Consider the following 53820-nt stretch of genomic DNA (forward strand, 5'->3'; position numbering starts at 1 on the left):
TCTGAATAGAGATTTTGATGATCAGCCATAATACTAGCTCTGAGTTTGACAAAAAATATATGTAAACTCCTGTTCTTATAATATCAACTGTGTTTTAGGAATTATATTTATGATGTCAAGGAGAACTACAACACTAGTCACAATATTCAGCGACTTCTCTGATTGGTAGAGCTTGCTGTTACCCTGGAAGTATTTACTACAACTGCGAAAATCATGTCAGCTATGATCAGATGGTTCCATGCTACATTATGTTTACCACAGAGCAACCATGATTTCTCTTTCTAACATGCTGCGGTTTTATATGATGAGGAAAAGTGTTCAATGGGCTCAAAATGACCATAAGGTTAAATTCAAGAAGAAGCGCACTGGAAGTCGTTGGACAGCAATTATTTGCAATGATTTACGGGATGCGTAGTTTCTTGACGTTTACATTTATAATAACACTATTTTTTACATCACTTCTGCAACCCATTCTTTTTCCTTTTCCACTTTGAATGCTGTACATGGCGGCAGAAATGGAAAATTAAGCTATTACATATCAATGACCCATCCATCACACAATAAAGAGTAAAAAGTGAGGCAGGCATTTGCTCTCACTCGAGAATGCTAGCAAATTTGGCGACAGAGCTTTGAGTTACAGCTCCATCCTCTCTGTCCCAGATGGTAACAACCTGCACAATAAATGTACTATCGCAGCAGAGATGCAGACTGGCCGTGCTTTTTTAGGTCACCGATGTTCTTTTCATCTCTAGGTGTATCAGAATTGATGTAATCTTGCCAGTCAATACCAGATAGGTCCACTGTTGTTAATAAATCAAGGCGTATGAAATTTGATCCAAATAGTTACTTAAGTATGTTATAGTAAAAATGCCAATAAAAATAAATGGGGTTGTCCCAAAAACAACCCCATATGAGAATGTTACTTTGCTCATGAATCCAAAGGGATAAATTATACACACTCATCTTAATGCAACTAGAGTAAAGAACACTTCTTGTCTACATACGCTCTCTGTCTGACACTCTATTGGACACATGCCGCACTCAAGCAAATGCTAGAAGTACAGATAATATGTCCAGTAGAGCAGATTGACCATGACGAAAGACAGTGGGAAGGTGACTCTCGAGTAGTTGTCTATGTGGTGAGGGTTCTCCACATGACAGCAGTTTATGGAGCGGAGCACTTTACGAACGGTGGCCAGAGCAGTGAGGCACCAGTTGACGGGCTTCGGTGGCGACGCCTCAGGCTTTGGCTCGCTGCCCGAAGGGCTGGAGGGTCTGACAGTGAGTTCTGTGGAGTTAGGAGCTGTGGAGGGAGTCGCGGCAGGCTCCTTACGTCTCTTGGCTCTGCTGGCATGCGTGGAGATGGTGGTGATGATGCCGTTCATATCATCGTCAAAGTCATGCATTTGGTGGCGGTACTGTTGGAGAGTTAGGAAAAGTAGAATTAGTTTTAAGTGGAAACAAAGACATGATGCTTTTAAAAGCTTGCAGCACTTTTCAACTTACCCCAAAAGGCTCATGATGACATGATGATGATGATGGTAGTGATGACAATGACAATGACCACCATCATGAAGACAATGACTGTGACCACAACGACAGCAATGACCACAAACATGACCAACAAAGACAGTACTGTCAGGAGGCTCTCACCATGAGCATGTGTGGGTCCATGTATGAGAGGGTGCAGAAGTGGGCAACGGCGTACTCAATGAGCGCGCCAAAGATAAAGCTGAAGCAGATTCCCAAGTAGACATCGATGGCCTTGATAAAGCAGTTGGCATTGGGCAGTGATGTCCGGGCTCCCATCATCAGAGTGGTCATGGTCAGCACTGTGGTCACTCCTGGAATACACACAGATACTTTGTTAACTACAGGTTATCTGTTCAACCACTGAATCTGTGGACAACTGCTTAGAATCCTTCTTTATAAGAACTAGTGCACTGTCCGTTCTAAACCTGACGTTGTGTCCAGAGATTTGTATTTAACAGTCTGTGGTTCAGAGAGAAGTTATAAATGTTGCGTTCATCCTACCTTGTTTATCTACAATGATGATTTTATAGTCAGTGTTTTTCATAAAATGGAACTGAATTTAATTCATTAATGTTCACGTGTGGTTTTCATCAAAGTTTGAATTATTTACTTAACCGCTGTAATATTTTCAAACATGGCAGCTTTACTATATCAGAGGTCTGTTTTGCAACTGACACAATCTTCACACCCAAGTTCACAGCTTTTCAAATAAAAGCTCTGTAATTCAATTGCAGCAACAAAACGAATGTTGTGCTTTTACTTTGAAGACAACTTGCAAAAGAGGAAGTGATTCTCTGAATGTTGTTGCCATGAAGGAGATCAGCCCCCACAACACCTGTAAAGGTGTGTGTTAGTCCAATATGGTTAAATAAAAATATTAAAATTATCAATAATCTGGTGGGCCAGTTTTAGCTGCCGACCACTGCTGCAATTGTCCGAAGACATAGAAGAAGAAAGGTTCAACTTGGTCCGCACACTGACTATTAAGGCACACTACCCTGTCTCCACTAACTGCACAGTGCTGTTATTATTTGTATTAATATTTAACGTATCGAGTGTCCAAAACGCAGCAAATTTGGCTTCTTCGGGCCATCAACAATACACGTACCAAATGTGAAGCCAATAAAATGAATGATTCTTGACATATGTGTTCTACAGTCAGACAGACAGCCTGAGACCTCTGGTAATAGTAAAAAGATGGTTGTGAGTCAGGAAGACAGATGTACTTGCAATACATTCTGCTATATGCATTTATGCCTAAAGGGAAGGACACAGTTGACTGCACAATGTAAGATGGTGTCATACTGGCTTTTCCTTGCAACTAGAGATACTGTGGTGCACATCCTGTTCATAACCAGTCTGGACTGGTTTCCTGTTGGTGACCTTAGTGTGCAGTCACTGTGTGTTTTGAAAATGTATTGTTGATTCCTGTAGTTTGGATGTTCTGATGAGGTAACTCCAGTTTCACAGATGCTCTCTTCAAACCTCAGCCCTATAATCAGTTCAAACTCAGAGGAGAGAACGCCTCTTCTATCTGTGTAATAGTAAACAAATGCTGAAAAAGTGCACATGTTTATCTCATAAAAACAGTGCAGCACATCTGCAGTGACACACAATACATCCTGTAGATAAGTGTCGGTGCAATGCAAAGGTAAATGACATTTAGTCAGAAAGGTACATTTTAACATTTGACTGAAAAAATGAATTTTGCCCCTTACCGATACAAACCCGTGCTGGAACGGAGGACAGAGAGATCCAAAAGGAAACCCATGAGAGGACCACCAGCAGGCTGGAGGGGACGTAGGTCTCCAGGATGAAGTACAGAATGCTCCTCTTCAGCTCAAAGTGGAAAACCAACTTGGGGTACTGGCCTTTGAGAAGAAGAATAATAGAAAACGTGGCATGAATGAGAAGTTCTACCCACAGGGGGCTCAATATTTTGACAATACCACATCGGAGTTTAAACTTAAGTACAGGCGTGGGATTAACATCATGCAGAGATTTAGAATGCCTTGGTTACCGGTTTCATAGATGGCCTCTGAGACAGATGTGTAGTAATCCTCGACTGTGTACTGAGCCAGCTGCAGTGTGTCCAAACCACTGACGGACGCATTTCCTCTGGTCCAGTAGAACATGACATCATTAATGTTATAACCCCCTGTAATAAAAATAAAAAGATTAATCTTTTCAATATTCGCGTTAGCTGGAGAGAATTATCACACAATTCTTTAGTTCATTTCATCTCGATGCAGCTTTTTAATCTGTCTGTCATTAACTGTCTTGGCTTTCAACTCACTGTTTCGGTTTTACAGCCGACAACTTGATTGTTTCAGTTCACAGTCACTATCCTCATTAACCCTTTTTGTCGCTGCAGCAGTCGTTTAAAAAAAAAAAGAAAAGACAAACCCACTGCATGAACCTGCACAGCACCTAACAGAAGACACTCAAAGTATAGGTGATGAAGATAGTGGAGCAAAAAGACCATTTTACACGGCAGTCAGCACACACAGGGTGGGAGGCTCAAATGCTAATAGAAGTGCCCTCTGGGGACAAATAAAGTTGATTTGAAATTGAAATGAAGAGAATAATGTTGTAATACTGTGATCCAGGTTTATAAGTCAGAAAATGTCACTGCCGTCTGACTGATTCAGCATCTGAAAAGATAATGAGACAGTAAAAATGATTCATGTTTAAATGACATATATGCAGTTAAACAGCCGCATATGTCCAATAGGATTGCATCAGGCCGGCCATAGCTTACATTTAGACGGCCAGAAAAACAACTCCACATGAACACTAACATTAGGCAACTATTTGTGAACACTAAAACCATTAAACTATTAGATGATAATATATGAATATTATACAGTGGATCAAATTCATAGCTTATCTTTTTTTCAATCCCAAAACACTTTGTGGTTGATTGCATTGGGCAACAACAGTGTGATCATCAATTCCTTTAATTGACCAACACACAGTGAAATGTACCCTTGTACTAGTGTAAATTGCATATTACCAGCACATTATAAATTACCTAGAAACTACCATATTTTATTAAATTGATAACGTTTACAAAAAATAAGTATAACTACATGAGGTTTTTTTTCTAATTAAACCCCAAAGTAGCAATGGTGCGAGCAGCTGGGAATGTTAATTGCCAAAGCACACTTGCTATGTGCGAGTGTGATTCTCTCATGGTTGGGTTGTTTGGGATTGCAGCCCGTAGTGGGTGGTAAATTCCCTCTAATGCTAAACATCAGCACAAGAGAGATATTTGGCAAGAACCAAAGGGAATGGGATAAAATAAACTGCTTTGAGGAGCTAGATGAAGACATCATATTTCATCAGAGAAGCAAATGGGTATATGTGCACACAGTGTGTTGATCATGATACAGGATGTCTGCATTAAAACGAGACATGAATTTGGTTAAGTATGCAACTTCAGAGGACAATGTTTGTGTATAGTTGCAGTCACAGTGGATTTCCCCGTTTCCCCATTAGTCACGTAACACAGTTTGACAGAGAGATCCAACAGGAGCTGCTAATGGAAATGCATTTGTTTGTAAAAGAAAAAAGAAAAAGACAAAGAGCTTAACTCTTCCCTCGCACCAGAACAGACCTTATCATGCATTTTGCACCAGGCCCCACAGAGCGTACATATATAAACCAACTGAAACTACAAATAAGACTGCATGCTAAACTAACACTCTAACACTAATTAGAACAATGTAGCGATAATAGTATTAATAAATAAGAGATGGTGTGGTTTTAATTATAAAATATGTTAAGGATGAAAAGACGTGATTAGCAAGGCTTAACCTCTTTGGTGTATTCTCCTAATGTATCTGCAGAGGGAGCAAGAGATTAAGAAAAGTGAGATGAAGTTCTGTTGGTTCAGGTCGTATCACACCTCTTTAATCTGTTGTAATCTACACACATTAATTAGCCATCACACTCCGTATTTGAACCCACATGGAGTCATGTATTATTGACCAGGATGAGGCATGGAGGATGCTGGGAGCGAGTGCCTCTAATGAAGGGCAGTGGTGAGTTTGATGCTGAGAGGTCCTGTAAATTCACTCTTTTCTATCGTTCACCGCGATGCTCTTACTAGAATAACTCATTATTTTTCCTGACCTTAAGCCCTGACATTATATTTACAAATTAGAGATACAAACGAGTAGTGACATGAAGTGCAATAGCATGGAAAGAGCTCCATGGGGGTATAATCAACCGTCCAGTGCCCTGTGGACCCTTGTAAACAAGTACGCTCACAAAGAGAAAAAGTTAAAACAGGGCCATTCAAAGTTTAATTAAAGCTGAAAATAATTATATTTATCATTATCTCTTATTTTTTATTTTATTTGTAAATATTTTGACCACAATCCTGATCATTATGGGAGAATATTAACACTATGTGCAGTATTACTGTTTATTCAGCTGCAATAGTATTACTCATGTGCAATATTACTGTTTTTCTTCATATTATGTTCAATACTACTTACTGCCACTTTAGTTTAGTATTATTTTCCCTGGCTTACCTAACATATTCATTTCTATTGTTATTTCTATTAGGCACTGGTTCTGCATTTATAGCATTTACACTTTATATTTTAATTTTCCCTTAAACGTTAAATCTTTATTTTATTTTAACTTATATATTGTTAGGTTTAATACTCTATTGTTTTATTCTACTGTAATCTATTGTGTATTGTGTTGCTGTAATCCTGGAGCAAACTGGCCCGAGAATTTCCTTCGGGATTATGTAAGTCTATCCTATTATGTCGTATCGTATTGTATGGTATTGAATTGTATCTTATTTATGCCCCGCACTGCCACACAACAACACTGTCTTTAAACCTCGCTCCTGTGTAGAGGATCCACTTTTGGCACGGCATTAAAAGAAGCAAATCCTAGAATAAACATCTTCATGAAGAGACGGAGCAAGAGGGAGTCAGAGATTGAATGAGAGGAGGAACAGAGAAAACAGGAGAGGTAGAGCAGCAGGATGACAGATAAAGATGAAAAACGAGAAAGACAGACAGAGAGAGTGAGAGAGACGCAGATATTCTGCCTGGAATTACTGAAGCAACAGAGAAAGGGATCCATCATCTTCTCAGTTACCTAACTTTAACCTCCAGATGTCTTTTTGTCTGCTGCAGTTAAATGTTTTATTTGGCACCAGGGTCCTGGAAGGCTGCTGGCAGGGATCAGACAGCTCAGCCTGACTGGCTGCCATTTACTAGCATGGAGCAAAACGCGAGCGGGAAAGCAAAGACGGCAGATGAGCGAGATAGGGGCGAGGGGACCTTCTCTTCCCTCCATCACTTTTACAGCCCAAAAAATCCATCTTGTCATGTAATTCAATCTTAATGATTTTCTTTAATTATAAACATACTGTCGCCGCGTTTCGCTTTGAAACCACTGAAGATAAGTCCAAGTTAGTTAAACTGACACGTATTTCAAGAAATCTCATTTATAACAGGAGAAGGATTTTTAGAGCTACTGGTAGATGTTCGCATTCTTAGGATGTATTAAGAGGAGTTCAAAGGATTTGTTTGGTGGGAAAGGCTGACGCTACAACATAGTGCCTAAGGGCCTGACCCTCTGGATTAGTTAACCCGAGGACTTGAAAAACTGTGTTTGGACATCACCTCTCAAAACATACTTTTACCCAATTATTATAATTTTTTTGATATTACTTTTGTTTCTTTTATTCCTTTCTCGCTCCTCTACTTTTAAATGCTGTAAAATGATGTATTATTTTATTTGTCATTAAATTTAGTATTACAGAATTGTCTGTCTTTGATTTTAAATGACATTGTATTAATTTGCTTTTGTCTTTGATGTTTTGTATTCTTGTGTATATTTGTCGTTTGTGTGGCACTTTGTAACGTCTGTTTTGAAAGGTGCTATATAAATAAAGTTTTAATTGTTTATTAATATTGTAATTTATTTTGGGGAAAGGGGCTGCTGTAATGAGCACCTTCGGGTAAGACAAGGACAAACAGAATAATTTAACATTTCGGGAAATAGCCTTGATGTTTTGGAGTTTGCATTTTTCATCATTCGTACCTAATGATCACAACAACAAGGTTGTTTAATGTATTCAAGAAGAAAAATGTTATGACAAGTTGCAATTTCAAAGAAGATCTTGTCATTTTATGATGGCATGGTTTCATTTTGTTATTGTATAGATTAAACAAGCAGGATACAATGTGGTAAAGCTGTTAGATTTTAAGGTGGTAGCAGGTGGATGATTCAGATTTGGAGTAAGCTATGCTAGCTGTTCACCTCTGCAACATTATGCTAAGCTAAGCGGTAACCTTCCCCATCAGTGAGAGGTTTAGAATTCTTCCTAAACTGTTAAACTGTCCATTTGAAGGGGTTGATCATTTTGAAAGGTTACTGCACAGTAAGTACAGCTACATCTTTGTTTCCATGACAACAATCAAGTCATTTAGTATTCACATACATCCAAAGAGAAATTACGATGTAAAATACTTCATCATGACCTGAACTGCACTTGCAATTTCTGTCTGCTGTGTGACATAAGCATGCAGTCTCGCACACCATCACGTGCAAGCACACACACGCACACGCACACACACACACACACACACACACATCAATGGACAAAAGCACACACACACACACACACTCACACACACAGTTTAGAAGATGAGAGAAAGTGATGTGTTTGATCCTTTAGTTTGATCAGATTCATTTGAAAATACGCCCACCCACTGACTCTCTGCCACAGCTTCAAGCTGCTGACTTCTGATATTCTTTATTAAGTGTGAGGTGTCCTTACAGCTCTCCAGTTGTAACGTGCAGGTCTGCTTGTCCATCGGATACTTGGTCAGATCCATGTTGCACGCAACAGTGGTCGTAATCCTAAAACAAGAGAACATAAGCATGAACGAGGAAACCAACAGTGAATGTTATTATAGCAGAAGATTCTATCACAGTGGTTTTAACTAACGCACCATTCATCCAAACAAACAATGAGAGATTTGTGAATTATTTTCAGCTGTCTGGTTGTCGTGGTGCTGTTCTAAGGCATCAGATGGCTTGGTTTAAATTATGCAAGAATTAAGCTTCTAAGTCACATTGAGATCACTTGTAATGGAGAAAGTCTTCACTTTATATTGCTGCCACATTATGCCTCCTCCTGCATAATGTTTTGGTCTTAAGTGGATCAAAATGTTAAATATGATTCAATGTAATTCCCTTAGAAAGAAGATTAAGTGTGATGCATAATCGTCTTTGGACACTGTGCGAGTTTAGTTTGCAACTTGTTTCTATTTAAAGAGAGCACCAGAAGTCTCCTCAATAAGCAAGGAGAGACCAGCAGAGGTATTTGCTATTTACTTTATATGTTTTGGAAATGTTTGATGATGAGTTGATAAAAGACACAAGGCCTGGCCCTGATTGTAAAGTCAAAAAGTTCACGACATGAAGCAAGTAGCACGGATGCGATCAAATGTTCAAATGTCCCTGTAAAATATATGATTTCTGGTCTGTTTAGAGGCCATTAATAATAAAAAAAACATAGATAACAAGCAAGATAGATTAAAATAATACAAAATATATAAAAAATAAAAGAGAAAAAGTGTAGATAAAGGTTGTTGTATATATGTGGTTTTTATGTGTCTATCACAAAAAGTTTAATATACTTACTTTTACTGTCTACGAGCTTTGTTTACTTTTTACAAACAATTTGTAGTGTGAGAAGATTTTCAAGAAAGTTCCTTATTAGTTGTTTACACAGCAGCCATGATGTGGATATTCATATGTCATTTAGAGATACTGATTCTGCACATATCTTTATTTCTATGCACCAACTTGACTTGAAAATTGAGGACCTGTAGAAATGTTCACCATGGCAATCTATCCTGACTGCTACAGCAATTTAACACAAGCCTTTGTCTGTGAAATTTGGATGACTGGTTTCATTTTCATTTTTAAATTACATTTCAGCTGTAGCCTCTTCAACCATAAAAGCAACATACAGTAATTCATTTGAAATCTCCTCTCTTAACTGCCCAACCACTGGCTCCAATCACCTCAGTGCTTTCCCATGTTCCCCCGTGGCACAGCACTGAAACATTTACCACAGCTGTCCCTTCCCTCCAACACCTCACATTTCTCACTTTACTCTGTTGTTTTTCACAGCCCCAAGTCCCCGAGGTGGCCTTCCCTGTCCTGACTGTCTTCTTTTTACTGTTTTACTCTCACTATTCATGCTCTCTAACTGTAAAGTGCAACCATCCTCCTTATTTCCTCTGTCGAGCCCAGAAACAGTACAGTTCAGTGTATGGGGGCTTCATATTTACATTATATTTACCACACACACACACACACACACACACAAACACACACTTGTACTTCTTTCTTAGTGAGGACACTTATTGGCATAATGCAACACCAAGCCCCTCACCCTCATCTTAACCATCACAACTATGCCTGATCCTAACAATTACTGCAAATCTTAACCTTTAATCATCCCTTTGAAAAAGTGAGGACCAGCCAAAATCTCCTCACTCTGTAAGGTCTATGCTCAAAAAGGGTCCTCAGAAAGATATAAGTACAAATGTACACAAACACTCCTTCAAAACCCGTAAATCAATAACCGGAGTCACAGTCTATCCAATAATGTTGGGCACTTAATAAAAACATAAATCATAATTCACCGACAAGCTCGCTCACATGCGAGACCCCCTCTGAGCAGTACAGGGCCTTCCTGACAAGTATTACTGTACAGACACATGATTAACTGTGAGGCCAAGCTGAACTGAGCCTGGATACCCTACTCAATGTTCTATAACAAGACACCTATGTACTGCACATTTCCCCCATGATAGTTACAGGTTTCCCATTAGAACAGTCAGGATCTCTCCCATGTGACACTTTTCCCCTTTCATTGTGTAACCAGGCCATGTATAACTATGACTGTACAGCATGAAAATAAGTTCAGCACCAATGAGTTACAGGGTCGAGTGTGGGAAGTGAAATCATCATGGACAGCTCTTATACAATCCATATTTGAGATGAGGTTAAAGAGTGTGGCATAAAAACATGTAAAACCCATCATGACAAGGCTTTAGAGAGATTATCAAATTGCTGGATCATCTATAGCCGTTCTCTCACTAACCTTTCTTGGCCTATCCATTCAAAATACATGCATGTTTCATCTGACAAGAGCTTGTCACATGTCAAGCCCTTGCACACAGAGCAATATCTGTAGGAGGGATCCTGCAGTTGCAGGGACTTTTGTTAGACCACACCTCCTTGTATTGACAGATGACATTCCGCTGTACTCATACAATCCAATAGTCAAGTAATAGAATTGACACAACTCCCTGATTTGCAATCACATTATCTCAAACTCAACCCACGCTGCCTCCCTCAGCCAATTTCTTCTCAATTCCCTGGCCTTATTTTCATTGTCTGGCGGAGAAGAAAAAAGAGAAACACAACACCAACCAATAAACAGTCTCCTTGACCTTCCTACCTTAGAGCGTACAGAACGGTTCCATTGGGGAAGATGCGGATCAGTCTGTTCTCGACGGTGATGTCATGGAGGAAGGACTTTTTGGAGTCCACGATAAAGGTGTCGGGGACCCAGAGGAGCTCCACGAGCCGCCCGTCCAGACTCAGGCTCTTGTTGCCTTCGAATATCAAGCGCTCGTCTGTCCAGCGCTGGCGGAGGAAGATGGTGGCGGTGTAGTCCTGCAGGATTCAGGCGCAAAGGTCACAGTTGAGCTACTATACAGCTTTAACAAGCGTGTCAATAATATGCTGACAGATACGTGGGGTTTTTGCAAACATAGCTTCTTCTTTCACACATGTATTTCATTAGTCAGCTCTCGGGTTCGTTTTGTGCTGTTAGGTATTGATGGCGTCAGGTCCCTCAGCCCTTCTGTGCCCAAAGCGGAAATAATCTTCAGCCTTGTAAAGTCAGCAAGTCTGTTCTGGTTTTAAGGACGATGAACATATTTTTGGGTAATTCACTCCGTTAAATCCTGATATAACATCACGTGTGGCCACCTAATCACTTTCTCCAATTGTCTGGCATCAAGCTGTGAGTGGGATTTTCTAACCAAACATATTCAGCAGCACAGGAAATAACCCTGTCAGTCCCGGAGGAAAGCCAGAGACCTCACTGAGTGAGGTTACACAAGAACTGACTGGTCATCAATAGTCCAGTTTCTAAGGAACAGAATGTGCTGTTACGTGTGGTTGTAATCTCTGCTTCCATGTAACTGTAAAGAGTTCCAATCTCAGTAGCCTGTGTGCCAAGTATTTTCTCAAGTCGTTTTCAGACATGAACTCTAGAGAATATCTGCCCAATTGGAGCCAGATTTTCTCCGGAGTTTGCCTTTCACAATTAAAAATCTCATTGAATCGCTGTGACAAGCGTTTCAGGAAAAATGTATATTCACACCATCAAAACAAACATGTTTGTCTGAGTGAGAGTAACGATTAATGTTCGTGTCAAGGCAGAGGAATTGGGACAGGGCACAAAAAATGTTCTTATAGCTTTGAGGTTAAATCTTTAAAATGTATTATTGTTTTTCTGAGGGTAATTTACAATTATAATACAAAGTTTCTGTATGATTTTATTTTGAAGTATCTCAATTAAAAGTGCTGCAGCTTTTAGACCGGCCGTCTATGTGTGTCGCTCTTACTGAATAAAGACTCAGCCTTCTTGAAGAGTAATACACTCAGGGGGCACTTTATTAGGAACACCTGTAAAATCTAATCCAACACAACAGCCCTGCCAGAACGTCTGTCTTTACCAAGCTCTTTTTGTGACATTGTCATATACATGTCAGTGTTACTGATTGGTCAGTGACATGGTTTGATTTGGGGCAAACTTGAGTAAACATGTTGCCTGTGATGTTTATTTGTTATGGTGATGTTGTCAAACTTGCCGACAGTTACAACGGAAACGTCACACATTACACTGATAAATCGGATTTCTGTTCTGTAATTAATTATGTTTAAGACCTTTAGAATTTGAGAACCCAGTAAATCACCAGTCAGTCATGTTAACGATGACAGTGGAAAAAGCACAATTGATTATCTGTCAATATGTGCAACGATCAAACAAAACCACAACTGAAAGAGATGTCAGAAGTTTTCATGTAAGAGAATTGCAATTTAATTATCCAACAATTTTTCAGAAAAATGAACAAAATGGTAATTAACCAGACTGAAAGAAGTCAGACAATTTCCTTGAAAACCTATTTTTATAAAATTGTTAACATCAAGACTGAATGAACCTGAACGTTTACCTGGAATGACTCGGTACCACTTGACACTAATCACTTGTTGATTAATGATTTAGTGCCAAGAATCCTACTAATCATGTAATAATTGATTACGTTGAATGAGATAATGTGCTTCAAGGCAACAAGATGCCAGTATCAGATAAATTAAGATTATCTATGAGATTATTTAAAAAATGTATATTATGATTTATTTTTCCCACTATTTGGTTGCAATTTAATTTCAGCAGTGTATAAATTAGTGGGTCATTATTTTTTGATTACTGAGTAATTATTTATTACATTAGACATGATTCTAATGAATGGATTTCATTTATTTATTTAACATTTAATATTTATTTAACAGCAAACACTGACTACAACATTAAAAGTTTTCATTTTCAAACAGCTCTAGTTAAATCCACATCTGAAATGAATAAGAACATCTTGGCATACCTAAACTAGCACAACATTACGTTAGACCTTGTTTTGAAAGTGGACACAATGAGGCCTAAGGTGACAGTAAGGCTGTCGGTAAGTCTTACCATGTTGATCTCTGAGATCGTATCAATGCTGGCGATATCCAAGCTCATGCCCACTGTTACTGGACCATCTGGAAACAAAGAAGAAACCAGTGATTACCTACTGTATGTGACATTTACTCTTCAGACAGAACACTATCCACACATCTCCAGAGTTTCCAAATGTGTTAATGCAAACTGTATATGACTACGTTTTAAGTGACATAACAGAGTACAGTATATTGAGAAGGCATGGGCTACAGTGTTGTGTAATGAAAGGTTAGTGGAGGATAGGATATTTAAAATGCTAAAGACCCCCACACAGCTGCAGTCTGTCAAGTGTGAACCTCCTTGAGGGAATTAGTTCTCCCTGATTCACCATCAAAGAGGAGTAACTTCTGCGCTCTCCTGTGTTTCATCTCCCCGTTCTCATTCTCTTGCACTTATTCCATCTTCGTTTCTGTGCGAGAGAGAGTAATGAGCCTGCTGTCATATTGCGGATACTGTACACGTCTGATTTCCTACTGCAGTCATGTGGAGTATATGTTTGCAGGCGTTTGTTTGTTTTCCTTTAAACGTACAGTAAGTAACTTGGGCCACTACGGGTCCTCACTCAAAACAATAACAAAAGACTTATTTTGATGACATTGTGAAGCAGTCTGGACAGAACTAGGCTGGATGTTTCCCTTCACTTTCCGGTCTTTAAAGAACAGAAGAGAAGTTAAATGATATGTTTTCAATAATTACATGTATTCATGACAGTACCGTAAATATGAAGCAAACATTTGCAAGACTAGAAACAGTCTGTCTACTGGACAGGGTTAAGGTTTCTGTTTCTCTCTAGTTTCCACACTTAATGCTAAAATAACTGTCTGCTGGCTGTAGCTAACAGCCGTTCACAGGTTGTATCTTCTCATTTAACTCTTGGCAACAGAGCAAATAAGTGCATTACCCAATCTGATAACTATTACTCTAGGGTTACTTGAACTTTAGACATAATTATTAAGTTTGGAGTGAGGGGCCATGCTGTGTCACAAGGTCTAGTCAGACTGAGAAGACCTCCTGCCTGTGCCCGGAGGCTGTCTGGCAGAAGGATGACATTGACAAGCAATGAAACTCTGCGTCTTGCACCAAAATGTTGAGAATTGTTTACCTCAAATATTTGTGAGGCCAAAAGATGTCACAAAAATGATGGTGTCTCAAATTTTAGATGAGTCTAGTACTTAAGGGCTGGAGATTTAATCAAGAAAGTGTTTACAGATAGCGATGTAAATACACGTGTCTGGGTATGTGAATATGTGCGTTTGTATCAGTACACGTGCTGTGTTGCTTGGCAGAAGGACTAGTGATAACGCTGAATAGCTTTTGTCTTGTTAAAGTCCGGGCTGTTATAACAGAGCAAACAAACCATAATCACATCGTGATGGATTTCCGCAGCCTGGACAAATAACAGTAGCAAGGGATTTACAGGGGATGATATAACATTGCTCCTCTGAGATAGACTTTATTCCCAGGTGAATTAGTCAGCTGGTGAAAAATAGAATTTACATTACGACAAATATTAGTAGATATATTTAAATATAATGGGATTATAATTTGAAGATATTATTACAATTAAAATGGATTGTAGTATTTGAGAAAAGTATGTATATTTATTTAATGGCCTTAAATCAATGTGGATGCTTTTTTCTCCTTCTGCATACACAGTATTTCCTTGTTACATTTGACTTCTTCTCATCTTGTAATACATGTGCAGTAAATTCAAATGTATGCATGTCAGCCTATATTACTCAGCAGGGACATGCAAGCACAAAATTGTAATATGAATTTCTTCTCTGTCAAATCCACATTTCCCCAGAGTGTTCTGTCATTTCCATTTCTGGATGTGTCTGCAGATTCCTTACTGTCAAAGAAAGGCCTTAGGTACTTGTTGTATCCTTTCATCAGCTTTTGAATGGTAGGAGGCAGAATCTCTCCTTCCTTCACTTCTGCGTTGATCAATGAGCTCTCTAACAACCTGAGAACAAACACAGAGGGAGAAAGAGCGAGAGAAGAGCATGGATGAGAATAATTTGTCTCCGGCTGTGTATTTACCTGGTGAATTCCTCCTCGCAACCACCTTCAAATTCACAGAATCAGGAGGGATTGATCTCTACAGCAAATCTGTCAAACCTCACTGAGCCAAAGAAAAGGCAGACGATTAAAATTGCAACTTGGAACCGAAGAGCGGGAAGAAGAAGAAAATTTTTCTCTTAATTATCGGATTACCTTGAATTGGATGCGGAGTATTTTATACCATCCATCTCTGTTTCGCCATTAACGTGCACCTTTGAAACTATCGCCTGCTTTCATGACATTTCCCCCCCTCATACTTTCTGAACGCTATCCTTAAAGGCACGCTGAAGTGTGGGAAGATGATTATATTGCTGGCAATTGCAGCAGGGGAAAGGAATACTCATTTTGCCTTCCCCAGTGGTAAGTGTGTTTGTGTATAAATCAGGCTCTAAATACAGAACGCCTGCTCTGCAGAGAGAAAGCCCCGAGGCACGTGCTATGATGTAAGAGGGGCTGAAGCAAGACAGATCAAGCCATGTGCAGAGGCAGAAAACATTCATCTCCATACACTGGCAGGATTTCAGACTCCCCTCTGTCACTTGTACGCTGCTGTAGTCAAATGTATCACAAAGAGAGGAAGAACAGGAAAACAAGATCGGCTGCTTTTATTATCCCACACCCTCATCAAATATCTATATCGTTTATTGTCGGGGCGAAGCCGTTTACAAACATCGGTATGTTATTGCAAATTAATTTTGAGTTCTTGCCAGTATTCATGCCAGTGTCTTCCATACACCCTGTAGCTCTATCAAAATGATACATGCTGCAGTGGAGCAGGAAAAACAGCATCCTCTTTCTGTAGTGTGTCACAAAGCAGTTTCTCCTTATGCTCTGGAGTGATCCAGAGGAGTTTTGTTGTGTCTGAACCTGTGGGACACGGTTTCTTCTTGGTGATGGTACGGTGGCCCAGAGAGCTCAATGCACTGCAAATATTTGCAGACACTTTTCTGTGTGCCCTGGAAAGACTTCTGTTGTCTGTGCGGTTTACAGTGCGTTTGTTTGTTCGGTCGTGTTGTATTTGCAGTGTCTTATTTGGTTTTGTTATGGGAATTGTAGAATATTATTTGGCTGTGTTGTGTGTATTTAGTCGTTTTGTGTGTATTTGATTGTGTGTATTTACAGTGTATAATATTGTTGTGTGTTTGCAGTGGGTTATTTGGTTGTGTTGTGTGTATTTAGTCGTGTTGTATGGATTTGATTTTGTGTATTTTCAGCACATTCTGTGGTTGTATTGTGTATTTGCAGTGTGCCATTTGGTTGTGTTTTGTGTATCACAAGCTAATTTGTTGTCAAATTGATGATGCTTTCTGAATTTGCTTGTGTTTTGCCTATTAGCATATGCTACTTGCTTTTCTATCTTGCAGTAGTGTTGAGCTCTCAGGGCCACCGTATGATGACCCTGTTCTTATATGTTAAATATAGAAACATGATGATGAACATGATAATTTATTGATGATAAAATCTACATGTAACCCATTATAGCTTTGTTTGCTGTAGGGAGACACAACCACATGCACTTCATGTCATGAAACTAGAGTCTAAAAAAGCCTAGAGTCATGAGAGCAGCTCTGTGAGTCGTCATCATAAACTGAATATGAAGACGGGTGACATGGATCCACTTCCTCCCACTATCCACAAAAGAAGCTAAAATATCCAGCATACAAAAGCTGCCATCTTGCACATTTGCAGCCAGAGTCGCAGTAGTAATCAGGAGATGGAGCTGTGGTCCTGTCGGTACACGCACTCGAACAATCATGAGTCCGTCTCAGCTGTCAATCATGACATTTCACCATCAAATAACAAATCAAACTAAACTTATTTAAAAAATGAGCATTTGAACAAACATCAATATGATCAAAACTACAGAAAAATGACAGAAACCATTATCGAGAAAACTTTATGTAACGCATACTTTGAATTTTTAGTTTGGTCAATGTTCCATCCATTAACATGGGGGAGACGGGATTTCTGCCCTTTACTGCAGCTAGCCACCAGGTGGCGATCAAGAACCATCAACTTCACTCTTGGAACTGTCATGTCGTCCATCTTCATACACTCTATGGTCTCTACTTACACTTTCAGCTAAAAGCTAACGTTAGCACAGCCTCAAGCTCACCATCTTAGTTTAGTGTGTTAACATACTAACATTGTGTCATGGTGGCGACCAACATTTCCCTCCCTAAAGCCCCTGACGCTCGAATTAGGAGGAAGAGTGATTTGACCGAAGCTCACACAGAAAATTATAAACATCAACATCATGTTTCACTTACATTCAATTTTAGTTGACATGCTGCCTGGAACCATTTTATTGTAGCATGTGAGTTGCTACATTCTTTCTAAACCCACAACTCGATTTTGTGGTTGATAATTTTAAGGTGTGTAGTTTTTTCTGCATTAAATCGCTTCCCAATGACATGTTTCTTTGCATCTCCTCCTCATGAGAGAACAGAGGGTTCTACTGGTGAATCCACCACATGAGAGCTGAACCTCTGGACCAGACACAGACTAGCAGAGAAACAAAATCTTCCCAATGAAACTTGTTTCACCTGACTGTGTCAAATCAGCTTATACACTGAGTAACTCTGTTGCTGTGCTACATAAAGTCTCCCTCACATGGGAGGCAGTGGCCTTGGATGGGAAAGCTATGTTAGTGATGGGAGTGACAGCACTCTGCCTCTGGCTTGCTGCATTATCAATCTAGGTCACCCTGCGAGACCCTTAAAATGCGTGAATATGAGGGATATGGGTGTGTGTTTCTACAAGGCATCAAAATATACGTCTGTTGTTAGATCAGGAAAGTTTGATGGATTACATGGGGCCATATTTTAGAGAAAAGCCATGTTATTTGGAGGAAATAAGCAGTAAGGAAATCCCATGCTCATCGAGTGTTCTACTCCTGGATCCAAAATCTTGATGACCACATTAAAAAAATTAAATATCACACAAATGTTTCTAACGATCTTGCAATCAACCATTACCAAACATTTCCTCCTCTGCAAAAGAGTTAATTTTCTGCAAGTATGTGTGGTTCTCTCTTTGGAATAGAAACTGTCTCGCACAATCTTGTCGAAGTTTTGATACTTATGACAATGTGGCACTGATGTGACAAAATATTTCGTTATTTGTGAATCCTAAAGTATAACTTGTCAATATGCTCAGATTCCTCATTTTAAGGCAGGAGACAGGATGATCTTCTGATATTCCCCACCTGACATGACACAAAGCCTTAAACTACAACTTTATTTTTGTAATATTATGACTTTACTCTAAAAATCTCAGATTTCTTTCCCTTTTAATTTGCCCTAACACTAAGAAAGCAACAATATATAAAATATATATAAAAACCAAATATATTAGAGAGGGGAATGTGATGAAGACATGGAAATATCAAAATCTACCGGTTTATGTTTGTAAATTATGAAAAAGCCTACAACTCAAGGCAGACCTAAAACCAAACTGCAGGGGTCAAACATCATGGAATTGATTTCCCAGAAGATGGCACTTACTGAAAGCGAGTAAGTATGTTGTTTTACAGTATGTTTTACAGTCTGACAATGACCAGAAAATGTGCTAAGAGCCTCGAGCTCCTCTCACCCCATCCATCTCCCCATCTCCCCAAATCCCCAGACTCTTTAACTTTTGGCTGTCTAAACCTTCCCCTGCAGACGAGGATGAGACCTTGCTTCTCCAGCCTGCAGAATAATTGCTATGCACTGAGCCCTGACAGTAGAAAAAAAAACATACATCCAAAGAAATCACACAGGCTAATGTATTATTGTAAATAGATATATTTGTATTTTTATGTGCATGTCAGCATCATAATGAAGACAAAATGATATTTAGGTTGTTTGCTGCAGTGATAACCACAAACACAAGCTCATACTAAACTCACACGCAGACACATGCGTACTTGAATGCACACACACACAAACAGACTTCACTCATGTTTATGTACTTTAGAATCTCTCTCTCCAGATGAGAGCACGGTCTACGGAGTGCACATTTTCCAGGATTGCTCGCTGACAGACCTGACACTACTGCCCACCATGCTGCCTATCAACAATAACAGCATGACACATTGAATGCCCACGACTGAGCTGAAGGGAAGCTCTGCCATACTAAGTCATAAGCTACTGTTTGGCTTCAACACAATTGTATTTAAAAAAAATGTAATGTATATTTACTGGGGAGCTAAAGTTGTATATTTCCTGGTGTTGAAAATAGTTTCTGGCATTGTCCAACAGAATATCTGACTCTTAGATAAAAAGATCAGAAACGATTACCAGGTGGTTTAGTATAAAATGTCACTATAGTGCTGTCAACTCACATCTTGTAAACCCTCCAGCTGAGCCTCCACACTCCAACTTAACACATTCAGGTTATACTTGATCTCCCTGTGGGTGTGAAAGTGTTTCTCTTACTAAAAGTGTTAGCCAAATGATGGATGGACAAGTACCCTGCCTCTGACCCACTGCATGCTGATATAAGCTCCAGCTCACTCTACCGACTCTGACAAGCCTTGTTTAAAAATAGTGGGTTAGTTTTTTTCAACACAAAGTTTCTGGTACCTGGTGTTTCTGATTTTGCTGAATTAAAAGTTTATAGTAAACACCTCAGTGATTCGCAAGTGAGCAATTGGTGTGAATGACTTCGCATGAATGAGAGGGAACCGTTGGGTTTCTTGATAAATGTTCTTTATAAATCTCAAATTTCTTCGTCAAAAGCTTGGTGCTCATCGCGAAACACAAGCTTGTGGTCGAAAGGGCAGCTTCACTGATGACACTGGTGATAGCCAACACCAACAGGGGCAGTTTAGCTAATTTGGAGCTGGCAGCAGCCAAAGGAATAGAGCTAACTAGCAGCGCCTGGCTAACCTGACTCTGTGAGGTGTTCATGGTGAGGTGATGAGCGTCAGCACAGAAGGAGGATTGTGTTGACCTGTATATGTGGGGGCGGGGCCTCAGCTACACAGTCACAGGTAATCTGCTTGAAGGCATGTCTTCAGTCAGGCCACACGGGGGTGTGATACCCCACAGTTTACGTGTTGTACCAAGTGAAGCGAGAGTAAGGGAACTTGTCTTTTCTATTGCTGACAAATGATTTATGGGAAGTGCAGTACAAAACACCAAACTAATGGACACTCACAGAGTCCCACTACAAACGCATCCTGCAGGTTACCACTTCAGCTACTCGCTCAACAGTTGGATGTCGACATCAGTTGCATGGCTCAGAATGCGCCTGATCCGTCTTGGCACTTGTTGCAACAACATCATCAGCACAGACACACGACACTGTGCTTCTAAACAACACCTTCTAATGTGCTAATTGGCCGGTCACAAATAATCGCCTCTAAGCTCTGTGAATGCGGTGGATAAGGCAGTGCCAGCAGGAAGCAATGATCCGTCTGTCCCCATTTTCCATGATCACAATCTTCTGCTGTTCTCTGTAATGAGCTCTTTGATTTGTTTATTCCGCTCCTCTTATCTCCTGTCTCAGTCGCATACTTAGATTTTTTTTCGTTTGGCTCCTCGTGTCACATCTCTGTTCCCATCTCTTTCTCACAGCCTCGAACAGTGCACTCATTCAACAGTTCATTCACAATGCACCATACTGGAGCTAATTAGCCTGAATATCGCAACCTGAATATCACTACGTGACCCTCTATATGAGACAAAGATTAATTAGAGCATCATGGGTGTGCTTTTTATCTGTGAAGAGAGCCAAGCTTTCTGCTTCCTGTACTTCGAGTCTCTATGCTAAGCTAGGCTAACTTACATAGCAGCAAAGTTAATGAACAAACATGAGACTGATATTTACCCTTTCAACGCACTTTCAAAAAGCAAGCAAAAATGCGTTAAATTATATATGTAGATGTTAATATGGTAACAAAAAAGAGGGGCGGTTGTGGCGGAGCTCTGCGGTTCGATCCGAGTCTTCCACATCCGCACGTCAAAGTGTCCTTGGGCAACACACTGAACCCCGAATTGCCACTCATATATAAAGTGCTGCCCATAGATGCACAGTTTGAATGTGTGTGTGAATGGGTAAATGGCTATAACCTATTTCTTTAAATCTGCATCACTATGTAGCTATACAGTGTTATATCCAGTACATCCAGTTTTAAATAAAACTCGCCAACAATACATTAAGTTGGATGTAACAACCTAAGAATTAAACATTATTTGAGCCGTGCAATATAAAGCTTTAAGATAGCATGGAACTCATAATTTGATTTATTGTTACTCAGCTATTTTGAAACTTTCATCATTTAGTAATTACTGATGTTCCCTGGTAGCTGCTCATTACTGTATAACTGAGTATAACACAGCACATATAGAACATCTGGCCAGCTGTAGTGCTACACAGCAATGAGCAACCTCCCCCACAACTGGGTGGCCTCTATGTCTATATACATTTGTGGCCTATAGGCTATGCTAATATGTCTTGTGTTTTGATGTTGGATACGTGGGTGAAGGAACAGGTTCAGACAGACTAATATGGAGGTGAAGGGGAATGAAGGACTCAAACCCTGTGGGGGAATTTGCCTTTTCAGATCCTGTTTCATTACATCGCGTCCCCACAGACACCCCACACACACACACCCTCCAACCCCTTTACTCTTCTTACCAATCTCCAATGCACACAAGTCATCAGTCCAGGCAGCCCCTGAATTAATCAACAGATTAATTCAGTTGAACATAACCCCTGCAGAGAGCTGAGTAACACTCTCTCTGGATCCCCCTCTCCCAGTCCTTCTCCCAGTCTTCCTCCCACTCAGCACTACGCTCCAGTCCAACACGCTTCTCTCTCTACTTTCATTGATTCATGTCAACCCTCGTTCTCCAAACTCCCTCGGCGGGCCTCGTCCCTGCTGCAGAAATCCCTGCAGTCATTGCGATGACACTCCGGCCTCCCAGAGGAGTACAACATGTGTTCTGTGTACGCACAGGGAGCAATTTGACTGTACATTTCGTATTCAGGAGCATGTACAAATCAGCTGAGCATAGTGGGATTCTGATCAAATCATTTTTTGGTATACATCCCCCCAAACTATCAGTTAAGTTGCTGAGTCACAGAGTATTGTAGTTTCCTTCCTTATACAATTAATCAATTCATTATTATAATGCATTTAATCAAGCTTGATATTTTTAATAGTAGAAGTGAGGGATCACTATCCAACCCTGATTTAAATGAGGTCATGGCAGTAAGAAGATTAGTTATAGGGAATACGGCAGATCCTCAGGTGACCTTCAAGGTAAGAGAATCAAGAGGCTTTTTCATATTTAAATGAGGACTAATGACATTTACATTTTAATTCACAGCCCAAGATCAAATGGAAAACCATGGAAATCATTTTCTCTCCATACAGGGCTGACATTAGAGTAACTCACTGCATGAAGGAGGACCCTACTATGTACAGTAGGCTCAAACACTTAGAGGAGCCATTTATTGTCTCGTGGCAGGCTGCCGGGGAGAGCAGGTGCAAACATTCTGCATTGTCGCTCATTCCTCAAGGTGTGCGAGAAACGTTAGATGCTTCGCCTGTCAAGTTATATTAAACGTCTTCTTTTCTCCTTGTTGCAGAGAATATTCATTTTTTGCCACTGTGAAATGGGATTTGGGGAAAGTCGCTGCTGCTCTCATACACTAAAATTAATCTCTGCCTCATCAGGGACTTCCGAGGCTTCCTCAGACCCCTCAGCCACGCCAGGCTTCGAGGTGCAGAGGAAGGCAACCAGGCGCCGAGAAAAAAAAAGAAAACGTCCTCCTGAGTTCCTGTTGCAGGCTTTTGTGGATGGAAGCAGCTGTTTCTCCCTTTCATGCTATCCCAGGCAGCTCCCTAAGCCCCTCCACAGAGGAGAATAGAAGCACCCCCTCCTGCCAAATGCAGAACATTTAGTGTCTTTTATAAGCCCACTGAAGTTGGAATCTTAGACAAAAATGTGACTTGTGACATGAAAAATGTGTGACTCTACTTCTGGAAAATTTGCAAGTATTATGTGTTCACGTTTATATGGTTTTCCGATTTCAGTAGCCTCAAACCCCGAGAACAAAAAGCGTAAAGCAATATCATCTTGGCAAGTGAGTCGTAAAATGAATCAGAAATGTTTAATTTCTATGATACGTTTTGCATATCATACATTTTAATACCATACTGTATCCTTAACATTCCCTAAAGGTCTACTTATGTTCTATTAAAATTGCATTTCCGAATAATATCTGATAGACATAACTAGCGCTGCGCTCATCCCATTATATTATTCTGACCTCGTTTCTTATTAATAAAACATGCAGGCCTGGAAACCTCTGCAGATTATTGAAGGGGCAAAGTGATATTTGTCAATGAAGTGCTCTATCCATCACCCCCAGCCAATTAAACTGAAGCATTGCTCACTTTGCACTATCAACTTGTCATGCCCTCTAATATCCGCACAGTGTTCAATCAATCACAGCACAGCACTGGCACCATCACAGATGAAGCCGTATCCTGAATCATGCAGTAAATGAACTGGGTTTTCATGTGGGCCTTGCGCCTGTGTTAATTCTGCTGCCAATGCACAGCTTCCACTGCTCTCCACAAGTGTGAAAGTGTAGTTTCTGTGTGTGTTAATATAGGGGTGAATCATTGCACTGGCAAACTGCATCTTTACAAAAGAGAGAAGAAGAGACGAAGACACTTGTGCCTGTCTGAACAGTAAACATGGCAGGATTTGACAGGTGGGATTCAACACAACGTTGTTATTCTTCGGGGGAGTTTTCAGAGTGATTAAACACAGCTTTTGTGAACCCGCTGTGAGACAAATCCAGAGGCAGTGGGGAGCGCTGATGGCTGGCTTTCAGTCAGATGTTTTATAGATCCAAACTCTCACTCACCTTTCTTTCATGCAGTTATGGCGAGATATTGGTCTGAGAGTCAGCCATGAGTAATTGGCTAAATGTGTGTACAGCCTCCTGAGTGGGCTCAGCACTGGTGGGTTTGCAGGAGAGGAGTCCCTGACTCTTTTCCACAGTGCTGAGGAAAATGATGTCCCCTGCTGCAAGATAATGTAATTTGCATTGACTGTACAACACTGATGGAAATGCCTCCTTGGAACAGGGTTTAAGTGACTGAGACTTTCAGGAGCCTCAGACTACTGTACGTATGTAAGTTTAATCATGCTGACAAATGAGGGCTGAGTTTGATCTGTTTTAATTAGAGACAGTTGGTCCTGTTCCTGATGCGCCACCAGACGATCAACATTTTCACGTATCCTGTTTTATATCACATGTGCAAAACAGTAGTTACCAAACTTGGGTGCGGGTAGGTATGTGCAATTTCAATACGTATGCGAGCAATATGTGGAATCCTGTCTACATTGTTCACCATTCTAACCCGTGCTCCAAATAAACTTTGCTGCCAGGATCATCACTTGCACCAATTCCATTGACCACATCACATCACTCCTCATCCAGCTTGACCTGCTTCCAGTCCAACTGAGAATACATACAAAATTCTACAGCTCATTTATAAAGTCCTCCATAGCCAGGCTCCCCTGTGCCTGTCGGACCATCTTCCCGACCATCTTCCCTACATCCCTTCCCTTCCCTGTGCTCTTCCTTGTCTGCTCCTCAGCCTTCAGCTGCTCTGCACCATGACACAAAAACAATTCTTGTTTCACATGTTGTATTGATGGGTGCTAGTACCTTTTATTTTTATTCAACAGGAGTCAACAACAAACAGTATCAAGGAAGCAACAGTACGTGGAAAATACATAAGCAGTTTTGCTTTGTTTAAAACATGCAGAGCACGGAGTGGCTGCATAATATTAACTCAGACTGGATGGCAAAAAGAAACACAGATACATCTTGATGCATTGATTTGAGATTTAAAAGCCAACTGAATCAATATGAAATGTTAGAACTGATTAAAATCGATTTCAATCTGAGGTTTGTCATTGAAGATTTTCAGTTCGTCATCTCAGAGCCATGAAAACAAAATGTCATTCTTTTCAACTCTTTCCGCTCACTAAACTGTGAGCAGAATCGGAAACTTCATGACGTCAAGAATCTAAATGAAAGATTAATCCGAGGGGACAAAAACTATGGACTGCATCTTAAGACTCCATTACATGCTAGATTATCATTATGGGAAGTCATCAAAGATGCATTTTATGCCTTTATGGCTAATAAATACATATTTAAGCATTTTTCCAGTCCTTCACAGAATAATGCTATTCCTGAGAAGAGAGAAAAACATTATGAAGAAAAATTAACCAACCACAAAAATGTCATCTCCAGGATAATTAACTGCGTTTTCTTTTTGACGCCAGATGAAACAGAGTAACAAGCATGATAATATATTCCTCTATCAAACATGTCCACACATCAGTGAAGGAAGAGTCTTGCAAATTCATACAGACTTCAGAGTCATCGTGCTGTAAACAACAATGTCCCTGTGTGTGACCTGGAGTGTGAAACACAGTTGAAATTACTATTGTAGAGCCGGAATTTAAAAATCAACCACACGCAGAGCTTTAATAATCCTCACAGTCGTCCAGGTTTCCAACACCTCCTCCCCCAGCTTTTAAATTACAGGCTTTAAAAAACTGAATTTCACTGCAGATATTTTGTCACATCTATACGACAGCACATTAAATCAGATCCCCCGGTTGTTCCAGACACCACTGAGAGTTCTTTGAGATTTTTGGGAGCTGCAACATTAAGGAATGTATGGAGACATGGGATGTCTGCGGGGCAGGTAAAATAAGAGTCTCATTATACTTTATACTGTCATTTTCCAGGAGGCGTTATCAATGGTTGTTTAGAGTCACTGAAAAGTGTAGGCTACGCTTTCTTGCTTTTCCAGGATTATCAACCCGAGCTTTAATTCAGTCGCAATTGTGGATTCAACAGCAGCAGCCATCTTGGATGTAAGCAAAAATGCTTCAGCAGCACCCCCTTGTCAGTCGTCATGTCAAACCCGCCCCATTTTAAAAGAATGGTTGTGATTGGTCCTCGCAGTTTTAGAACAGATGGAAATCCTTCTGTGGGAGGGAACTTACTTATAAGTCTGGTTTTACAATAACAACCCCAAAAATGTCCATTGTGCTGATTAATTTCTTGGGCAGGATTGTGAAATGCATATCTGTGTTTGATTATGTTTTGAGTTTTGATGGAAACATAGAGAAAGAAATAAGAACAAAAATATTATCACTAACACGCTGTATTTCGTCTCCACAAAGCACACACACACACACACACACACAGGAGACAGTGCAGCATTCATTTTGTGAGGAAGGAATTTTTAAGGTAAGACATTTTCCTGGGTGCTGAAACATGTTCAGTGACAATATGTTGCAGGAGTCATTCTTCACTCCAAACACTGAAAGCACACCGGAGCCCTACAACATTTTATTTTGGTAAATGAGCTGGAAAAGTCTGGATCATTAGTATCACATCTGGTTAGTGCATTCTTCAAAACTTTTATCAACACACGTAGATTTTTTTTCTACTGTACGATCCTGTATTATCCAAGGAGCCCAAATCAAGCTTACTTCATGGAACTAAAGTGCTTGAGTGGAATAGAAAGATGCAGACTGGTAATACTCAAATGTGTAATGTCATCAGGTAAAAAGGTCACAAAGCTCCATACTGGTACTGTCGCGGAATACAAGTGGGATAACTGGGCCGTTTTGACAATGTTAGACAACAAGTATCATTTGTGGTAGAAAGCTGAACAATTTTGAAATTATAAATAGTGAATAAACTTGTTATAGGTATGTGAACTTTGCTTTCTCCTGATACTTCTTTTCATTGTGGAGACGCTACAGCCTCTGTATCTAAAATCAGTTCTTATCAACCTCATCGAGATTTCTCTAGTGTTTTGTTTTGTCTGTTGTTCAGAGTTGGAGAGATTGTGAGTCCTGTGTTCTCACTGTGAAGACTGGACTTCTTCAGACATGAACTACTGCAGTCTCCTTCTTTGGAGTTAGCTTTTTACATGTGAAAAGGAAACAGCAGGAGATTCTCTGGTAAGATGCGCTCAAAACAACAAACAGATCTCCAGGACGTCTAGGTGGGGTGGGGGTTCGCAGCATGCAGGACGTAATGTGTAACTCCTGCTGCGCAAATCCCATGTTATGTTTTACAGTATATCAACACCGGCATTGGCCTTTATCACTAAAAGCTCCTGAGTTTTATCGTCTTTCTAAGTTGACAGGTTCGTCTGTGTCTTCTCCTTAATATTCTTTTAGTATTAAGAGTATATTATTAGTCGTATTTTTTTCTTTCAGTTCAAATCTGTCACATGTTAGAAACGCCATCAACACGACCACTGGTCCCCGCTGAGTGCTATAGAGAATATCCTGCTGTGTTCTCACATGAGCTCACCCGGACATGATCCAGAGTTTTTACTTGGAAGATTATCCAGAGTTCGGTGCATGTCTGAAAGCAGCTCGGGGGTAATATTAAACATACTTCAAGGAGTTTTTAACTAGTTATGAGCTAAATCGTGAGTCAACCTTGGTCAATCAACAGATTTCAGAGAAATTCAAAACTGATCCTGAATTGGCTTTCTTCTTCCTCTGAAACAGGTATGTCTTATGTTCATTTTATTTGTGAATTGCAAGATTATTACCTTATCGCTATGCATGCTGCAAACAGCTGTCTTTTTATTCACTACTTCCAAAATGAATGCACAGGCAGGCCAGACCGAGGTTTTTACGACAGGAGACGGTGGAAACATGATCGCTTTTGTCAACTTTGTAGGAGCTTCAGTCAGCTGGTAACAGTCAGTCAATTCCTGCAAATTGTACTGTGGCCGCTTGTTAAAATGTTTTCCTTTATCTTTCTTCGCCTGTTAAATACAGAATGTGTATGACACTGTATCAATGGTTAATATGTAATGACTTCTTGATTTAAGTTTGACTTATTGATTAATGTTTCCGTCTAACATCATCTTTAGTGTTGAGAGAAAAGTAACTGTAATGGAAGTTTCCAACTTGTAGTTTTGAAAAACTCTCAGCTTGAACTTTCCGCGCCCTCAGATAATGATTCAATTACAGTGACTTATCCTGGTATGATCAGGAAATTGGGTCTGTAAAGCTGTGTGAGTCAATGAGATGCATAACAATCCGTTTGCAAGTGGCTTCTTAACCATGAGAGAGCGGTTTCATTGGTGAGGGAGAGACAAAGAAAACGTGTAAGATCTTGAGTGTACAGAGCCCCTGTCCGATGGGATAAGCTATCAGCTACAGTAACATCCCACTTAAGGCAAGCATGTGCTCCTTTATTAAATCTTCTCTCACATAAGCTCTGAGATTTTAGCGGCTCAAACGAAGGCCAAAATAAGATCTCTGCTTAGTATTAATTAAAATGACACTACAAAGTGTTATCGTGGTAATAAGAGTCTTATCCATGGCTTCAGCTTTGTAGTCTTGTAATGTGAAATGGACCTTGGAGCTTTGGAGAAGCCCGTGAACAGACACTACATAGAGGCTTATATCTTTGAATGTTATCATACTGAGCCACTCATCGAAAGTCACCAATAAAATCACATCCATGCACTGGAGAACAGGAGCGGTAGCTTGCAGGTGGTAAGTGGTACCCGAGTTGTTTGATTTAAAACTGTCAGAGAGATTGAGATCTGACCTTTCCACTTTATATGATACACAGATGTAGGTTTTCTAACCATCAAAAGGACATGTAACTTTTGAACTTTCAAGGATTTGTACGCTCTCCTCAGTTATACGTCACCTCATAATTTCATTTTTCTATTCAATTACTGTGAACTGTATTTATTATCTTGAAAAGATATGGTAGGTGGTCTGTACTTATGTAGTGCTCTGCTTGTGCTGATGACCACTCAAGCACTAAAGAAAATGTTTCGCCCATTCTCCTATTCACACACACATTCATACACTTTCTCTATCGCACATCACTCACACACTGCCGGTGTTCCAGTTTAACTGGTGATCATGGCAACTGGCGATATGTTTACTTTATTCCAGATGTTGATGGTCGGTTGCAGAGCCAGTCGCAGATTCGTCATTTTCACAAAGCGCCTGTGTGTGAAGTGCGGTGATCTACTGAAGGTCTCGTTGAAATAAACATCAAACAAAAACCCTTCACGAGTTAATGTGTTCGTGTCAGCATCACGTTGAGACAACAATATAAATCAAATGGTTAAAAAAATATATATATAGCACAAAAATCTTGAACGGGATTCGAAACAACGAGCCGAAGCACCATTAGCTTCTGGCCTGATGACGATCTCATTACGCCACCGAGCCGCTGAGATCTTCATCACGCGTCACCTAAATGTCGCGTTCTTTGCTTTGTCAGCTGTATAACACCAGATGTGCTTTAAGGTAACGCTCATGTTATCTGGTGATAGTCCGAACACAGAATAAACGCTGCATACTTAATACCAGGCTTCACAAACTGATGCTCCTCTTCATAGGAGACACGGGGAGTTATGAAGAATACACACGCGTGACCAGCTCCACTCAAAGAGCTTTCGTTTGACGCTAGTGATCATTACAATGCGCACACACCAAACAAGTGTCATATGAAAACATCCCCTCACATCAACAAGGCGGAAGCTCGTGCGGTGTTTTTGTGAGTAAAGTTGGTGAACGTGCTTCTATTGGACGTGTAAAGCTTCATGTGTCCTCCTGTCGCTGCTGGTTAAAGTCAGCAGACGTGATTTTAAAAAAATGTACTCGATGTTGTCGATGATCAGGTTCAGTCATCGGAGAATGAAAACAACCCAAACACTCATCAGAGAACGGGTGTGTTTGTTTTTCGTAGTTTCTGCAATGCAAGTGTTGTTTATCTGTGTGCACTCATCAGATGATCTGTCTGAAGTGTGTCGAGTGTGTTGTCAACATGACACGTGTGACGAGGCAAATCTGGAAAAACTAACTTAACGTGTTCATTGTCGAGCAACGTGTTGTGTATTTCTTCTCTTCTGTCAGATGACTACGTGCTTTGTTGGAGCTGTGCCAGTCGAAGGAGTAAATAAAGTTCCCTGTGTAACTATGACAACTCTGAGATCAGGAATCTTGTGTACATTATTAAACACATATGCAGATAGCAAACGGTACTTGCACATTAGAAATTTACTGCAACCGTCTTTTCTTCCTCAGCTATAAGGGGTTAAACAAACAAGAGACTGATTTATCATCTCTGTGCAAGAGCTGCAGTATGTGTAGGAGCTGTGAGTGCGTTGTGTTCCAAGTGATGCAGCTGCTTTAAAGGACAGTTCAGTGTGCGTAGCGGGAGGGTGAACGAAAGGGAGAGAGACTGAGAGTGTAAATAAATACTAAATCTCAAGACCGAAGACAAGTTCCCTCACTCTGCTTGCTGTCAGATGCCCTGGTCTGCAACACTGCTCTCATGGCGATCAGAACTGCTCTCTCATATTCTGCCATCAACAACTGCTGTCAAATCCAGCTTTGGCAAGAGGATGATAAGTTACATTGACTCTAAAGGACACATTTCGAACACACAGCCTCACTTCTGTGAGAAACCCTTGTCGGTAAAACTGCTCTCAACTGCCCTGGTCCAACTCACAATTATAAATTCACCTGTCCATCCATACTTTAATACACCACAGTCATGTTTCATCAGATTTTACAAGATCCATCCCTTTAGTTCTCTTCTGCTTTGTCGTTATCATTATGGGAGAGACATTAGACTTCAAAGCATGTGCCCAAAAACACTGCACTTCTAGATGAGAACATCTGTCACCTAGCAGGGAGGGAAATCAACTTCTCATAAAAATGTTATATCAATCATTTGTCAAAGATGACTTTTTAATAGAATGTTTATCCCTGTCACAAAGAGAAACTAAATTCTAGTTCTTAGTCCCTTACGACAGTTTCTTCAGTCAAAACAGTAAACAAAATAAATTCACACATGAAATCAGTGATGGTGAGTTTTTATGTTGTCCCCCAGTTATCGGATATGAGATGATGCTCTCACAGAATGAAAGGGGACGGTAAGCATCAACAGTCACGTGGTTAGAAAGTCTAAAACTAGAATTATCGAGTCTTTGCATTGCAAGTGACAATGGCAGAGAAACCTAACAGATGGGACCTACAGTGCCTTGCATAAGTATTCACCCCCTTTGGACTTTTCTACATTTTGTCATGGTATAACCACAGATTAAAATTTATTTCATCGTGAGTTTATGTAATGGACCAACACAAAATAGTGCATCATTTGGAAGTGGGGGGAAATATTACATGGATTTCACAATTATTTACAAATAAAAATCTGAAAAGTGTTGAGTGCATATGTATTCACCCCCTTTACTGTGAAACCCCTAACAAAGATCTGGTGCGACCAATTGCATTCACAAGTCACATTTGCAAGTCACATAATTAGTAAATAGGGTCCACCTGTCTGCAATTTAATCTCAGTATAAATACACCTGTTCTGTGACGGACTCAGAGTTTGTTGGAGATCATTACTGAACAAACAGCATCATGAAGACCAAGGAGCTCACCAAACAGGTCAGGGATAAAGTTGTGGAGAAATATGAAGCAGGGTTAGGTTATAAAAAAATATCCAGAGCTTTGAACATCTCTCTGAGCACCATAAAATCCATCATAAGAAAATGGAAAGAATATGGCACAACCGCAAACCTACCAAGAGGAGGCCGTCCACCCAAACTGAAGAGTCGGACAAGGAGAAAATTAATCAGAGAAGCAACCAGGAGGCCCATGGTTACTCTGGAGGAGTTGCAGAGATCCACAGCTGAGGTGGGAGAATCTGTCCACAGGACAACTATTAGTCGTCTACTCCACAAATCTGGCCTTTATGGAAGAGTGGCAAGAAGAAAGCCATTGTTGAAAGGGATCCATAAAAAATCCCGTTTGGAGTTTGCCAGAAGCCATGTGGGAGACACAGCAAACATGTGGAAGAAGGTGCTCTGGTCAGATGAGACCAAAATTGAACTTTTTGGCCTCAATGCAAAACGCTATGTGTGGCGAAAACCCAACACTGCCCATCACCCTGAGCACACCATCCCAACAGTGAAATATGGTGGTGGTAGCATCATGCTGTGGGGATGCTTCTCTTCAGCAGGTACAGGGAAACTGGTCAGAATAGAGGGAAAGATGGATGGAGCCAAATACAGGGAAATCCTTGAAGAAAATCTGATGCAGTCTGCAAAAGACTTGAGACTGGGGCGGAGGTTCATCTTCCAGCAGGACAATGACCCTAAACATACAGCCAGAGCTACAAAGGAATGGTTTGGATTAAAGAATGTTAATGTCTTAAAATGGCCCAGTCAAAGCCCAGACCTCAATCCAATAGAGAATCTATGGCAAGACTTGAAGATTGCGGTTCACAGACGGTCTCCATCCAATCTGACTGAGCTTCATCTTTTTTGCCAAGAAGAATGGACAAACCTTTCCATCTCTAGATGTGCAAAGCTGGTAGAGACATACCCCAAAAGACTTGCAGCTGTAATTGCAGCGAAAGGGGGTTCTACCAAGTATTGACACAGGGGGGTGAATACTTATGCACCCAACAGATGTCAACTTTTTTGTTCTCATTATTGTTTGTGTCACAATAAAATTTTATTTTGCACCTCCAAAGTACTATGCATGTTTTGTTGATCAAACGGGAAAAAGTTTATTTAAGTCTATTTGAATTCCAGTTAGTAACAGTACATAATGGGAAAAAGTCCAAGGGGGGTGAATACTTATGCAAGGCACTGTACAATTAAACTTACACTGCTTTAAGACATGTACTGAACTCCAGATATTCTCCTGACATTATCTGAACGCAAATGTCCGAGTCAGTTGCTGCGGACATTCTCCGGAGTCTCTCCTGCCAGCCCCCTGGGAAAAACAGTGGATAATGTCCGAAAGAGCTCATGTGAGAACAAAGAAGGAGATTCTGCCCAAAATGTCCATGTCATGAAATGCCCATCTCAGTCTCCATGTTGAATTTGTCTGGTTGCCTTGGTTACTGCTTTGGAGACAGTTTTGACACTCAGACTGAAGATGGTGTCTTAAAGTTGTATTTGAGAGGGACACTCATTCAGCCAAAGGTTATGGTTGAAATTACACTAGGATTGTTGTATCATAATTATTTGTATTGGACCATTATGTATTGATGAATTCTGATGCATAAATGTTGAATGTGCAGTTTGGTTTTCCTTTCTTTGGGAAAAGTACAATTAATCCATTACTCAACTGTCGAACATAATTCCTGTCTTTCTAAACATTTGATGTAGGATTTCTTTGGCGTACTTTAAATATATATCAAGAAAAAAAAGCTCACAAAAAATGTATTTGTCCCTGTCTAATTAAACTGTACAAACATATGCAAGCTCAACTAAAATATTTGCTTATTAGGCTAAGAATTTTTCAATTACATTTTGACATTGCAAGGTCAAATAAGTGGTGTCACTATCTGAAAAGGAAAGGCTGCATTGTAGGCCGCCTATTTGCCTGCCTTTCTCTTATATCTTGGCTGAGCCTGACTCTCAGCTGTCTGAAGGAACTGTGCTGTGGAAGTGATCAGCAGGCCTGATCAACTGGTCTGAATGATGATGGCTTTTCCTCTCATCTTCCCTGCTGTTGTAGTCACTGTTTCTCTGGAACCCCCTACTGGTGTTATCTGAGCAGGGAAAATATTTCCTCTTGCTAGGCCGCACATCTTCATGATCACCTCCTTGTCTTTTCAGTGCTAACCGAGCCTGACTCTCAGTCACTCCTTCTCCCGTCATAGTTTCCCTGGAACCTTCTGTTACTATTTGACCAGGAGAGTTTCTTTTGTAAGGCGGCACATCTTCATGATCAATCTTCCTCTTTCTTGACCCATCAGGTCCTCTGGTCTGGGTGGTGGTGTAGGGATGTAGGTTGGTTTGGTGGTGCTGGACTGGGTCGATAGCTGTGCACGGGGGCTGCTTCACTGATCCACACACAGCTGTGTCACTGTCAAAAGTCTGGATTTGCTTCTGACAGATTTCCATCATTTGAAAACAGGACTTAACACTGCAAGAAAATGAATCCTTTCATTAGCTAAGTTTATCATGTGTGTGAGATAATTAAGATGTATAAGAGACATTGTAATGACCTATGCATGAACTTTATCCCTAGTAACAAAAGGTACAAGTGGAATATATATAAGGAAATAAATTATATATTTAAAAATATTTAACCAGATCACAATATTGACTTGCTGGTTGCTGTGATGGACTATGCTGGCAATGTGGCGCATGCTGATGAAGTTATGTTCCAGCACCTGAAGGGGTGTGATCCTTCTGTCGGGATCAAGCTGAAGCATCCTCTTCAGTATGTCCACAAACATCAGCATGTCATTCGTCTCTGTAATTTTATCTGCAGAGTTGTGATGGCAGATGCGTTGGATCTAAAACACAAACATGTCTTCAGTTGGCTACAGTAGTGAACCTCTCTGGAACATTTGAAGTGTTTTATTTTTATCTTAAAGAAATAAGCTAATGTTGAATGATCTAAAAGAAGACATGAGTTCATCGAGGGAGGTGAACTTCAAACTCCTGTTCTCCATTGGCTGCTTCCCCGTCTCTTTAAGGTACTCCTCTGGTGTCTGTTCGGAAAGTGTTGTTGTTAGCAGTGATATTCTGGGTACATCAGACTTGCACAGAGAGGGAACCAAATATGTAGCAAGGAAGACATGAGATAGAGAAAACATATATTTGAATATAATAAGCTGTTTCAGGTCGGCACCTTGAGTTTCCAGACGGAGGTGGTAGAGGTGACTTCTCTCTTGAAAAATCGGTGAGTTTTACGTCCATGGTTCCGTATGGTGTCGGGTAGCTGACCCTGAGTATCCATAATGAATTTGATCTGAAAATACAACACAACTTAAAAATTCCAGGTGACCTACTACTGATTTATTTCTATATTATGCACATAATATGCCCTAGCACTTAAGAGAATAGAGAAACAGTGCACTTCAAGTTGTATGTGTACCATTTCATATTCACCCGAACCAGGGTAGAGCAGTGCACCGAGGTACATTGCTGCAGACATGCAGCCCAGAGACCACATGTCTATGGCCTCTGTGAAGGAATACCCCAGCAGGATCTCTGGAGCTCTGACAGAGAAGCAACAACCATGATCACATCAATATTTGCGTGGTTTTGAAGGACACCTTAATAACTACATTTGGAGCAGCGTAACTTTTACTGCTACAGGAGTAAAACACCTCACAAAGCCATTTGTGTGAATGGATAAAGACAGGATACATGATTTTCCAGCTAATAATACACCACTAAGATCTCTCATGGTTCCAGGTACTCACCGGTATGGACGGGTCTGAATGTATGAACCCAACTTGCAGGCTGACACTTCACAGGCTAGTCCGAAGTCGATCACTTTGACCCTGAACGGCTCCCGATGATGATCAACCAACATGACATTGTCTAACTTGAGGTCTGCATGCACAATCCCTGCAGCTTTCAGGTGGTTGAGTGCATGGGCAATCTGAAAAGTTCAGACAATCATGTTCCACCTGTATATATTTTCATACCGTTTGTTAGTGTAGCGAGTAAAACAGGTGGATATACCTGCTGGACAATTGGTCTAATCTCTTTCAGAAGGAGAGGTCTGAAATATCGTTCCTTCATGAAAGCAAAGAGACTTTTGTCCAGGTGCTCAAACTCCAGGCAAATGTGTCCTCTGTCACTGAAATCCTGGTACCACTGAACAAGGTTGCATTTGTTCTGGTCCAGCGATCTCAGTTTCTTCAGAGTATCCACCTGGTGGTCCATGGCAGGTCACAAAAAGATTGTATATCAGCTTGACACATGTTAACTTAAACAAGGCAGTACATATGTGTAGATATGGATGGTAGATGGTATAATTCAAACTGGGATAAGGACAAACCGATTTGTTTCTTACCTCTTGAGCTGCCATCGTTGCATACAAGCCCTGCTGTTTGATCATTTTGATGGCCACAGTCTTCTTATCGTCCAGTCTCTGGCACTTTACAACTTTTCCAAAAGCGCCCTGTCCGACAAAAGACTGCACCTGGTAGTTGGAGGACCCGGAGGTAAGAAGGCTTCCTGGAGCCAACTGGTTGTCCTCTGCAGGTAGCGTAGCAGGCATGTTTCCTCAAATGATCACGTTACAATGAAGTAAACAGCACGAAGTGTGTTGTAGGTTTGAAATAAAAGGTTTACAATAAAAACTACAACCAGATGAACACCAACTGCATCTGCCTCCTCTTTCGTGTATTGTGATGTTTATCCATAATTTGATTGGCTGTTGCCTCCTCTGCAGCATGAAAAGTTGACTATACCTCTACCGTGCGCAGCGCAAGCAACACAATGTGAGGGAACAACCATTCATTAATCCATCCAAACTAATAATAATTCATTTCAAACTAATAGAGCTAGGAACCCTGTGAAATATGTGCACTATGCATGTGTTAAATAGGATGTTGCTGCAGCTCTCAGTAACAGTAAACCTATTTCCCCCCCCCGAGTCCCAAAAATGTGGAAACTTTTAGTTATATCACTAACGAATTAATGGATTTAGTAACACGGGTTGTCGTGTGTTTCTATGGCCGCCATCGCAGTAGGTGCAACATCTCTGGTTGCAATCATAAGCCACTTTGTATAAAAGCTCAAATCTGACCTTATGAGCTTTTTGTCAAGCTTTAAATGGGCTGAGGCATCAGCTCTGAAACAGAGTGGTGTTATATTTTGGTGACACTCGACAAGTGACAGCTTCAGCAGCTTCAAGCATTAAGTTGTCAGAAGCAGTCAAATTGAGGATCATTCTTCCAAATCAACGTGTCTAAGAACTTGTTGAAGTCTAATATCATTCTCTCAAGGAAGCTCACATTTGAACAAACCATCAAACTACATCCATAGACTGTGTCTGATTATGATATATAACTGCATAAATAAAATTGCAGATAATTAATTATCTTATAAACTATGTTGAACAATTTAACAGAGCAAAAACAATGTACACAGAACAATTTGATCTTAAACCATTTCACTTACCTCTATACAGTTCCCGTTTGCAGTGTCAGGTTTGAAACAATCCAATCACTTAATTATCTGAGCATAGGGGTACACTAATCTCTCCTGTGACAATCAAAGAAAGCTGACATGAAATGGATTTGTCAACAGGAGTAAGTCCTGTAAGTAAGTAAAAGCATAACATAAGCCTTTAATCTGTCTGTAATAGGCTTCTGTAAAATGGTTTTCATGCTTTCTGTAACCAGTGTTATGAAACCACTGACGCCTATGTACAGTATTATGATGTGCTACGTTATATCACTAAGCACCTATTGAGAGATTAAATGAGAAATCAAGTCTGACTGCTTTGATGCTGCAGCCTGTGTTTAAAAATGTGGGTTTCTAAACAGTGACTTATAAATAAATGGCAATAGCCTATAGCCCAGTAATTATAACTAAACCCTTTCCCCAAATAGTCATGCTGGGGCTGTTTGTGTTATGTGCTAGTACGAGGGACACTTGGTGTTTAAAGACTGAACGTTGTTGTGTGATGTTTTTAGCCTTTCCACAAACAAATAGACAAACAACAAAAATAAGGAATGGATTAAAAAGTGTCTTTGCTAACCCTAATGTTAAACTCCACACGAGCTAGGAGAAGTTTCCCCTCCAAGACAATGTAAATAGTCGGTATTTATACAGAGCTTTTCAGATTTTAATGAGCACATTCCTACAGTGCATATAAGGGCAGCACATTGGCACAGCCGTCAGCCACAATTTTGGGTTCAGTAGCTTGGCCAAGTACACTTCGGCATTCGAACCGCCATTAATGAACCGCTGTCCTTCTGGCTAGAGGAGGACCTGCTCAACCCCTGAGCAACAGCTGACCCATTAGGTCCACTCTGGATTTGTTTGTGGGAAAATATAACCATATGTTTTTTTTAAATAAAGTCCTGTTTATTACTAGCATATCCAATGTGTAGTATTCCAGAGACCAGTCCTGAATATTGTCTTAGGCAGGGATATGGAAGTGGTTCTATAAATGTTGTTGCCATGATCAGCATGTGACACCTGTGAATTTCTTTGTGAGTATGAAATAAAACAAATCAGAAATAATCTGGCGGGCCAGATATGACTGGCCACATGCTCCCAGTTGCAGACCACTGTTGTAGTTTAGGACTTAGAAGAAGACACGTTCAGCTCGTTCCATAGACTGAAGGCCCACTGCCCCACCCCAATGATTTCTCCAGAGCGCTGGTCGCCTGCTTAAGCATCTTTTATTAATAGTGATAGGATCGTTTATCCAAATAAAACCAAACTAGGTGCTGCACTTCCTCTGGCATTTACAATATACAACCCAAGTGTGAAGCCGATAAGTTGAACGATTTCACGGGACATGTGTTCCATATACAGAAAGACAGAAAGACAGACGTTTGTGGAATAAGCACATCATTTATGTGGCCATAAAATTGCTCATTTAAGACCCTTTTATTGTTTTAATACAAGTCAGCTGGAGATATATGACAAAGGATTTAATGGGGTAAGACTGACACTGCATGATGCATTCAAGAATGTAATGCTTAACAAACATAGCAAGTTCACAGTAACTAAGGGTTTAGCACACAGTAAGTTAGATATCATAGGAATGTATTTTAAGCAATAAGATATTTTTCATGTTGCTGGTTTCCTGTGTCTCTATTTCCTGATGCTTGGTTTTTTTTACCATCATCATTGCCTTGTCTCTTGTTTTTTCTGAAAGAACACCCGCATGTGTTAAAATTAGAACTGAAGAATCAATACTTTATCAAAACTTAAGGGACTTTAAAGCATATGCGAGATCTGCACCGTTGCCATGTTGAGTCAACAATTGGTGAATACTTAATATGCCAGCCAAAGCCATGGCTGACTGCGTCACATAGCACAGATTCAGTTTCTTTTTTTTCAAGCAACTGCTTTTTCTTTAATAACAAGCTCAGCTGCAATCCTCAGCCTCTCCCCTTCAATCTCTTGCTTTGCTCTTTTGACTAGCGCAGGAAAATCCTCGAATGCTATCAACCACAGGAACATGATAAATCTCAGCCTGGATTGACAATCAAGCCTTTACCAACATGTCATCATGGAGTTCTACATTGGTGGTACACTGTATCCTCAACATGAAGAAGAACATCAATCTTTCCCTAATTCAAACAGACATTAATGTCCCTGTGAGCTCTTTCTGCGAGATGAATGTGTGACTTCCACGACCCTTTATGAGCTCACATTATAGCAACTTGTGACCTCAAACACGGTACTTGTTTGCTCAGAGGTGAGGGTCTTAGCAATTTCAGCACTGCAGAGGTCCTAGGTTGTGTTCATAAAGCTGGGTCAACAAGGTTGCCATGTATGTTGGATAATTACTTTTTAGACATTTGTATTCAGCAGGTTAAGGCCAAGCAGTCTTTCCTGATCACAGTAAAGCCATCAAAGCTTCTGGGCTGAGCACCTCTTACAAAGATGGTTCGCTGGTGAGCATCAGAGCGTGGTAACGGCCCGGTTCTTCATACACAATGTCATGGAGGTCATATGCCAATTGCAAACTGTGCAGTTTGGTAACATTTCCAATCACTGGATGTTCATTGCTGAATTAATTAGTTTAGTTTATGTATTTTCTGCATGAATTGAAGAATTGAACCTGCCCATGTGTCTTACCCACGTTATATGCAATTAGCTTTTTGTACGTTCAAAATGTGCCGGTCGGTACAACGCATTGTTAAACACAAAAATGGGATAATGGGTTGTACTTAAAAAAAAATATATACAAAAAAAAACACAAAGCAACATTCTGTGGCTTTACTTATGTTTACACAAATGTGCACAGCAAGAGCAATTCTAAATAAATGGTGTGTTATGTTTGGCGTCTCAAAAATCTCAAAGAGATTGATGATGTCAGAAGTTTTTTTGCGATAAAATTAAGGAAATTCCATCCTTATATGTTCTTGTAAATCACTAAATCACTGTAGACAGGTCATTGGGTGCTTAGCAGTACTCATTTGAAGTTTGAATATGATTGGATGAGTGGTTGTAGAGAAAATTAATTACAGAAGACAGTTGTGACACACAGAAATCATGTACTCTCACACTCTCACTAACAAGCAGCCAACATGCAGTGCATCTTTAAATACCCACAAGTTGCACTCACAACTGTCAAAAGGTTTAGTGTATGATTATAGACACAATGTATTGATTGAAGTATCTGATTTGAGGCACAGCGAGGGAATCTTCCATTTGTAGATAGATGATGTGAGGAAAAGCAGGTGACCGAAGTCGTTCCATTCATCCTCTAAAGATCATCTCTACCAAATTTCAGGGCAATACTAGCTTTTGAGTTATTTCAGTCTGGACAAAGGAGATGGACACACATACTGGGTCTGAGGGTGCTCATCTACCTCTACACTTATTTTGGACGTCTACTTTTAAGTTTTCCGTGTGTATTTACTTTTCACAAGCAAGCAATACAAATCAAGCAATTCACAAAAAAAATGTAGTGGTCTGTTTCCTGTTGAGCTATAGGGAGGACAACATGTGTATAGGCAGCAGAATGTTATTCAGTGCTCCTTAAAAACAGAGCAGGAACTGATGGCTGCTAAACTGACATTTTAAAATCATTCTACCACAATAAAACCACATTTCTGATTTATAACAGAGTTTTCCTGCACAAGTTGATTGTTGATTGTTGCTTCTCCAGGCTTGTCTGACATAAATCAGTGATCTGATATCCAGAGCTCACTGGTGCAATGTCATTAGACGACTCAATCACAACAATGATCAATGCAAAGGTAATCTGCAGGGGTCTTTGAAAGCTCCCGGATTCATGAAATGAACTCATTTCATACTTGAATGGCCAAACTCTGGCATATGGTGTCAACACTGAAAGCAGATGCATTTGGCAATACACGAGTGCAGCAGGCAACCTGCTACAGCACATTAATCCCACAGCTGATTGTGCAAAGGCGCGTTGCACTATACAGAGAATATCTTATAGCAGGACTCAGTGTTTGCCTTATCTAATATGTGTAAAGTGCATTCTGTGCTTTGAAAGTTAACTGCAAGAAGAGGAGAGGCTTCTCTTTACTGCAACAGACCAAAGTGCACCAAAACATTCCATCATTCTCTCCGTGTGACCTCCGCAGGGATTTTTACACCAATTGTACGCAATGAGTGATGCATGTGGCGCTGGATCCTGCCTCATTGCTTCTGCTCAGCAGTGCCATGAACGTGGCAATGGAATTGCAGCGCTTCGTGTCTGATGCATGGGGAGTTGTTACGGAGTATTGATGGCTCACAAGAAAATGCTACCACTGAGAACCTTTCTATCTCCTCCTCGGCTCACTGCATACAAAGTAGTGTTGTTACAAATTATAACCTGACATGGCTTGATTATGCTTCCTGCCGGTTAAGAGAGCTGTGTGACTACAGAGCCCAGCGGTTGTATTTCTCCTCCTGTAAGTGCTCTTACCTGCTAATGAGGAGAATGGTGAACACGGTCCATCCTGATGCCGACACTGCCATGGCTGCTGAAGGAGTGGAGACACTAAGAGGAGTTTATCTGGAATAAGAGAACAGAGGACAATGAGAATAAGCAATTTAGGTGGATCCAGCTGAGGAGTAGATTCAGAAAATAAGTTTTTTATTCCCCTTGAAAGCAAAACTCTTTAAGCAATTGGAACAAGGGGGACACATTGTGCTTGTGCAGAAAGTGCAGAATCGTCCCTCTTCTGCTGGCAGGCATCACAGATGGTCTGGGACCACTTTCCTATTTTTTATCTTTAAAATCTGCAGTCCCACAATTCATTGCACTGAGGCATCTATCACTCAGGTAACAATGGTTTATCTGTGCTACTTGGTTATCAAGGACAATCTAGATGAATTTCCAGTAGCCAGTTCAAGTACTGACACTGACTGAGACAATCTTTTAGTAGCATAATGACCTCTTGTTAATGACTTAACCCTAACTGTTAGTCTGGCACAGATCTCCAGACTCGAGTGAAGAGTAATAAAGCAGGTTGCAGTTGCAGAGAGACCTCGTGTTTCTTCATCTTGCTGCTCTCTGTCTCTGCCTCTCTTCAGATGAAAGCAGACAGAAAACCTTCAGAGACCAGAATGACTTAACCACAGAGACCCCACCGCTGCGGATGGTAAGCTGAGCTAAGGAAATATATAAAACCACCAGGCCTTTACTTTACGTATGGTAGTCTAACTAGACTGCTGCATGTTTTCAATGCTACAGCTGTGAACTGGTGACATATTTGTTGTGGCTTGTATTAAGCAGAGAACATTGTACACTACTATGAGAAATTGTCTACATACTGACCAACTATGATTATATTCAGGGAAAGCATTGGAAAGAGGCCGAAGGTCCCCACTCACTGTCGGTGTTACTGCTGCCAATGTTGTCACAGATGGCAATGGATGACATGAGTGATGCTGACACAACTGCAGCAATGTGTAAAGTTTACATGTCCTGCTCATTCAGCTGTCATGCACTATGAGTCATGAGTACCTCAGTTAATGTAAAATAAAATACATAAATACATGTGCTCTCACATTAGGATCCATTTTATTTCCATTGAAATGTTCCTCCTTGTCTTGCATGTGTTTTAATGATGATAAATCACTGGTGAAATTGGGATTTGATCGCAACTAGGGTGGTTACAAATATGATTTGAAGGTGTTTTTCATCTAACTCTCAGAAAGAAAACTATTGTGCCTATGTGGCACAGCTCCCAAACATTGTAGTTGCAGACACACACAAAAAAAGGGACTGAAATCTACGACAAAAAGCTGTATTTCACAGACTCGTATGATCCATTTTTAAAAGACATCAAACAGTAACATCCTGGAATACACAGTATCCATACACATATCCAGTATGTCCCATACACGGTATGGTTCCTGTGGTTGTCCTTCTTTCTGGCCATCTAGTAATAACACTATTTTATGTAACTTTAGCTTTACTGTACAGTTAATTTATACAAACTATTCTTCCCTATTCCTTGTGCTAATATTTAAAAAACATGTTTGCTCATGTGAGGAAACAGCTTAATGAGTAAGTATGTAGTTTTCCAGCACAGTGAGTAAATAAGTAATGGGGAACTGTTGAGATCCATTAGGAGGTTTGGTGTGGAGCAAGTTCATCCGGAAAGAAAACTCCCTTTTTAGTTGACAACTCAACACACCTAGCGGTAACACACACCTGAAAGACCGCGGAGAGCGACAGCAACAGACAGGTGGCCACCCAACAAACCTCCATCCAAGATGAGTCTGGAGACGGTCACTGTCCCACAGCACCGACTCTTTTCACAACATTTATTCACTATGCACGGTGCACTTCCCCGTCACTTATGAACTAAAACCATACGGCCGGATCTGAGCTGGCTGAGCTCGGAGCCCGGCTTGGCCGAAGTGGACGCCCAACAGACCGCGTTGTGGTTCACAAGCCCCCTGGTAGAAGACGTCGGGAAGTTTGGCTGAGAAGCATTAGTAATCCATAACCTCCCTAGTCAGTTAGTCTGTCTACAAATAGGTCAGTGAGGCATACGATACCAGTAAACCGCATGCACCACAGGGACTGAATCAAATATTACAAGGTGATAGTGAAGGAGCTAGCATTAAGAACAGGACAAGCTTTTAACAGGCGAGACAATTCACTTTGCATCGTAACAGGGACATCACCATGATATGAAATTTCAAATGAATTTTAAATCCAGAGCTGCTGCTAAGATTTTTGCAGTGTTACTGCCAAGATAGGACATCCGTTACCACATTTCAACTGAATCTCTCCTCACTGACCTGTCAGTTAGAGAAGACTGAATAAATGAGCTCCACGCGTGTACACCAGAGACCTCCACTTTAGAGTGAGTTAAGCTCAATTATATGAAGCAAAATGATAGAGTTAGTATTGGACTGATGTGCTGATTCATGTTCTGCCCAAACACTATAAACCTGGCTTCAAATCAAACAACTCACTGAGAAGAAGAAATAGAGGAATTAACAAAAAAAAATATTGAGTGAGAGGATCCGACAGTAAATGAGAACACTACATACTTTATTATTTGTTTTTTCCACTGTCATATTTAGTGGCTTCATCTGTCACTGTCTGTGGATAAGTTTTTGATCAGCAGTAAATAAATTACACACAGCTCTCAGACAATACTTTGTGGCCTTACTGCAAAGTAAGTACCAAATATTTGTTTACATGTTATTTTAGGATATGAAATCATAATCTTCCGCCAGGTTAAGCAACTAGGTTATACAAATTCACTCTTCAGCCCACATCTCTTAAGTCTCTTCTGGCATGCGCCCGAGCTCAGTGACCATCCTGATGAAGAACACTCCAACATGAGAGGAAGGGTTTTCCTCCTCCAAAGTGAACCCTGTCCCTCAAGAGTGACTCTAACTACTGACAATTTGATTTTAAGCCGACTTGAAAAGGGCAGCGGCAAATATAATAAAGATATATCCGGCAGTAGTGAGTCACTTCATCTAATTCTCTGGCTTTTCTCTCAGAGATTGCTCTTCAAAGTACTTAGTACAGGCATCATGGATGAGTCACATCAATAGAATGTCAACCTTTGTGACCACCAAGCTAGTATCCAAATTCCGCCCTTCTTCTGGTCACTCCCCTTTCTTTCCTTCATAGTCATGACTTATTGGATAGCAACATTTTTTACGTCATTTTTACCCCACCACTACGTAGTTCTTCATAGAATAAGATTGAAGTTGTCCTGTGAAGTTTCCTGATGCATTTGTATGCCAACATCTGCTAAATAGATTTTATATAAAAATGGACGACATGACTGTACATTAAAAGTGAAGCCAAAGTTTCTCGATTGCCACCTTGTGGCTGGCAGCAATATGGGTCATAAATATTGCCTCCTCCATGTTAGTGGATGGGACATGAACTAAACCAAAACGTCAAAGAACTTGTATAGCAACTCTAATATGTTTTTTATCGTTTTAGATCTTCCTCTTCTAGTTCTACGCCATTATCACAATGGCGTATGTTCAAGTGCTCATTTGTCCGGTGAGTTTGGTTTTAATTAGTCCTTTAATGACAGGGGGAAACATCATGATTGACAGCCAAGATTGATTTACGATTGGTAAAATTGTGTATAGGTGGGACATCATGACCACGGTTCCTTCCCCTGATCACTACTGCACAAGCTCTTAATCCAAAAGCACAACAGGGCAGCGTTCGTTTTCCAGGATATGTTGGCTTGATTTCTGGAAAGTGGGAGGAAGTGAAGATAAGGATTATACATCCTTAAATACAGTCTATAATCTGGTACAAGTTATAATCTACTCAGGATATGTTAGCATTCCATTTATTAAAATAAAGCAGCATTTATTGGACAGGCTACATTTGCCTCTTAGCTAGTGATTTAGGGAGCTAACAATGCAAAGATAATGTTTTTCAGGCTTACAAATTAGGTGAACACCCAAACCACAGCTGTGCCCAAAATGCCTTCCTTGCTCACAAGTTCTTCTTTACTGTGCCAACATAATAAACACTAAGTTTAGCTACGTGTTGCAGCCAATTGTAGTAGCAGAAGCGCTCCATAACTGCAATTAACCTTTTTTCACTGCAGACATTGACAGGTCAGAGCTGGAAAAGCCCAGGTATAAATAACAACATTAATTATGGCTGCTTCTCATTAAGGCAGGTCTCAGCCGTAGTGCATGCTGTCTCAATGTACAGCAGCTAACAGTAACACCATTAGTCTTATAGGTAATCCTGGTCCTTCTTGCTGTGACACACGATTGGTTTTACTGTGAAAAGGGCCAGTTAACACATCTATCAAAGGTAAATGCTCTGGACGTTCTCTAACCTTGTTGTTGTGCGTTACATAAGAGTTTATAGCAACTAAATCGTACACTTGCAAGAAGTCCAACTACGATGCCGGGTTAAGGTAAAGGGTAGTCTTCATAGTCCCAGAGGGGCAATTTGGTTTGCAAACAGTAGTCACACATTCAACACACAACCCACACACATCACAAGAGCACATGAAATACATGCAGTCATCATTGAAATAAAGAAAAGAGCACGGAGAGTCCGTTAGTCCGTTGATAAAATGAATGTGTGTGATATCACTAAGGCCTACAGCTTGTTTAAGAGTCCAACAGCTGAGGGGACAAATGATCTCAAATGTCTCTTTGATTCAGCCTTTCCAGGGTAACCTCATGATGGTAGAAGTCGAAATTCTACATAAAGACGTGTTTAGAGTCTTGGGTGCTGGGCTACATGCTTTAGTGCTCTTCGACATGGGGTTTCACTATGTAAAAACCTAATGTTTTCTTTACAGACACTTACTTAATGCATTAATTGAGGGTACCTCAATGAATTTATTTGTAAAACCCATTTTCACAAATCAGAATTTGCCTGTAGGGCTTGATCAGGGGGAATCCTCTGCCATTAAGACTCGAATAGAGTGAGGAAAAACTACCCCAAAAAAGATACTTTTAACTGGGGGAAAAATGGAGAGGCGCAGGTGAGGGATCCGTCTCCCAGGTCGGACAGAAGTACCATAGATAATGTTTCTAACAGAGCATGTCAACAAAATAATATGTACAACATGCATGAAAAAAGACAGTGTATAGCATAAATGGAAATGCGTATTAAAGTTTAATGTATTTAAACAAAAGACAAAGCCTGACAGAGATGCAGGGAGCAGTAATGACAATTGTAATGATAGATGTATTGTCAGCTTCTCCTGTGTCTGCATGTGTTTGACTGAGGGACCAGCTCTGCCTCTGCTTCGGCAGGTGTTCCGCTCAAGAGAGCATATCATCATCCTGTCTGGTCTACTAGTGATTTTAACTGCATCAGACCATAAACCATCAGCTCCCGTCAAGAGCCTGGATCAGCAAACAGCTTTAGCTCGTCCAGATTGATTTTGTTTTTTCATCAGTTTGTGTGACAGGACTTTATGATGATTATAATTTTACAAATGTAGCCCACCCATCTGGTATAGTGAAATAAAGGGGACTATACAGAGAGAATGAAAAAGTATTCGACAAGAAATGGACAAGATACAGCCCTGGTCTGCTGTCACATCTTCATAATCTAAGTGACCTGGGTACTTTCAAAGTGTCAGTCATCAGGACTGAGCAGTCACATGACAAGCTGTGTAAAATATAACGAATGGTCGACATGACAGCTCCAAAAAAGTGAAGCCAACCAATCCTGGTCGCCCCCTTGTGGCTGGTTGCAGTATAGATCATAAGCCCTTTCTCTTCCATGTTGGTTTTGGTAGTTCTTATCACACTGATGTTTCTCCAAGTGAGGGTTTTTCCAGTAAATTGGGTTTTAATTTGTAATGATAAGACTGAGTGGTGGTTGGTCGACCGCCTCCAAATGACATCCAAATGATTTCATGGGATATTTGAGCTTAATTTCGTTACAACGAATACAATCTTTATAAACAGTCTATTGTAGAAACAATACATAACAACTATGTGCTGAGAGGACAGAAGAAGAAAATGGAGACAATATTTAAAGACGAGTGCATATCCGCGTTTATAAGAATGATATCATCAAGAATATATTAAATGGTAAGTAAAGCATTCTTGCTCAGGCTGCAGTCCAGGCCCCTTTAGTTTTACTTTTCTTTTGAGTCCGCAAATACACTGGAACTGAAATAGAGAGGGGAAAAGAGAATTGCGAATGTAAGGGTGATGGGTCATTTCACCGTGCTAGAACAGATTCTTCTTTGTTATCAAAGTCTCTTAGTGATGCTGTCATTGCAGGGTTGTTAAGGTTTTTGCCAAAGTCAAAAAACATTTTCTATTATATAACAGTGATTTAACTCTGTGTACTCCTCAGCTCACCACCCGACAGACACCCTCTCCATCACACTCTCTCTTTCAAGCACACTGTGGCGATGTCTCACAGAAACATTAAGGACTCTACGGATTTCATCTAAGCGAAGTCCTCCCCCACCCCCTTATTTCATCTGCGGGTTTAGAAGCTTCAATTGAGCCTGTGAGTGACTTCTATTTCTCATCATCCCAGAAAGGTCTCTAGTGTCCATCACTCTGCATTATTATTTGGACGAGCTAGAAATTTTGGTGCTCAAACACACACTTAATGAGAAGTCAGAAGGCATGGAGAAGTCATAAAATGTGACTGGATTGTGAGTATAGCTTGAAGTATTTCTTCCCTTTAAAAGTGACCTCAGCTACGTCTTTCGTAATTTCCATCCAGAATAGGAGAAGGATTAAAGTTTATCGCAATGATTTGCTGGATGTTGGGGCGGAATGTGGAATAGTAGCTATAGTGCCTTTCATTTTTTACTTTAGGCTATTATATATGCATTATATACCACTTGGTCTGTATCTGGCTTCAAATTTTTATCTTGCACATTGAAGTCAGTGGAAGAGTGGACGAGTGTGGATTCAATCCGAGAAATTTTAATGCATTGGACTCCTGTCCTAGAAATCCCGTGAGACATAACGTATGTGACTTCTTGAAAGCTTCCATGGTCCATCAGCACCAGACCTCTAGGCTTTGTCCACATTTCTATCACATCTAATCCTTGAAACGTAAAGCCTGAGGGAGACCAGTTGATCTGAAGACGCATCTGGACACTGACAGCTCGATAGGAGACAATACCAGGAGGGCCTGAGCCATCAGCTTATATTACTGATGACACATGACACTGTGCCACTGAGTCAAGGCAAGGTCCCATTAGACAAGAGCCAGAAATGGACATGGCTGTTGCCAGGACGCACCTGCTCTGCGCACAAACCTGAAATATTGTTGCTTTTAACTAAAGATAGATAAACTAAAGATAAGGATAAACTAAAAGTATCACTGCACGGGGTCGTAAGGTCTGCACCTGGTATAAAAAGTGCACTCTAAAAAATCTAACACAAACCACTGAGATTAATTACCTACTCCTGTTGCATTGACACAGGGCAATGCTTCAATTTACCTTGCCAGAGCACAAAACGCAGGGGGGGGGGGGGAATCAATACGGAGAGAGACAACTGAAAACCAAGACAATACCGCCACACGTCCAATAACACACCCACTCCCGTACTTCAATCTCCTCTTCAAGACTGTAGCTTTCTTTTTCTTTTTTTTTTATTCTTCCATGTTGTCCGTTGGAGAGAGAAACAAAATAACACTCACAGCTCTGGTGTTTTGATGATAACATACAGGCTTTCAATTATCTCTACTCAACTCTACTTATGTAAATCTCATCCCCCTTTCCTGTGCCTTCTTGTGAGGGCTGGCCTGCACTGTGGGAGCTGCATCTGAAAGGCAGCTGGCAGTTTATACCCAACGACGAGTGAACAAAAAAAAGAAATCTGCACAAATTAAGCATGCCTTACAATCTGTGCTTATTCCACTGATTACAGGCATTATCACTGTGGTAAATATAGTTTGAGAAATTGGAGGCGGACTCGGGAAAACACACCATAAGGCTTCGGCGAGCATTAGCGTGACTTTAATTACCGTTTTAAATCACAGCGGAATCATAGCATTGCTTGGAGCTTTTGTCTGTTGACTTGACGGGGGCAGCTGTGACTCAGGAGGGAGAGCGGGTCGCCCACTAAGCAGAAGGTGGGTATAGTTTGATCCCGTGGCACCTCCAGACTGCATGTCAAAGTGTCATTGGGCAAGATATTGAGTGTCAATCATAGACGCCAGTGGTTCTCAAATGGGGATGCACCAACCCCTCGGGGTCTTTGGCACTGCCAGGGTGTCCGTGAAAAGTTTAAAATTCTTCCATTTAATTGATCAAGATATACGAGTTTTCTGTGGTGATAATATTTTCAAGACATGTCTAATATCTTTCGATTTTACATTTCTTTTTGTTGCTCTTTCAAATAACACAATCAGAAGTGTGAACAAAAAGGCAAAGTCAAATCTTTCCAAGGCAGATGCAGTATATAAGGGGGGGGGGGGGGGGGGTAATGTTGTTAACAAACACACATGGTTTGTGACCATATCAACAGTGGTGGTGAGTTCAGGACTGCGCCACATGAAGGATACGAGTGACACCACATGTCCTCCACAAACAGAACAGCAGTGCCATATCTAATAGAGAGGAGGTCTTGACCCACAATGTACCACTTTATTGTCACATACTTTCCAAACACTGCCTGAAATGCATTTCGTAAGTGTCATTTGCTATACGATAATAAATAATTCAAAATAGAAAGAGAACCTACAGTGACATAGTAAGGGAAAGAAGACAAATAAGGGATTTGGAAATATTGGAGAACTCACTAAAGCAAAATTAAGTCCTCGTTCATGCTTCCAACGTGCTTCTCTCTATTTTTCAGAGGAAATGGACATTACTACCTCTTTAGCTGGGATTAATCACTGCTATGCCCATAAAATCTTAGATGAAATGATACATTTCAATTCAACAGGAGTCGTTGCATCATTCGTCTGAATAGAGCACCAATGATCTGGTACGATCTTTAAGAGAGCATATTTCCTCACTATAGTACGTATACTAAACTACATGGGCACTGTATAATATAGATAGAATATTTTGTTGCGCAGGTGATTGAGGATTTTGACAAACTGGTATAATCTATGCTGGCGCTTTACAGATTTCTATCAAGAAAGGGAGGGAAATGAGAGTTAATGCAAATATTCTGGATTTTAGGGCTCAAACGTGTAATTTCTCTCAACGGGAGTAGTTACGTAATAAATCGGCAAACTATTCCAGGGACATGCAGAACATGAGGGGGTACGTGCAATATGTTCTATCCTTTTTGAGAATTGAGAACTTTAAGCTATAGAAGAGCAGCCCCTTGCTCTCCTGCAGATCTGCTGGGTCATGATTGGCCATAAGAAGTAGCCCATGTAACACACAAGGTTAGAATGGCTTGTAAATGTCCACAAAGTGTACTGGTTAAAATGAATAAATTCTCCATTTACGTATCCCACTAACAGACCCTTCCTATGAGCTGCACATCAGTCTGGGGGTCACTGTTAAATTAATTCCTGACCTTCACCTTCTTGTCACTTTGAGAACCGTCACAGTAAAAATCGCCTCTGTGCTCAATTAAAGGTTGCAGTTTGCTTTATTAGCTTGACCTCAGCTTGGAAGCATCAACGCGCCTACTTTTTAAAAGCTGAGCCAAATGTCTAAAGAAAATGGCCCTGAGGGGAAAATCCATCAACGATTTTAGCAGTGCGCACGGTTAAGCAAAAACTTGTTAACCTCCTTAACCCCGTGCACATCAACACAGGACATCATCCGCGCACTGGTGCTCCAGCAGCTTCAACAGACAGTTAATTCAAAGCAGCAGAATTTAGGAGATGCGCACACACGCACGCACACGCGCACACACCATCCATGCACTTATGAGATGCCAGAAATGGTAGATTACTGTATAAACACTTTCACCGATTGTCGGGCTTGAATACAAATACAATCTGACTCCACACTTCAAAGTTGCAGCATCCTGCTTGCATTAGATAACACGCTCCATTCAGGCGCGCTGCATGGTGAGCGCACGGGAACATAACCTGCGTCCTCCTTCCAGACGCAGCAAACACCAACATGCCCCACCACGTCTTTTAAAAAGCAACAAAAAAAAAATCCCCCACAGTGATAAAGTTAAAAGGCGAACTTTTACCTGGAACCGCCGATTGCAGAGAGCCTGTCACACACGTAGGCGCATCCTGGGAAAAACAGAGCCCGGTGCCGTTAGGAGTTCTCCGTCAGATCGCTGCGGCTGTGACCGACACTTCCATCCAGGTTTATCTTAAAAAGACAGCACCCGCTGGTCCGCGTGCACACATCACCGGACAAACAACTGGTTGTGCTCAGTCAGCGGATTTCCATTAACCACTGTGGGCGGCATGCGTTGCTGCGTAATGACGCACGGCGCGGTCTCGCAGCTGCTTTGGAGTCTCCAAAGATGAATGCCCAGAATGTCAGTCGTGGCGGTGTCTGCTGTGTGTCACACTGCCAGTACACTGTGCGCGGATGGACGGTATTTCACGCCACAGCTAAAAGAATGAAGGTGTTGTTTTTTGTCTTTTATCATCTCCTCACGAGACAATTACCTCAAGAGGGATTAATTAGTTTCAAAGCTCATCTTTCACATCCAACATATCATGGTGGAATAATGTTATCATATAATAAAATAAAGTGACAATAATACTGTCAGTGCAGGTTTAATGCTTGGCAGCAGCACAGGGTTCACACTTTCTATTCAGCTTCTGGTGGAGACAGGTTGCTCTAAAAGATACAGGAAAGGAGACTCAGGGCCTGCCTACAAGTTAGGATTGGAGGATCTTGTGCCAAAGTGTTGGTGTCTGATGGATGCAGGTCGACAACCTTCCTGGGGCCTCACCTCTTTGCCTCTGCGTGGGCGTACTGCGAACACTTGCATCCAAAACGCCTGGAGGGGAGTGAAGGGCGGTCAGTCAGGCAGCAGCTGATCCGATCTCCGCAAACATGTGTGCCATAACTGTTGCTCCCCCCCCCCCCCCCCCCCCCCCCCCTCACTGCATGGTAGGGCAGGAGACAGCTAGAAACAGAGAGATGATCCATTCAAGCGGGAGAGGGACGGTTAAAGGCCTTCTGTTGGCCAACAGCCATTCAGCTGAACCATGCCTAAGCAGCAAAATGAATCTCTTCCACACATGGATGTATTAGCGTCCACCTCAGGGGAGGCTGCTCTGTAGCGGACCCTGACCTCTGACCTCAGTGTGGAAGAGGAAAGAAAAGGAGAATTGAGCTGCATACCCTCCATGCTGTACATGTTAAAGAGGCAGAGCCATTCCACTGGAGCAAATCAAAGGAATCTGTTTAATGAGATTTTCAAAGTTCTGTTAAAAACTAGAATGTGGCAGGTATTGCTCAAAAATCTAAAGGTAACCCTGGGTGTAACGTGCCAACTCATAGTGTGTGAATGTGACGTCTTTAGTTTAAATTCAGCCTTGCACTTATGTGCCATGCTCTCTGTCAATGACTGTGGTTACATGGACACCGATATTCTGATATTAACCTGATTAACACAATAGTCTTAATAAGATGCTGCCATGTAAACAGCATTTTTAGACTTAACTTTACCCGAAGCTCATACTCAGAATAAGCAATTATCAAATTGAGATGTGGAGTACTGATTAAGACATATATGTAACCATGTACATGTCTTAATAAAATAACGTCCATGTTACCATGGGCTTGATAACACATGCCCTGGGTGTAAACAAGATGGAAAAATAAAAAGGAGTTGTAGCTTTTGCAATATCAGAAAGAAAACACCTAAAATTGTAGATATCGCAGCATCTAGCTCTGTAACATGTTACAACAGGAATGGAGCTTATGTAAACACCATGATCAATATTAATGTGTTTTTATTCTGAATAAGGTAATAGTCGTCATATTGGTGTCCATGTAAACAG

At 40.7% G+C, this 53820-nt stretch overlaps 1 protein-coding gene across 2 annotated transcripts; it reads right to left on the reverse strand.

Annotated features, from left to right (window-relative positions):
- Nucleotides 1-921: 921 nt before the first annotated feature.
- LOC117775224 (gamma-aminobutyric acid receptor subunit pi) lies at nucleotides 922-52366 on the reverse strand. Of its 2 annotated transcripts, none has more exons than XM_034608166.1 (10): nucleotides 52047-52366; nucleotides 41893-41988; nucleotides 15235-15347; nucleotides 13355-13422; nucleotides 11051-11268; nucleotides 8348-8430; nucleotides 3554-3691; nucleotides 3252-3404; nucleotides 1654-1844; nucleotides 922-1418 (listed from the first exon to the last, which is right to left on the reverse strand). In XM_034608166.1, the coding sequence occupies exons 2-10, from the start codon at nucleotides 41943-41945 to the stop codon at nucleotides 1053-1055; spliced, it is 1383 nt and encodes a 460-aa protein (XP_034464057.1). In that variant the 5' UTR covers nucleotides 41946-41988; nucleotides 52047-52366; the 3' UTR covers nucleotides 922-1052. The 2 variants fall into 2 exon arrangements, with proteins under 2 accessions (XP_034464057.1, XP_034464056.1); XM_034608165.1 differs by having other exon boundaries at nucleotides 41893-41982; nucleotides 52041-52365.
- Nucleotides 52367-53820: the final 1454 nt, after the last annotated feature.

The sequence above is a fragment of the Hippoglossus hippoglossus genome, chromosome 15 (assembly GCF_009819705.1).
Source record: "Hippoglossus hippoglossus isolate fHipHip1 chromosome 15, fHipHip1.pri, whole genome shotgun sequence".
Classification (NCBI taxonomy): domain Eukaryota; kingdom Metazoa; phylum Chordata; class Actinopteri; order Pleuronectiformes; family Pleuronectidae; genus Hippoglossus; species Hippoglossus hippoglossus.

Bases quoted from the DNA above. Each gene is read 5' to 3' on its own strand.
- LOC117775224 (XM_034608166.1), bottom strand. From the start codon at position 41,945: ATGGCAGTGTCGGCATCAGGATGGACCGTGTTCACCATTCTCCTCATT. The intron at 3,692-8,347 runs GTAAGGACACCT...TTTTTATTACAG, and splicing joins CACGTTACAACTGGAGAGCT to GGGGTTATAACATTAATGAT. The intron at 3,405-3,553 runs GTAACCAAGGCA...TTCTTCTCAAAG, and splicing joins AGAGGCCATCTATGAAACCG to GCCAGTACCCCAAGTTGGTT.